Below are 72,089 nucleotides of genomic sequence, written 5' to 3'. Positions count from 1 at the left end.
AACAATAATTTTTAGGTCTCTGAAAATCAATTTTTCGAAAAGGGTAACCGGTGACCCCTAAGGTTTATTTATAAAAAAACTTGTGGGACCGCGCTGGGTTTGTTCAGAAGAAGCTTGAGAAGGCAATCTTCGCGGTCCGCACAAAACAGACCGCGGTAGCGGAGGTCCACCGCGGTCCACACTAAATGGAATGCGGTTGTGGTGGCAATCTTCAGAGAGTATCTCACTTGTCTTTCACCAGTGCAGACGGCACAAAGTGCAATGTAGCCACACTGGCAACTTCAGGGACTGTTCAATTTTTCCAAAATGTTTTGCAATGTATCAACAAAATCCCTGCAAAATCTCACAACCAATTAGCTCAAAAATTAATCCTACACTACAAAGAAAATCAAAGAAAACAAGAAGAAAAAGACATGGGTTGCCTCCCAAGAAGCGCCTGATTTAATGTTGCGGCACAACGCATGTTACCATCATATCATTTTAGATGAAGAAGTGCCACCACGTGGCTGTCATCAAATTTTCCAAGATAATGCTTGACCCGGTGCCCATTAACTCTGAAAACTTTACCATTTTTGTTCCTCAGATCAAGAGCACCAAATGGGATCACAAACACAACTTCAAATGGCCCACTCCACTTTGACTTGAGCTTACTTGAAAACAGACGTAACCGGGAATTGAACAAGAGAACCATATCTCCAACCTTGAACTCCTTATCCCGAGCATATTTGTCGTGAATGTACTTCATTTTGTCCTTATACAAGGATGAACTTGAGTAGCATGGAATCTAAACTCATCGAGCTCATTGAGTTGTTCAACACGAAGATTTGCCACAACATCCCATTCCAAATACAACTTCCTCAAAGCCCACATGTCCTTGTGCTCTAACTCAACCGGAAGATTACAAGCTTTTATAAACACCAACCGATATGGAGACATACAAATCGGAGTTTTGTAAGCCGTGCGATAAGACCATAGAGCGCCATCCAATTTTTTTGACCAATTGGTCCTATTAGCATTGATAGTTTTTGACAATATGCTCTTCATTTCTCTGTTGGAGACTTCTACTTAACCACTAGCTCGAGGATGATAGGGGGTAGAGCCTTATGATTGACACCGTACCTGGAAAGCAACGTGTCGAAAGCCTTGTTGCAAAAGTGAGACCCAAAAGTCACTAATAATCGCACAAGGAGTGCCAAACCTTGTGAAGTTGCTCCTTTTAATAAATGCCACAACACTACGGGCTTCATTATTAGGCAAAGCCACGGTTTCAACCCATTTTGAGACATAGTCAACTACCATGAGAATGTACGTATTCCCACAAGAGCTAACAAATGGACCCATGAAATCGATGCCACAAACATCAAAGATATCCACTTCTAGAATTGTATTGAGAGGCATCTCATCCCTTTTGAAATTCCACCCGCTCTTTGGAACTCATCACACCTCTTCACCACATCGCCCACATCTTTGAACACAGTAGGCCAATAGAATCCACAACTAAAAATTTTGAGGTGGTCCTCACCCCACCATGATGGCCACCATAAGGTGAAGAATGGCAAGCCTCTAATATACTCAATTGTTCTTCCTCTGGGACACATCTACGAATCACACCATCTGTGCAAATCTTGAACAAGTATGGCTCATCCCAATAGAAATCCAAACTATCCCACTTGAGCTTCTTCCTTTGGTTAGAAGAGAGCTCACAAGGGATTATTCTAGTCACAAGGTAATTGGCAACATCGGCAAACCATGGTGTATCCTTCATTGACACCGCAAGGAGTTGTTCGTCAGGAAATGAATCATTGATCTCAAGGCCATCACAAGGCCTCCCCTCCTCCTCCAAATGGGACAAGTGGTCCGCCACTTGATTCTCACTACCTTTCTAGTCAATAATTTCTAGATCAAACTCTTGAAGAAGTAACACCCATCTCATCAATCTCGCCTTGGAGTCTTTCTTGGTCATCAAATACCTAAAGACAGCATGATCGGTGTGCACTATAACTTTGGGAAAGGTAAGGTCAAAACTTTTCCATAGCAAACACAATAGCCAACAACTCTTTCTCAGTGACTGTATTGTTCCTTTGAGCCTCATTCATGGTCTTGCTTGCGTAGTACACCGGATGAAATATTTTGTTGATTCTTTCGACCAAAACAGCCCCAACTGCAACGTCACTAGCATCACACATGAGCTCGAAAGGCATGCTCCAATTTGGTACGGTAATGATGGGGGTAGAAGTCAACTTCAGCTTGAGAAGCTCTAATGCTTGCATACAACTCTCATCGAACAAGAACTTTGCATCTTTCTCTAGCAAATTGCACAAAGGGTGTACCACTTTGGAAAAATCTTTTATGAACCTCCGGTAAAAAACCGTGTGCCCAAGAAAACTCCTCACCCCTTTGACAGAAACAGGGGGAGAAAGCCTTGAAATTACCTCTATCTTGGCTTTGTCAACCTCAATTCCTCACTTCGAGATTTTGTTACCCAACACTATACCCTCTTCAACCATGAAAGCATTTTTCCCAATTGAGTACGAGGTTTGTGTCTTCACACTGGGCCAATACTCTATCCAAATTTTTCAGACACTCATCAAAAGAATCACCAACTATGCTAAAATCATCCATGAAAACCTCCAAGATATCTTCCACCATGTCGGTGAAAATAACCATCATGCAACGTTGGAAGGTTGCCGGAGCATTACACAATCCAAACGACATTCGAGAGAAGGTTGCCGGAGCATTAAAAGTTATCTTCTCTTGGTCCTCCAAGGCAATTAAAATTTGATTGTACCCCGAGTAACCATCCAAGAAGCAATACAAAGCACACACCGCCAGACGATCTAGCATTTGGTCAAGAAATGGCAATGGGAAATGATCTTTTCGGGTAACCTTGTTTAGCTTCCGGTAATCCATACATACTCTCTACTCGGTGACCGTGCGAGTAGGTATAAGTTCATTGTTTACACTGGTCATCAAAGTCATACCACCCTTCTTCGGCACACATTGCACCAAAGAAGTCCAAGAACTGTCAGAAATAGGATAAACCACACTGGCGTCTAACCACTTGATAACCTCTTTCTCTACCACTTCTTGCATCGCCTTACTTAATCTTCTTTAATGCTCCAAGGACGACTTTGCATCCTCCTCCAAGATGATTTTTGCATACAAAATGCGGGGCTTATTCCCCGAATGTCAGCTAGAGTCCATCTAATTGCCCTTTTTTGCTTTTGAAGCACCGCCAAAATGGCCTCAACCTGCATGTTAGTAAGGCAAGTAGAAATAATAACTGGTAAAGTAGAATTTGAACCCAAGAATTCATACCTGAGGTGTGGAGGAAGTGTCTTCAACTCCGACACCGGTGGCTCCTCAATTGATGGCTTTGTTGGTGGAGTTTATCGATTTTCAAGATCCAGAGATAGCTTCCGCGGCTCATAAGAATAAGAGCCCATCCCATGTAGGGCATTGACACATTCCACTCTACTAGCATCATCATTGACATCCATGTTCAAGAGCACTGCTTCAAGAGGATCTTCCACATTGATCATAGCACTGGTATCATCCACAATCACTCCTGCGACAAGGTCTACAAATGAGCAGACCTCGGTGTATTAGGCTGCTTCATAGATTTGCAAACGTGGAAAAAGACCTTTTCATCTCCCACTCGGAAAGTGAGCTCACTCGCTTCAACATCAACCAATGCTTTCCCTATTGTAAGGAAAGGTCTGCCCAAGATAATAGGAACCTCATAGTCCACCTCACAATCCAAAATCACAAAGTCGGTAGGCATTATGAATTTGTCCACCGTGACAGGCACATCATCAATAATGCCCAAAGGTCGCTTCATCAATCGATCCGCCATTTGAAGTTTCATTGAAGTTGGCCTAGGTTGCCCGATACCCAATGTTTTGAAAACCGAGTAGGTCATCAAATTGATACTAGCTCCCAAGTCACAAAGAGCTTTGGCAAAATCTGCACTTCCAATGTGCAAGGAATGGTGAAAGCACTGGGATCCTCATGCTTCAGGGCCATTGAATGCACTATAGCACTAACTTGGTGAGTCATCTTTATAGTTTCATAGTCCATAAAATGCTTCTTTGTAACCAAGTTCTTTCATGAATTTTGCATAACCCGACATTTGTTCAAGTGCCTCCACCAGAGGCACATTAATAGATAAGCTCTTCATCATGTCAATGAACTTTTTAAGCTGATTATCATTCTTCTGCTTTGCGAGCCTTTGAGGATAAGGTGGAGGTGGCCTTGGCAGAGGAGCCTTGGCTTTTGGCACAACTGTCTCGGGCATGTCAATCACGTGTTCCCTAAACGGGTTCACGACATCTTGGGTTTCTACCTCGGCCTCACCAATATCAATCCCCACATCATTGTTCACATTCTCTTCAACCACATCTTCAATAATCAAAGGTACATCATCATCCCGCAACTCAACATCTTCATCCACAACTTGCTTTTGCTTTGAGGCATTCACATCACCGCCTCTCTCACTTCTTGTTGTAACCGCCATCACATGATTGTTATTTCCACCCTTCGGGTTCACTACCATATCACTTGGTAGAGCACCCTTCAGGCGAGTATTCAATGACTGAGAGATTTTGCCTAATTGCACCTCCAAGTTTCGGATAGAGGTGTTGTGAGAAGCTAATTGTGCATCCGAATCCGCATTCCTCTTCATCATCTGCTCGAGCATCATTTCAATTCTACCCATATCATTACCATAGGAACTAGGACCATGAGAATGGAAAGGGGATGGATTTTTCGGTTGTTGGTACATTGGGGGCCTTTGAAAGCCTTGCCCCCCGTTTCCTTGGTTTCCATTTTGTTCCACCCGCCTTGATTGTTGTTGTTTCCCCAGTTGTTGTTATTTCCATTCCAATTGCCTTGATTGTTGTTCTGATTACCCCAATTGTTGTTTTAGTTGTTGTTCCAATTGCCACCACTTTGTTGTTGATTGCCCCAATTTCCTTGGGGTCGCCATTGTTGGTTAAGAGTTGCCTCTATTGCCTTTACAGTTGTTGACATATTGTATCTCTTCACTTTGGTCATAATAACCATCATTTTGACACCCATCATCTTTATCAACAAATTGCTTAGAATTTCCTTGATTTTGTTGCCTCATTTGCCTTCTCTTGTTGACAAGCATACTAACACCCTCCATGGCATTCACTTGGCGAGGATTCTGAACTTGTTGCAACTGTACCTTAGCCAATTGATTCATCGTAGTGGTAAGTTTAGCTATCGCTTTCCCGTGATTATGTAATTCCTTGTGCAAATGGATAACCGTAGGGTCACCTTGAGGCACCTTTGCTCTACTCTGCCATGCTGAAGAAGTATCTTCCATTTCATCAAGTACATCACATGCCTCCTCATAAGAAAGTTTCATAAAATTGCCCCCGACCAATTGGTAAACAATGCATTGATTTGTAGTATCTATGCCCCGGTAGAAGATTTGTTGGATCATGGCCTCGGTCATATCATTATTCGGGCACTCCTTCACCATCATTCTATACCGCTCCCAAATCTCATGCAAAGGTTCCATTGGCTCTTGCTTGAAGGCTAATATTTCATCTCGAGGTGCCGCCATATGACTAGGAGAGAATAATTTGGCAATAAACCTATCTGCCAACTCATCCCAAGTTGTGATGGAATGGTTGGGGAGTCTCTCGAGCCAATCCAATGCCTTTCCCCGAAGTGAGAACGGGAAAAGTCTCAATCTCAACGCATCCTCGGACACATTCATCTGTTTTCTCCCCCAGCATGTATCTACGAACCCTTTGAGATGTTTGTAGGCATTTTGATTTGCAGCGCCCGTGAAGTACCCACGCTGCTCAAGTAAGGTCAACATCACATTGGTTATCTGAAAGTTGCCCGCCTGGATTCGTGGTGGGACAATAGCACTTGCGTAGCCCTGGTTCGATAATACTCTGGGAGCCACTCTTGGAGGAACCAGGGGAGGGTCTGGAATATTGTCATTTGGATTAGCATTGGCATTCTGGCCTCTCCGTTGACCTTGAGGTGCAATAGGCACCTCATCTTGCTCAAGATCATCCTCATCCTCCCCGCTATCATGTTTCCAAGAGGATTATTAGTGTTGTTTAAAGCCATGTTGGTACCTGAGTAATGACACAAACAAGTAAGTAACAAAGAAGGAAAAAAGAACAATACCCAAAACTAACTAAATAGATAGCCAAAACTATTAGCTCCCCAACAATGTTGCCAAAAAGTGATCACTGCCAACTCCACACTACTAAAAGGTAGAAAGAGAGGGTCGCAATAGCTTTTACCCGATATGAGGGTCGGGATCAATTTCCACAGGGATCTAGGAATGGAGTCGAGTATCTATCTAGACTATAGTTGTGTATTTGTTCCTAATGTCACTTCCATACATTTTTGGGTTTTTGATTATAAACTACAATTATCAAACTATTAATTGAAACTAGATTATGCTACGAGATAATTGCTAAGTTGTATCTATTGGGAAGAAAGACACTAGGGTCGTGACATTACCTAGCTCATACTAGTAGGCGCCGTCACGACTCCCGATGGTGGAAATCCGGGTCGTGACAAGACCCTGCCCCTGCAAGGAAACCTCTAACCAGGAGGCCGGTTGGTGGTCCGGTGGTAGTGGTAGGGTGGAGATGGTGGTTGGTAGCATTTCTTTTGCCATTTTTGTATTTTTTTTTGTCTTGCTACTTTGGGTAACGATGGGAGTGAAGTTAAAAGATTGTCTTCCCATCATTAAGCCCTATAATGTCACATCTTGGATAATGGAAGGGTTTCTGGACATTGGGACTAGGGGTGGGGTGTTCATTAATTTGGGATGTAATAGAGGTGATAGTTATGGTCTTTTCATCTGGAAACGGGGGAGGTAGCAGATAGGGCACTTGATTGTTGTTGGTAACTATTGAGATTTCTCCATTAAAGGATGTTTCAAGAGATTTGGTTTGGAAGCGTAGGTTTGAGTGTTGGGGTGGGGAGTTGGGCCATCATTGGTGCCCTTGGTGGAGTTCCCGTTTGGGGAGAAGGAACCGGCCCCATTGGGTGTATCACCAGATGTGGTGATTGACGTATTGGGAGTTAGGCTAGAGGCCCCTTGAGAACTGGCTCATGATTGGAGCTAGTGGGGTCATCTGTTGTTGGCCCCGCTTTTTGTTTGGCACCTGTATTGGGCTGCAGTCTTGGGCCAGTGTGTTGCCCGTGTTTGGGAGTGTCTTGTGTACTAGTGGAGATTTTGTTTGGGCCAATTGGCCTCTTTTTGGTTGTTTGGTCATTGTTTATTAATTTTTTTGAATTATAACGGAGAGTTTAAGTTTGTAAGAATATACCTGAATTGGCATAGAACATATTTACCTGTATCTCTTCCGGCTGTGGAGCATGTTGTGGTTTATTCACTTTACCTTCATTTTTGTGTATTGTTTTTGCTTTTCCCTGCTTGCGTCTTCGTGGGAAGGTGACAGTTTTCCATTCACTTTCCTCTAGAATGATTGGTTTTTCTTGATGATCGTCTTGTGGTTCCTTGGTTGCATTGGGTGTGTGTGTCCTGTGGTTGCAGTTAATGGCAGTGTGCCCTATCCTACCACAAATGGTGCATAGAGTTCCCTCTCCTTCATAGATCACAGCCTGCTTATGGTCTCCTATTATTACTGATGTTTCTACTGGGGTTTCTAATGGAACTTGGATACAGATGCGTGCATATCTTCCCCTTGGGGTAGAAGATGTACATTGGTCTATCTTGAGGAGTTTGCCTAGTTTCCTCCCAACTTTTTCTAAGATATCCTTGTCGTAGAATTTTGTTGGTAGTTGAGGTAGCTAAATCCAAATGGCAGTAGAGGTGAGGGTGGCTTCTTGAGGGACAAACTTTGGTTCCCATTTTCGTATGGATAGGAAGTTTCCAAAAATGAACCAAGGTCCTAGGTGTAGAGCCTTGACCATGCTTTCCTCTAAGCTAAATTTAACTATGTAGAAGTCCTACCCTAGGTCAATCAAGATTAACTGTTTGGATGGCTTCCATAGGTCGTTTAGCTTAGATCGAAGAAGGTGGTGTGGCATCTTTCGTTTGAATATTTTGATAATCACCGAGTATCGACATGGGAGATAAAGGCGTTCTTTTTCGTCTTGTGAGAGAGGAATTGAGCCCTCAATGTGCTTTCTTTTGTCCAGTTCTAGAATTGATTGGTGGTCTATGTCATAGTAGTTGGTTTGGTTGCTCATTGGTTTGTCCAGGAGCATTTCCTTATAGGATTGATGAGGTAATTCTACCTCCATTTGGCTGTGTTTATCCGGGGGTTCCGGTGGGAATGGTGGTTTAATTGGTGGAGGATCCATGTTGTGGAGAGGAGTTTTTAGGCTAGAGTTGGTAGAGAACCTTTAATTTCTTTCAATTCCCTGAACTCCCACAAAGTTAAAAGGGTGCATTTGTAGCTATTTTTGATTTATTATGCATTGCTTAAACATTGTTAATGTTAAAGCCCAAGGAATCGAATGACCCAAAAATATAGTGGAAATGACATCAGGTAGCCACTTTTGAGTATGTATATATTCATGATTTACAATATATTTAAAGACTAACCAATTTATCCAAATGTCAGGAACGACGTCCTGAAGTATAACCTTAATGTTCGAACTTCAAGATATCGTATCCCAAAGTTCGAAAATTGTATCCAAAAATTCGAAGCTTATGTCCTAAATTTCAAATTAGCAGTTCAGAAATTCAGAATACTTAGTCCTAAAGTTTTGGCAAATTGGTTAATCTTTAAATATATTATAAATTGTAAATATATTTTAAATAGTAGGCTTAAAAGTTGCTACTGGTGCATCCCTAAAATATAGGTCAAGCCTCAATGCATGATACATATTGAGCAAGTTACACATTTGAACGGTGCTAAAAGTAATTACATTCGCTAGCTAAACGAGTAAAAGATATGTAAAGAGTGCCCCTTATATGTGTTTCCCAGGACAAGAGTCTTGTTAAGATGCAAAAAATTATTAATTATTAGGTGTTAGTGTATTAAGTCGGTTAGTTGCCAGCTGGCAGTTAGTTACACCAGCTGGAGGTTAGTTAGTGATTGTTATTTTCATGTTAGAAATCTCTTGTATATTAGTCTTTATTTACAGAATGATATTTGAGATTCTTTCCTCAATCTTTCTCTTCTTCATCTCAATGTCATTGCTACTGAGTTTCGAGGACATTCCATGGAATCTCCATTGAAGCTTGGTTCAAGCTCATTCACAGCAGAACACTCGAAATTGTTATGGTATTAGAGCCGGTGGGAATCTCTTCTCCGGTAACTGTAATTTTGTCTTTGATCGATCAATTCACTGATCCTTTTATTTTTTGTCACATGCAAACCTAAATTCGAGTCATTTTGGAATTCGTTTGAACGATTCACTATTTTTCTTCTGTTACACCCTATAATATTACGATGATGTTACGTCCTGTAATATTATATTACGATGATATTATGCCTTACAGTATCACATTACGATGATGTTACACCTTGCAGTATTACATTACAGTGATGTTATACTTTGAAATATTAAGTTACGACGATGTTGTACCCTGTAGTATTGTACGCTGAATTTGTCGTAAGGTAATTGACACCAGTCCAAGGAAAATATTATTTGGAAATTATAAGAATTATAAGTGATGAGTAAATTCGTGAAGGTGAGAGGGGAAGCAAGTGGAAGAAAATGAATTTCGTTGAAATTTGGTATTTTGGGATAAAATACGGCCCGAGATAAAATACCCGATATTTATGGACTAGTACCATATAAGGTACCACATGGCCATGATAGTGGAAATAATTCTTAATTATACGAGTAATTGGTTAATTACCGGGTAACGGGACATTACCTAATTAACTAATAAGTAGATAAAGTTTAATAAATTCCACCCCTCTAACGTGGTAGCTAGCCATGTTGAAAAGAAATGACTACGTGTCTTGTGAATTATTACACAATTTAAAGACATTAAAGTTTGGCAAAAACCCAAAAGCGTTAGCCTTCTTATTCGTGTCTTGAAGACATTAGTTTTCTTTAGATATTTCAAAAACTTTCATCAATCAGAACCTTAGGACATTTACAATTCCAAAGTACATTAGCATTTTACAATCCAAAGAACATTAGCTACTTCAAAGGTTTCAACAATTAAAACATTAGAACAGTGACGATTTGAGCTCCTACAAAGAATATTATACGGATTTTTCCCTACTCCAGGTATGTTAAGTCTTTTGCTTCTTTCTTTTGGCATGATCTATACGACATTCCCTACTCCAGGTATGTTAAGGCTATCGCTTCTTCTTTTGGCATGATCTATATGACACAAACGAAACGAGCAAATACATAAATTCCATAAATGAATATATTCATAGAAGTATTAGAGATATATATGTTCTTGAATTTCCATGTGTCATAATATTCTAACATCTATTCATGGGTGTCGCACCTCCTTTTTACCGCGCCCGCGGGGCGCGTGGGGAGTTTTCTCCAATTGAAGGACAGTCGAAACGGGATTTTTAATTATTTCAGAGTCGCCACCTGGGAATTTTAAGGCGTCCCAAGTCACCGGTTTTAATCCCTGAATCGAGGAGAATATGACTCTGTTTGTTATTCTGCGAACCAGAAATCCTGAGTAAGGAATTCTGTTAATCCGGAAGAAGGTGTTAGACATTTCCGAATTCCGTAGTTCTAGCACGGTCGCTTAACTGCTTTTATTCTTGGCTTAATTATCTTGATTTTACTAAATACGTTTTTACTGCATGATTTTATTACCGCTTGTACTTATTGTTTACAATTATATAAACGAATTACGCGTACGTATATTCGTATTATATACCTTTTATAATTACCGGGGATCGTGCCACGCGTACGTGTACACAATAAAATTTGACCATGTTATTTCCTTTATTACAAATTCATATGTGCGTGATTTAAAATAAAATTATGAATGTCATCACCCTTATATTTAGACAATGAACTGCACATCTCGAGTTATATGAAATTATTTTAACATCCTTGGAAAAATCCTTTTCTTAAATATTCGCTCGAAATTGCGCGTACGCATAATTCGAATTTGCTTTTTAAAAAAAAAATATAATCAGGGTACGCTAACGCATCCCTAATCGCGCAAAATATTTGTAATGGTATTATGGATTTTCCACAAATTGTTTATTATATTCATACATTTTTTATGTGAAAATCATGATAACTCCCATTTTAGAGGCCCTTAAATTCTTTGAAAAGAATTCACAATCTATTAAATGTTTCGAGCCGATTATATTTCTACATATGAAATATATTCTTCCGAGCCATTCAAAGAATTAGGAGTAAAATAATCAAAGTATGATTAAGAATACCATTTTTCTCGTAAATACAATCTATATGTACACCCAAAAATGTATTGCATATAAAACTAAAAATGATTTATAAAGGGAATATTTTTGAAGAATTTTCATTATTTTGATTTAATACCAATTCTATTTCTACTTACCATTGATATAAAATATTGCAGTTCGTGTTTATACATCTCATCTCATTCTCATATACTTATTTTTAATCTAATAGGCGAAATTATTTTAATTAATTTGTTTACGGTGGTAGATAAGCATCAAGTTGATAAGAAAGGGAATTAATATGCAAATTGATTCAATAATATTGCCTTACATGCAACCTAACTGTATGTTGTAAACATCGTAACAAACTATATTATATCACCTTTCGCCAATGGTTATACACACATCTATAAAAATACCATCAATACCATCTTAACCTTATCTAACAACAGAAGTTAGCAATGTAGCTTCTTGATATTTCTACATTATTCTTTACTTAGCTAACAACACTATAAAATTTAAATAATGGCCAACCTTACGCCATGTTCCCCACCTTGACAGTTCAAATATGACTAAACTAATGAGATTTCGGAATGGCTAACATTATTACAAAGCTTTATACGAATTTCAAAATAAGACAATTAACTTATAGCTATCAAATTGAATTAACATGAAACAAAAAATGAAATTTAAACTAATGAATTTGGACAAATGGAAAACAGAATTGCAATTCAAGCTTCATTGATTTGTCATGTTGAATCTCTTTCCAACATAGAATTTAAAAGATAAGTACCTGGAAATGAAGGTAGAAGAAGTAAATTTCAGCAGTTGCAGCAGTAACAAAATCAGCAGAATAGCAGTCTTTCCACAGACTTGAGCAATAATGAGACCCGAGAAACCCAGATTCACAAGAGCAAAGCTTCTTAAAGTATTTCAGATTTTAAAACCAAATAGTATCAATACACAGACCCGGACAGATTCCAAAAGAACAACAAGGCTTCGGATTTTTCTTTTCTTTTCTATTTTTCTGTTTCAGCTTCACTGTGTGTGTGTGTGCGAATACTCTCTTTTGGTTTCTTTTTTGTTTCTTCTTCCTCTTCAGATTCCAAGAGGAATCTGATTTTCTGCTTGATTTTTTTCTTTTGTCTCACTCTAGGTGTATTTTTCTTAAATTCTCTCTCAAAATCTGATCTAAAATTCTGTCTGAAAACTCATTTCTCTCTCTCAATTCCGTCTTAAAATCTGCTTTTAAAATCTGATCCTCAAATCTGATTTTTCCTCTTAAAATCAGATCTTTTCTCCTAATTTCCTTTTGATTTTTCCTTTCTTCAGTTTTAAAATCTGTCCTCCAGATCAGATTTTTTCTTTCTCTCTTTCCTTTCTTTCTGTCTAAAAGCTCTCCTTTTTTTCTTCTTTTCTTTAAATCTGATCCCTCCTCAAATTTCCATTCCCTGTACTTATACAGGTCTGGTCCTATACCCTTTTAGTGCTTCTTAGACCCCCTTCTTCTTTTAAAAATCAAAAAGTTCCATTAAAAACTGCTTTTGAATAATTTAAATGATCCTATCCTGATTTTAAGCAGCCCCATTACCCTTTGTTTCCCATTATCACTTTAAATAATTGCCAATAACTTTCCACTTTCAGCCCATTATGCTATCATATTACCCTCACTATTCTGTCCCAGAAATACCCTCAGAAATCCTATTGTGATTACTATTATTACTGCTGTCAAACTTAAACTCTAACAATACAGATTTTTAAAATCTGTTCAAACCTGATTATTAATCTGATTTAAGACAGCTACAACCAATCCTAAAGTTTTGGACTGAATCCTAACTAAGAATGTAACCTTCTAACACAATTACATCTAATCAACATTTGTAAACTTGAATTCAAAAATAACATTACAACACTATTATACTGAATTCAGCCTAATAATTCAACTGCATTTCAACATTGGACTAAAATCAAACACACACAGGAGCATTGTCAATATACTGACAATGCCCTGTTCAGAAAAAAATATATACACATCATACATTTGAATTTACTGATTTGCAAACAAACATGATTTAATTGACGAGTATTATCAGTTGACTATTTACAACATTTGTTCATAATTAGTCTAAAACAAAAAAAACAGACTGTTTCAATCAGCATTTTCAGAAACAAGATTTATAACACAACTGATCGACGAACTTAATCGAGTCGATCACACACATTGTAATTAATCACAACCAACAGAAACAATTCATTTATTTGACTAATCATACGGGCATGAGACAAAGATGACAGAATTAATCAAATAAAAACATGAAAAATTAACAGGTTATTAAACAAACAATTATTCATGTAAGAAACAAAAAGAAATAAGGAAAGTACCTCTAAATCTTTAAATTCAACCGGACTCGAACTCAACTTGGATTTGGACTTTGTTTGAAATCAAACAGACCTTAGTCGAAGTATTTTCCACTGAAAATACTTCGACTAAGGTCGATTAAACCTCAATCTTTATTTAATTTGGGCAGAATCCAAAAGTCTGGTATTTCTAGGGTTCCTGAAGGTTCGATTTGGGACTTAACCATTTCTGGTCAGATTCGAGGGGAACCAAATACGACACAAGGGTGAGGGAAGCCTAGGGGTCATTTGGTGTCAGTTTAGAACAAATCTGGGTAAGTCCTTGTTTGGTTCGAACCTTCAAAAGAAGATTCGAAGAGTTCTGAGGGGATTCGAACCAAACAAACAACAGATCCATACCTAGGGTGGTTAGGGGAAGCTATGGTGTCGATTTGGGGCTGTTAGGTTTAGATCTGAGTTTGGCATTTGAAGATTCGAGAACCTTCAGGAAGATTCGAGCCAAAAGGCTAACATATTCGGATAGAGGGTATTCAGGGGGTTCTGGGGTGTTAAGGTGGTGACCGGCGGCGTTGATGCCGCCGGGTTTCAGGCGATGGGGAATAGGGGCGGCTAGGGTTAGGGGTCTGTTTGGGAAGACGATGAACAGGAGAGGAGGGAGGGTGTTTATCTAGGGGAGCCGGGGTAAGGATTATGGGTTTATATAGGGGAATGGTGGATTGATATTGACCGTCCGATCAATCAAAATGAAAGGCCAGGATCTACTCACTTAACCAAACGACGTCGTTTGGCTTAAGTTTGGGGGGACGGGTTGAACCGGGTGTTGGATCGGGTAAGGATTGTGGGTTAGGGTGATGAGATCTCATCCGTTGGTTGGATTTGATCCAACGATCCATGATAAACTATGACCAAACACTGTCGTTTTGACTCCTTTGGACTAGACCAGACCTGGGCTCGTTTGATTTGGGTTGTGGGGGGGGGGTATCTTGATTTGGGCCTGGATTTTAATCCAGGTCCGAATTTCCTTTTACAACTTATATATATTTTCTAATTTCATTTTTAATTATAAAAATCCTAATAAAAATTATAAAACAATTTTTAACATTACACAAAATATTAATTACTTTATAACAATTATTTAACACATAGTCAAAACATTAATCACCCAGTGAAATATTAAAATTAGAATAGACACATATTTTTGTGATTTTATTTTTTGAATCAATTATTAAATGCATAATTAAATCCTATATGCATGCAACATGTATTTTATTTTATTTTTCATTTTATTATGACAACGTAAACATTTACGGATATAAGACAAATATTTAACAAACACCACACAAATTCAAAAATTGCACAGTAAAAGAAATTTATTTTAGTTTTTGATTTATTTTGGAGTAGTTTTCGTGAGGCAAAAATCACGTGCTCACAGCTGCCCCTCTTTGTGCGGAAACTCGAAGAGTTTTCGTGCAAAGATAAAGTGAGCGGATACGAGCGATTTTTGCTCGTTCAAATACTCAGTGGGAAGCATTTTTTGAAAGATTTGACCGTACCTCTGCTTCAAAGGTTTCCTACATATCCTTGGCTATAAAGGAATCAGGTCAATGTAGTTCGGAAAGTTTTGGGTAGCTGGGACTACCATGGGACTGTGATGTTACTGCTGCTTCGTGCTGTTTTTACTGCTTGCTGACCTCCTTATTACACCTTACTTCAAAGGTAATACAAAAAGCTAAACTAGACTATGGTACATGAATTATAAAATCTTATCTAGATCATGCCCTTGCGTTTCTTGTTGTCTTGATATCTTGGTGACTCTTGGGCATTTGGCTTATTCCGTATACCTTTTCATTGTGTCCCGTATTTTCTTTATCTTTTTGGGATTCTTGTTGTTTCCTGCTGGGGACTTTGTTGGATCACTCTGCTTTATTGATTCTAAGTGTGCTTCTTTCTCATATGAGCGGGCTTTTGACTTCAATACTTCAATTGTGTTCCCTTGTTCTCCAGGTGGGTGCCTGACTGCGGATTCATCCTCATTCTCCAGGTGGACGCCTGACTTCTTTAATTCTTTGTCCTCGTTCTCCAGGTGGACGCCTGACTTCTTTAATTCTCATCCTCATTCTCCAGGTGGACGCCTGATTTCTTCTTTTCTTTTCATCCTCATTCTCCAGGTGGACGCCTGATTTCCTTTTAACTTCTTCATCCTCATTCTCCAGGTGGACGCCTGACTTCTTCAATTCTTATCCTCATTCTCCAGGTAGATGCCTGACTTCTTTAATTCTCATCCTTATTCTCCAGGTGGACGCCTGATTTCTTTAATTCTCATCCTCGTTCTCCAGGTGGACGCCTGATTCCTTCTTTAATTCTTCATCCTCGTTCTCCAGGTGGACGCCTGACTTCTTCTTTTCTCATCCTCATTCTCCAGGTGGACGCCTGACTTCTTTAACTCTCATCCTCGTTCTCCAGGTGGGCGCCTGATTTCTTTAATTCTCATCCTCATTCTCCAGGTGGACGCCTGATTTTTTCTTTTCTTTTCATCCTCATTCTCCAGGTGGACGCATGACTTCTTCAATTCTTATCCTCACTCTCCATGTGGACGCCTGATTTCTTTAATTCTCATCCTCATTCTCCAGGTGGACGCCTGACTTCTTTAACTCTTATCCTCATTCTCCAGGTGGACGCCTGATTTCTTTAATTCTCATCCTCATTCTCCAGGTGGACGCCTGATTTCTTCTTTTCTTTTCATCCTCATTCTCCAGGTGGACGCCTGATTTCTTCAATTCTTATCCTCATTCTCCAGGTGGACGCCTGATTTCTTTAATTCTCATCCTCATTCTCCAGGTGGACGCCTGACTTCTTTCTTTAATTCTTCATCCTCGTTCTCCAGGTGGACGCCTGATTTCTTTAATTCTCATCCTCATTCTCCAGGTGGACGCCTGATGTCTTCTTTTCTTTTCATTCTCTTTCTCCAGGTGGACGCCTGATTTCTTCAATTCTTATTCTCATTCTCCAGGTGGACGCCTGATTTCTTTAATTCTCATCCTCATTCTCCAGGTGGACGCCTGATTTCTTCTTTTCTTTTCATCCTCATTCTCCAGGTGGACGCCTGATTTCTTCAATTCTTATCTCCTCACTCTCCAGGTGGACGCCTGATTTCTTTAATTCTCATCCTCATTCTCCAGGTGGACGCCTGACTTCTTTAACTCTTATCCTCATTCTCCAGGTGGACGCCTGATTTCTTTAATTCTCATCCTCATTCTCCAGGTGGACGCCTGATTTCTTCTTTTCTTTTCATCCTCATTCTCCAGGTGGGCGCCTGATTTCTTTAATTCTCATCCTCATTCTCCAGGTGGACGCCTGATTTCTTCTTTTCTTTTCATCCTCATTCTCCAGGTGGACGCATGACTTCTTCAATTCTTAACCTCACTCTCCAGGTGGACGCCTGATTTCTTTAATTCTCATCCTCATTCTCCAGGTGGACGCCTGACTTCTTTAACTTTTATCCTCATTCTCCAGGTGGACGCCTGATTTCTTTAATTCTCATCCTCATTCTCCAGGTGGACGCCTGATTTCTTCTTTTCTTTTCATCCTCATTCTCCAGGTGGACGCCTGATTTCTTCAATTCTTATCCTCATTCTCCAGGTGGACGCCTGATTTCTTTAATTCTCATCCACATTCTCCAGGTGGACGCCTGACTTCTTTCTTTAATTCTTCATCCTCCTTCTCCAGGTGGACGCCTGATTTCTTTAATTCTCATCCTCATTCTCCAGGTGGACGCCTGATGTCTTCTTTTCTTTTCATCCTCATTCTCCAGGTGGACGCCTGATTTCTTCAATTCTTATCCTCATTCTCCAGGTGGACGCCTGATTTCTTTAATTCTCATCCTCATTCTCCAGGTGGACGCCTGACTTCTTTCTTTAATTCTTCATCCTCGTTCTCCAGGTGGACGCCTGACTTCTTCTTTTCTCATCCTCATTCTCCAGGTGGACGCCTGACTTCTTTAATTCTCATCCTCATTCTCCAGGTGGACGCCTGACTTCCTTCTTTTCTCATCCTCATTCTCCAGGTGGACGCCTGACTTCTTTAATTCTTATCCTCATTCTCCAGGTGGACGCCTGACTTTTTTTTAACTTCTTCATCCTCGTTCTCCAGGTGGACGCCTGACTTCTTCAATTCTTTTATCCTCTACCAAGTGTTTCCTGACACAAATGTTGTTTTTGCCCCTGTTTTAAATCAAAGAAAACTTCGTTAGTTTAAAGCAGGGTGGTTAACTGGGGTATTCTTGCCGATGGTGGGGCTTTTTCTTCGTCTTGTTTTATTGTCTTGGAATGGTTGAAAAAGACTGTTTTGTCTTTGTAATTGATCCTTGACTATAGGATTCCCCTCTGTATATTTTCCTTCAAACTCTTTTAACTGTAATCATATGTCCCTCCTGACATTGCTGATCCATTTTTTATTTCACTTTTCTTCCTCCCATATCTTATTATTTTTATCTCCCGCCTTTCATGGCTGTTTTTTGCATCATGTAATCCTTGAATCTTGGTAGTATACCTTGACATTCCTTCTTATTTGTTTGGAATAAAACTTATCTCAAAGCTTTAGAAAAGTAAGATTATTAGTGATGAAACGCGCTGATTTCGACAATTATAGAATGAAAAAGAAAAATCCAAATTTGGATGATCATTGACGAAGGAATAACGGACTTATCTGATTGGAGTCACTGGCGCCAATGATCATGGTATGCAATTTGGATTAATCAACCCAGTCTTTTAATCAATCTCCTTTCAATTGTCTCATTTTTGTTTTCTCCAAAATTTTCGTAATCCAACTTCATTTTTCATTTTACAGACCTGTTGAACTTGCAATATCTCAAAGAGTTTTCACCGATAAACCTTCCTTATTTGTTTATTTCTTACTTCTTTTTCGCCTTATGGTGCCTACGAAGGTTTTTACCAATAAGACTCTCTCATTTTACTTTCTCTCAACTTCCGTCGCCTTATGCGCCCGTGTGGGTTTTCACCTATAAGACTCTCTCATTTTTACCTTCTTTTCTTGTTTGTACCAGAGTGTTATTGAACCATCTTCATTTGTTTGACTCAGCATTTTTCTAAGATTGGTCGAAAGGTCTTTTTGGTTTGTGGTGGGAAATGGAAAGGTATCAAAAACTAAACAGTTTTGGTATGTGTTTAAAATTACAACTCTTGGAATCTTTTTCTTATTTCCAATACAATTCCTGCCCCAGTTTCTTGATTGGGGGTCTCTTAATGTTTCTTGTGCACATTATGTATATTGTGCACCCTATGACCGAGCCGTGAGGCGCCTACGTATCCTTCTTTGAGGAATCGGGTCAAACGTAGTTCACTAAATAATAGTGATTTTCTTTTCTTTTTTTTTTCTTTTTTTTATTATTGTTATCGATTCCAATAGAGGGTAGGAACGAAACAAATATGGCTCAAAAGGGGAAGCAAAGGGTATAGTGTTTGGATAGCAGAATAAATTGCCTTTGTCATTCCAATCTTCGAAATAATGCTAAATACAAACATTCAAAAGTTATGCATAATATCTTTTTACCGCGTCAGAATTGATCGCCATATCTATGCATTTGCCTTCAATATCTGTTAAGCATAGTGCACCATTCGATAATACTCTGGTCACAATGAATGGTCCTTGCCAATTCGGGGCAAATTTGCCTTTTGCCTCAACCTGATGTGGAAGAATACGTTTCAGCACATGTTGGCCCACTTCGAACTTCCGTGGACGCACTTTTTCGTTATATTCTCTTGCTATTCTTCTTTGATATAATTGACCATGACATACTGCGGTCAATCGGTTTTCATCAATCAAGTTTAACTATTCTAGATGGGTTTTGACCCATTCATCATCATCAATCTTTGCTTCGGCGATGATCCGAAGGGAAGGGATCTCAACTTCTGCAGGAATTACTGCTTCAGTGCCATACACCAACAAATAAGGAGTTGCTCCTACTGAAGTGCGAACAGTAGTGCGGTATTCCAATAATGCAAATGGTAATTTTTCATGCCATTGTCTTGAACCTTCTACCATTTTCCGAAGTATCTTCTTTATGTTTTTGTTGGCTGCCTCTACTGCTCCATTCGCCTTGGGCCGATATGGGGTAGAGTTGCGATGCGTAATCTTAAACTGTTGACATACTTCCTTCATTAAGTTGCTATTAAGATTAGCACCGTTATCTGTGATGATCACCTTTGGGATTCCGAATCGACATATGATATTTGAGTGGACAAAATCGACCATAGCTTTCTTGGTCATTGATTTGAATGTCTTGGCCTCAACCCATTTGGTAAAATAATCAATGGCTACCAGAATGAACCTGTGCCCATTGGATGGTGACGGCTCATTTGGTCCAATCACATCCATGCCCCAGGCAACGAAGGGCCATGGTGCCGACATTGTGTGCAACTCGGATGGTGGAGAATTAATCAAATCTCCGTGTATCTGGCATTGATGACACTTGCGCACAAAACTGATACAATCTCGCTCCATGGTAAGCCAATAGTAACCAGCTCGGAGGATTTTCTTTGCCAACACATATCCGCTCATGTGGGGTCCGCAAACTCCCGAATGTACTTCAGACATGACAGTTGTAGCTTGTCTGGAATCTATGCATCTTAATAATCCAAGATCTGGTGTTCTTTTATACAAAACTCCTCCGCTTAAGAAGAATCCATTTGCCAATCGCCTAATGGTCCTCTTTTGATCTCCTGTGGCTTGTGCGGGATATATCCCTATCCTGATATACTCCTTGATGTCGTGGAACCATGGTTCACCATCAAATTCTTCTTCAACCATATTGCAATAAGCGTGCTGATCGTGGACTCGAATATGTAGGGGATCCACATAAGCTTTGTCTGGATGGTGCAACATTGATGCCAAAGTAGCCAATGCATCGGCAACCTCATTATGAATCCTTGGAATATGCCGGAATTCCACTGATTGAAACCGCTGACAGAGATCATGTAGACATTGTCGGTATGGTATGAGCTTTAAGTCTCGGGTTTCCCATTCTCCTTGAATTTGATGTACCAGAAGATCCGAATCTCCCATGACTAAGATTTCTTGGATACCCATGTCTGCGGCTAGCCTTAAACCCATAATACAAGCTTCATATTCAGCCATATTATTGGTGCAATAAAATCACAGTTGAGCCGTAACAGGATAGTGATGCCCTGTTTTAGAGATGATTACAGCTCCTATCCCGACTCCTTTCATGTTAGCGGCCCCATCGAAGAAAAGTTTCCAGCCAGGTTTTTCAATTTGCTCCATCTCATCGATATGCATTATTTCTTCATCGGGAAAATAGATTTTCAACGGCTCGTACTGCTCGTCGACCGGGTTTTCAGCTAAATGATCAGCCAGGGCTTGGGCTTTCATTGCAGTCCGAATTACATAGATGATGTCAAATTCTGTGAGCAATATCTGCCACTTTGCAAGTCTTCCCGTTGGCATAGGCTTTTGCAAAATATATTTCAAAGGATCCATCCGAGAAATGAGGTAAGTAGTGTAGGACGACAAATAGTGTTTTAACTTCTGAGCCACCCACGTTAGGGCGCAACATGTCTTTTCCAGATGAGTATACTTAACCTCATAAGCTGTGAACTTCTTGCTAAGATAGTAGATGGCCTGTTCTTTTCTGCCAGTGAGGTCATGTTGCCCCAATACACAACCAAATGAATTTTCCAAGACCGTCAAGTAAAGAATCAGAGGTCTTCCTGGCTCTGGCGGGACCAACATGGGTGGGTTTGACAGGTATCCTTTTATCTTGTCAAACGCCTCCTGACACTCGTCGGTCCATTCGACCGCAGCATCCTTTTTCAATAATTTGAAAATTGGCTCACAGGTTGTTGTGAGCTGAGCAATAAACCTGCTGATGTAATTTAACCTTCCCAGCAAACTCATTACTTCAGTTTTGTTCCTTGGAGGTGACAATTCTTGGATGGCTTTGATTTTTGATGGGTCTAGCTCGATGCCTCGTCGACTGACTATGAATCCCAGCAACTTTCCAGATGGAACTCCAAATGCACATTTGGCAGGGTTAAGCTTGAGGTTGTACCTGCGAAGTCTTAAGAAGAATTTCCTCAAATCCCCAACGTAGTTGCTCTGATGCTTTGATTTTATGATTACATCATCCACGTATACCTCAATCTCCTTGTGTATCATATCATGAAACACTGTGGTCATTGCTCTCATATAGGTTGCTCCGGCGTTCTTCAAACCGAATGGCATTACCCTGTAGCAATAAGTTCCCCATGGTGTGATGAATGCCGTCTTTTCTTCATCTTCTTCATCCATCAGAATTTGATGATACCCAGCATAACAATCCACGAAAGACCCTATATCGTGCTTGGCACAATTATCGATCAAAATATGGATATTGGGTAAGGGGAAATTATCCTTCGGACTGGCTTTGTTGAGATTGCGGTAGTCGACGCATACTCTAATTTTGCCGTCTTTCTTTGGCACAGGAATGATATTAGCTAACCAAACAGGATATCGAGTGACTCGAATGACCTTTGCTTCCAATTGTTTGGTGATTTATTCCTTAATTCTCACACTCATATCAGGCTTGAATTTTCTCAGCTTTTGCTTGACAGGAGGCACCGTTGGATCGGTGGGCAATTTGTGAACCACTAAATCAGTGCTCAGGCCCGGCATGTCGTCATATGACCATGCAAAAAAATCTTTGAATTCTATGAGTGCTTTAATTAACTCTTCTCGGATCTTTGGTTCGAGATGGACACTTATTTTAGTTTCCCAGATATTACTCGTGCCCCCTATATTGATGTCCTCGGTATCACTCAAGTTAGGTTTGATTTTTTCCTCAAAGTGAATTAACTCTTTACTAATCTCTTCAAAAACCTCATCTTCATCGTATTCTGATTCATAATCACAATATATTTCTTGAATTATTACTTCGGAACCAGATTGATTTTTAAGACTGGGCTGAGGATTCCTCATGCATGCCATATCACTAGAGCCAGCGTAAAAAGAACTGTATAGAAAAAAGAAGAAAAAGAAAAGAAAACTATCAGGAATGATAATAAAAAGGAAACTACTTTTTATTGGATGATGAAAGATAACAAGGTTTGCACACTTCAAACAAACTGTAAGATAAGCTTTGGGATTACAACCCTGAAGTAACCCAAACAAACTTGAAAGAAAATCTAAATAAACTACCAAGACTCCTTTCGAATTGGGAGAGGAGTGGCTTTCCAGTTATTAAGCTTTGTTTCTGGCCCAACGAATTGAACTTCCGCGTTGCTACACCCTTCTCCGCTTTCCAACATATTCACATCATTAAACAATTTCTCGAATCTTTCAATTAATTCCTCCTCAGGATTGACCCGGGATTTAGGAATTGTTGTTATCGGGCGATTTTTAGCACCGGTCTTGACAAAAGACTTTGACAGATGTGGGACCGGTTTTGGAAGAACCCATGCCTTGTGTTTCAACTTTCTGGCCTTTATCACGTCATTGACAGTGGGTATGAACCCCAAACCGAATGTTCCCCAGTTCTCGGGGAGAGATACTGGTTGTATAATTCCTTGCAAAGATGACCCCAGACCTTTGCCGGGTATAAAACCATTTTTTAACATTTCATAAGCTACCATGAGAGGATATCTTTGGATTCGGAAGGTACTTCCCCTCCGGAATTTTCTCTACCGACACTGTGTCGGATACTTGGTATACCCATGGTCCCTGGTCATTTTCTGTTCCCTTGACCGGTATAATGGCCCTGCTGTGAGCATTTAGACTTTCTTCTCCATGCACAACTATTTCTTGATGATCTCATTCGAACTTGACCGCCTGGTGTAGTGTTGACGGGACTGCTTTAGCAGCATGGATCCATGGTCTACCCAGCAGCAAATTATAAGAAACAGTTATGTCTAGTACTTGAAATTCCATTGTGAATTCAACTGGCCCTATTGTTAGTTCCAACACTATGTCTCCACATGAATCTCTGCTTCCACCGTCAAACCCCCGTACGCAAACACTATTTTTCTGGATCCTCTCTTCTTTGATTTTCAATTTGCTTAATGTGGAGAGAGGGCAGATGTTTGCACTTGACCCGTTATCAACCAATACCCGGGTTACTACGGAGTTTTCACATTTCACGGTGAGGTAAAGAGCTTTGTTGTGCTCAGTACCTTCCATAGGTAATTCATCATCAGAAAATGTAATTCTGTTTGCCTCAAAGATTCTGTTGGCTATTCTTCCCAAATGATTTACAGAGATTTTTTCAGGAACATGAGCTTCATTCAGGATTTTCATCAAAGCCAGACGGTGCTCCTCTGAATGGATCAGTAATGATAACAATGAAATTTGAGCGGGCGTCTTCTTCAATTGATCCACAACAGAATAGTCATGGAGTTTCATTTTTCTTAAAAACTCTTCCGCCTCTTCTTCCGTCACAGCTCTCTTTATTGGTGTTGGATTATTTTTAGTTTTTCTTAACTCTTCGGGTGTAAAACATCTTCCCGAACGAGTCAAGCCTTGCACCTCACACACTTCTTCCTTGACTTCTTTTACCTTGTACATTACAGTCACCCGTTCATAGTTCCATGGGATGGCTTTGTTGTTGATGACTGGTAGCTGGGTTATAGGTGTGATAATAACCCGATATGTACGGGCTCCTTCCACGAATACAATGGGTTTGTTAGCAACCCCTGGTACTATCACTTTCGGCCTTTCTTGATTTGTGGCAACTTTGCTCGATGATCCCTCCTCGACTATCATAGATGGTTTATCACCATTTCTGTTCTGCTTAGGTACCGGCTTCTCCTCTGTTAACTGTTTATCTAGCTTGGCTTCATGAGACTTGATCATCATGACAGTTTGTGACGGCTTTTTTGTCTCCCCATCAGCTTGTATGATTTCTATCATATTGGCCTCTTGATGGGCTGGCATTGGATTTCTATTGATATTGGGAGCTTCGGGGGTTTGAACCTCGATTTTATTAGTATCAATCAGCTCTTGTATTGCATTTTTCAAATGCCAGCATTTCTCCGTATCATGGCCTGGTGCACCAGAGTAATATTCACAGCTAATGGTGTAATCCAGATTCTTTGGCGGAGGATTGGGTAGCTTGGATTGTATTGGTCTTAGCATGTCTAGCTGTCTCAGCCTGTGGAACAGACTAGTGTAAGACTCTCCCAATGGAGTGTAAGTTTTCTTTTTCTGTTCCCTTTCTCCCCTGAATGCTGGCCTAGGCCTGAAACCTGGTCCGGGATAGGCTCGTGGGTAAGTACTTGGTATGGCAGGAGCACGCCAATTGGCGTGAACAGGTGGCTGATTGTATGCTTGAGCATGGTTAATGGAAAAATGAGGCTCCGAAGGGTGATAGTAGTGTTGGGATGAATCGTGGTGGTAAGTTGATTGGCGAGGTCGTTGTTGATTATAGTAAGGCGGTAAACCTCTTGGCCCTGACCAAATTCCTGAATCAACTACCGCTGCTTCCTCCCTCTTCTTTCTTCCGATTCCTCCTACCCCGCCTTGAATGGCTTGAGTAGTCGCCTTAATCGCTGAATAGCTCATGATTTTATTTGTCTTGAGGCCTTCTTCCACCATACCTCCCATCTTTACTACTTCGTTGAATGATTTCCCAACCGCTGAAACCAAGTGGGTATAGTAAGTTGGTACCAAGGCTTGGAGGAAGTAGTCTACCATTTCACTCTCCTTCATAGGAGGATCCACTCTTGCTGCCTGTTCTCTCCACCGGAAGCCATACTCTCTGAAACTTTCGTTGTGTTTCTTCTCAAATTTTGTCAAAGATAGTCGATCTGGGATGATTTCCAGATTGTATTGGAAATGGTATGCGAATGCCTGTGCCAGGTCATCCCAGGTGTACCATCTCCCATGGTCCTGGCGTGTATACCACTCTAAAGCTGATCCGCTTAAACTTTGAATGAAGTAAGCCATCAATAATTCATCCTTTCCCCCAGCTCCTCGCATCTTGCTACAGAAACCCCTTAAGTGGGCTACTGGGTCGCCGTGCCCGTTGTATAGGTCAAATTTGGGCATCTTGAAGCCAACTGGTAATTGTACATTGGGGAATAAGCTCAAATCTTTGTATGCTACACTGACTTGCCCACCTAATCATCGCATGTCTCTGAACGATTGTTCTAGACTCTTGACCTTCCTGAACATCTCTTCTTGTTCAGTTTTTCTTGGCTGGCTTGTCAATTTCGGTTGGGAGATCAAAACGAGGAGCAGTTGAATGGATTTCGGAGGCTTTGAGGGTAGGCTCCGGGGGGTAATATTGGTTGTCCTGAGCCTGGAATGTAGGCTCACTAGTAGATTTGTGGAATGTGGCAGGGGGAGGTGCTACGAAAACAGGAGTCATAGGTGGAGGAAAATATGGAACTGGTTTTGGAGGTGGAGACTGCGGTGTCTGAGAGGTGGTGCCTCGGTAGTGCTGGTAAATGGGGAAATTTGGGGATAATTCAGTGGTAATATTATCCTGAGTTTGGGTCATTGATGGAGCAGGGTTAGTTGGGTAAGACGGGGGTAACTGTCCTGTAGACCAGGCTTGGTACATATCAGCCATTTGCTGCTTGAGTTTAAACATCTCTTCTTTCATTTTCCCGACATCCATCTCCTCTAGCTCCATACCTGTGTCAGCATCTGGGATAGACATACTTTCGGGTATTGGTCCTTTTGATCTTGTGTGATAATGATAATATGCCAGTATACTCTTTAGAGAAACTAACTGCTTGAATTCTGAAATGGAAATGAACAAACTTGTTAGTTTTGAGAGTTTAACACATATATAATCACACGTTGAGATGCAATGATCCTAGACAAATAATCCCTTTCTATTATGCATTTGCTCGGCTGCTTGTGTCATCCCAGCTTTCTTTAAATTTTTATTGTTATTCACTTTTATTTATTATATATATCTTTTATCGTGGTGGTCGAATCTTACAGAGATTGCCTACGTATCATGCCCCCGCATGAACCAGACCTTGCGTAGTTCGGACATGAGACAAACACTTTTATTCATTATACAAAGATGAACAGACATTACATTTGAAAACTTTGTAAGAAAATGGCTTGAAACACACACACTTAAATCAAAATAAAAGATACAATTCTTAACATCTCACAACGTGCCCCACTTTCCACTTGTGTTGTAAATTATTAGATTATTTGCTCAATGTGGGGCTTGACCTGGATGATCTCCCAGCGTACGATACATCCTTTCCAACTCTATTGCTAGATGACGGGCAAAAGTGGGTGCATGCTCTGTAAACCTTTCATAATCCATTCCTTGGCAGTTTACGTAACTTTGAGAAGTGTAGACTGCCAGGTCGTGGATTTGTGCCCTGAAATCTTGGAGACGTTGGTCTTGGTTCTGCAATTGCTGCTGACGAGTGGTGGCTATATCTCTGACACGGTTTTCCCGATCTAGAGCTGATTCTAATAGACCTCGGAGTCTGGCCTGCTCTAATCTTGCATGCGCTCTTTCCCTTTCGATGTCTGCTTGTTGATGTTCTCTGTTGCATCTTCTTGCTTCTTCTAGTTGTGCACGAAGCTGGTCTTCTGATCGTATCCAATGGTCTTTTTCCTTCTTGAATTGTGCCCTGTCTTTTTCGGATTGCCTATCTTGGCATTCCTTATTAGATCTGGCTTCTTCGTTTAGTTGTTGGATCCTTTCTTTTGCTTTGTTCAACGCCCTTTCGTTTTCCGCAAGAATGGAATCATAATCTTGCATTCTTTCAAAAAGATTGGCGATGGTTTTTTGATCCTTCCAGCTCCTCTTTGGTGTTTCAAAAACTCTTTTCATTTTTTGGAATCGAGCATGAAGATTTTCATTCTCACAAGCTAGACTCTTCTTCTCGCCTTCGGCTTCCTGTGCTTGCAAATCTTTCTCCAGACTGAGGCTTCTCAGATTTTCTTTTAGGGCATGGATAGTTTCTTTGTACCCTTTTTCCTTCTCTCCCCAGATCAACCGCTCTTGGATTTTATCATTAAAGTTTTGAACATGGGGTCTTTTTGTTGGCCTTCTTAGCTTAGGCTCTGGTACATCATCCACGCGAGACCGTTTTTCAAACCACCTTGCATATCCAGGATTTATCTCACCCTTTGTAGTGTCTGGGACTTGAGTATCACTTTTCAAGTATCGACATCCATTCCACATCTGCTGAAGTAGAGCCTCGGGGATAGTGGCTTCTGGGTGTAATTCGATTACTTGCATACTCAAATCTTCATCATCAGGAACTACTTGATATCTCCCTAGTTGTCTTAGGACTCTTAGTGGCGCATACGGCTGAATGCTTCTCAATCCCAATAGTAGTAGATAACTATTTGAGGTTGACATGTGTATTACTTCCCTCATCGGGAGCCATCCCAAAGTCCATTCAATTTGATTTGCCGTTAAAGCCCTTAGATGAGATACCCATGCTTCTATTCCTTCTGGAGCCTGATAATTTTTTATTCTTTCCTCATAACTCTCAATGCGATTATCATTGTTTGGCCCATACTGTATGATCTTGGGCTGTTGTTGGAGATGTTCAATCACCCACATTTGCAACAAAATTTTGCATCCTTCGAAGACTTTTGCTCCTGATTTACATAAAGTCAAAGCCCGATAAATGTCTGATAGAATGATGGGGACAAGGGTGTGATTTTCTTTGGTGGTGAGGATTTGCACAACTTTCGCAGTGCGAATATCAATTGTTCGCTCTTTGTTTGGGAAGACCATGATTCCTAGAAAAGCCACCATGAAGGCAAAGCGACGGTGAACCTGCCAAGTGTCTTCGTTTTGCTTGTTAGTAAGGCCTTTCTCATGAATTTTGAACCCATCTGACTTTTCGAACCTTGAATACAAAAAGTTGAAGGAACAACATCCATTGATGGCATTGCTTTTCCTGATTTGACTGCTGATGTTCAGAAGACCGAAGAATCGATGTACCGAAGGAGCCTTTTTGAATATCAAGCTTTGATTTCTTAGACTTCCGTCAAAACCAGCATATCCAGCTATCTCCTCTAATGTAGGACTAAGCTCGAAGTCAGAGAAACGAAAGACATTGTGAACAGGGTCCCAAAAAGTTACTAATGCCGCAATCAGATCATCACGGGGTTTAACTTTCATAATATCCGTGAGATTTCCCAAATGCTTGACGACCCATTTTTGACCATCTTCGCCTAAATCATACCACCACATTTGAAGCTGAAATAGAAACTCTTCTGTATTCGTGGATGGGGGGTTTTGCGTGGTGCTCATTTTGTATCTGAAATTTAATTTTAATCAAGTCAAAACTCATTTTCAAAATTTTTTATTTATTAAAACCTTTATTTCAATATTTAAAACTATTTTTTGGAAATTTTAAAACAACCCATTTTATTCCTTGGTTCTCGCCATGATTTCATTTAAGCTGGTCAACAAGCATATTTGAGGCAAATGAATGCACAGGTAGCAAGTAGGATGCATCAGGATGGTCTTTTTGTTTCGGGTTCACCTGTCCTAGACAGACCCAACCCCTGTGTTGAGTCTCCAAGGCCAAATGTACATGATGCAAATAGACGTTCCTACTAGGGATCCGGTTCATGGCTGAGTTATTCTAGGTAAAAACCTGAGGTTGATTGTTCTAAACCTGGCTTACCCAAACGGACAATTTGAGCCGAAGCGGGGGCAACGTACCGGGAGCACGAAAGTCTACCCGGCCTAGTTACTTGTCCCAACTTCGTCTTATTTGGTATGACTTTAACAGAAAGGTGGGCCACGCTCACGTGTGCACCATAAATTTAGAAGACTCAGAAAGAAGGGGGTTTCGTAGCAGTTGTATATATTCACAATTCAAATAATATTAAAGCGATAAAAAAAAAACATTTAGCATGTTAAGCATATAAACAGTTGATAATCATATAGTAAATAAAGCCAATTATCGCCGTTATTTTAAGCTCGAATTCTTTAAACCCTGAACCAGTGGTTCTGGGTTACAGTACCACTATTTATTGTTCCCCAGCAGAGTCGCCAGAGCTGTCGCACCTCCTCTTTATCGCGCCCGCGGGGTGCGTGAGGAGTTTTCTCCAATTGAAGGACAGTCGAAACGGGATTTTTAATTATTTCAGAGTCGCCACCTGGGAATTTTAAGGCGTCCCAAGTCACCGGTTTTAATCCCTGAATCGAGGAGAATATGACTCTGTTTGTTATTCTGCGAACCAGAAATCCTGAGTAAGGAATTCTGTTAATCCGGAAGAAGGTGTTAGGCATTTCCGAATTCTGTGGTTCTAGCACGGTCGCTTAACTGCTTTTATTCTTGGCTTAATTATCTTGATTTTACTAAATACGTTTTTACTGCATGATTTTATTACCGCTTTTACTTATTGTTTACAATTATATAAACGAATTACGCGTACGTATATTCGTATTATATACCTTTTATAATTACCGGGGATCGTGTCACTCGTACGTGTACACAATAAAATTTGACCATATTATTTCCTTTATTACAAATTCATATGTGCGTGATTTAAAATAAAATTATGAACGTCATCACCCTTATATTTAGACAATGAACTGCACATCTCGGGTTATATGAAATTATTTTAACATCCTTGGAAAAATCCTTTTCTTAAATATTCGCTCGAAATTGCGCGTACGCATAATCCGAATTTGCTTTTAAAAAAAATATAATCAGGGTACGCTAACGCATACCTAATCGCGCAAAATATTAATAATGGTATTATGGATTTTCCACAAATTGTTTATTATATTCATAGATTTTTTATGTGAAAATCATGAGAACTCCCATTTTAGAGGCCCTTAAATTCTTTGAAAAGAATTCACAATCTATTAAATGTTTCCAGCCGATTATATTTCTACATATGAATTATATTCTTCCGAGCCATTCAAAGAATTAGGAGTAAAATAATCAAAGTATGATTAAGAATACCATTTTTTCTCGTAAATACAATCTATATATACACCCAAAAATGTATTGCATATAAAACTAAAAATTATTTATAAAGGGAATATTTTTGAAGAATTTTCATTATTTTGATTTAATACAAATTCTATTTCTACTTACCATTGATATAAAATATTGCAGTTCGTGTTTATACATCTCATCTCATTCTCATATACTTATTTTTAATCTAATAGGCGAAATTATTTTAATTAATTTGTTTACGGTGGTAGATAAGCATCAAGTTGATAAGAAAGAGAATTAATATGCAAATTGATTCAATAATATTGCCTTACATGCAACCTAACTGTATGTTGTAAACATCGTAACAAACTATATTATATCACCTTTCACCAATGGTTATACACACATCTATAAAAATACCATCAATACCATCTTAACCTTATCTAACAACAGAAGTTAGCAATGTAGCTTCTTGATATTTCTACATTATTTTTTACTTAGCTAACAACACTATAAAATTTAAATAATGGCCAACCTTACGCCATGTTCCCCACCTTGACAGTTCAAATATGACTAAACTAATGAGATTTCGGAATGGCTAACATTATTACAAAGCTTTATACGAAACAAAGATAAGTCATGAAATTTAAACTAATGAATTTGGACAAATGGAAAACCGAATTGCAATTCAAGCTTCATTGATTTGTCATGCTGAATCTCTTTCCAACATAGAATTAACATGAAACATCAAATTAACTCATATCTCTTTCCAATGGATGTCAAAATAAGACAATTAACTCATAGCTATCAAATTGAATTAACATGAAACAAAAAATGAAATTTAAACTAATGAATTTGGACAAATGGAAAACAGAATTGCAATTCAAGCTTCATTGATTTGTCATGTTGAATCTCTTTCCAACATAGAATTTAAAAGATAAGTACCTGGAAATGAAGGTAGAAGAAGTAAATTTCAGCAGTTGCAGCAGTAACAAAATCAGCAGAATAACAGTCTTTCCACAGACTTGAGCAATAATGAGACCCGAGAAACCCAGATTCACAAGAGCAAAGCTTCTTAAAGAATTTCAGATTTTAAAACCAAATAGTATCAATACACAGACCCGGACAGATTCCAAAAGAACAACAAGGCTTCGGATTTTTCTTTTCTTTTCTATTTTTTTGTTTCAGCTTCACTGTGTGTGTGTGTGTGCGAATACTCTCTTTTGGTTTCTTTTCTGTTTCTTCTTCCTCTTCAGATTCCAAGAGGAATCTGATTTTCTGCTTGATTTTTTTCTTTTGTCTCACTCTAGATGTATTTTTCTTAAATTCTCTCTCAAAATCTGATCTAAAATTCTGTCTGAAAACTCATTTCTCTGTCTCAATTCCCTCTTAAAATCTGCTTTTAAAATCTGATCCTCAAATCTGATTTTTCCTCTTAAAATCAGATCTTTTCTCCTAATTTCCTTTTGATTTTTCCTTTCTTCAGTTTTAAAATCTGTCCTCCAGATCAGATTTTTTTCTTTCTCTCTCTCCTTTCTTTCTGTCTGAAAGTTCTCCTTTTTTTTCTTCTTTTCTTTAAATCTGATCCCTCCTCAAATTTCCAGTCCCTGTACTTATACAGGTCTGGTCCTATACCCTTTTAGTGCTTCTTAGACCCCCTTCTTCTTTTAAAAATCAAAAAGTTCCATTAAAAACTGCTTTTGAATAATTTAAATGATCCTATCCTGATTTTAAGCAGCCCCATTACCCTTTGTTTCCCATTATCACTTTAAATAATTGCCAATAACTTTCCACTTTCAGCCCATTATGCTATCATATTACCCTCACTATTCTGTCCCAGAAATACCCTCAGAAATCCTATTGTGATTACTATTATTACTGCTGTCAAACTTAAACTCTAACAATACAGATTTTTAAAATCTGTTCAAACCTGATTATTAATCTGATTTAAGACAGCTACAACCAATCCTAAAGTTTTGGACTGAATCCTAACTAAGAATGTAACCTTCTAACACAATTACATCTAATCAACATTTGTAAACTTGAATTCAAAAATAACATTACAACACTATTATACTGAATTCAGCCTAATAATTCAACTGCATTTCAACATTGGACTAAAATCAAACACACACAGGAGCATTGTCAATATACTGACAATGCCCTGTTCAGAAAACAATATATACACATCATACATTTGAATTTACTGATTTGCAAACAAACATGATTTAATTGACGAGTATTAATCAGTTGACTATTTACAACATTTGTCCATAATTAGTCTAAAACAAAAGAAACAGACTGTTTCAATCAGCATTTTCAGAAAAAAGATTTATAACACAACTGATCGACGAACTTAATCGAGTCGATCACACACATTGTAATTAATCACAACCAACAGAAACAATTCATTTATTTGACTAATCATACGGGCATGAGACAAAGATGACATAATTAATCAAATAAAAAACATGAAAAATTAACAGGTTATTAAACAAACAATTATTCATGTAAGAAACAAAAAAGAAATAAGGAAAGTACCTCTAAATCTTTAAATTCAACCGGACTCGAACTCAACTTGGATTTGGACTTTGTTTGAAATCAAACAGACCTTAGTCGAAGTATTTTCCACTGAAAATACTTCGACTAAGGTCGATTAAACCTCAATCTTTATTTAATTTGGGCAGAATCCAAAAGTCTGGTATTTCTAGGGTTCCTGAAGGTTCGATTTGGGACTTAACCATTTCTGGTCAGATTCAAGGGGAACCAAATACGACACAAGGGTGAGGGAAGCCTAGGGGTCATTTGGTGTCAGTTTAGAACAAATCTGGGTAAGTCCTTGTTTGGTTCGAACCTTCAAAAGAAGACTCGAAGAGTTCTGAGGGGATTCGAACCAAACAAACAATAGATCCATACCAAGGGTGGTTAGGGGAAGCTATGGTGTCGATTTGGGGCTGTTAGGTTTAGATCTGAGTTTGGCTCGAATCTTCAAATGAAGATTCGAGAACCTTTAGGAAGATTCGAGCCAAGAGGCTAACATATTCGGATAGAGGGTGTTCAGGGGATTCTGGGGTGTTAAGGTGGTGACCGGCGGCGTTGATGCCGCCGGGTTTCAGACGATGGGGAATAGGGGCGGCTAGGGTTAGGGGTCTGTTTGGGAAGACGATGAACAGGAGAGGAGGGGGGGTGTTTATCTAGGGGAGCCGGGGTAAGGATTATGGGTTTATATAGGGGAATGGTGGATTGATATTGACCGTCCGATCAATCAAAATGAAAGGCCAGGATCTACTCACTTAACCAAACGACGTCGTTTGGCTTAAGTTTGGGGGGACGGGTTGAACCGGGTATTGGATCGGGTAAGGATTATGGGTTAGGGTGATGAGATCTCATCCGTTGGTTGGATTTGATCCAACGGTCCATGATAAACTATGACCAAACGCTGTCGTTTTGACTCCTTTGGACTGGACCGGACCTGGGCTCTTTGGATTGGGCTGTGGGGGGGGTGGGGGTATCTTGATTTGGGCCTGGATTTTAATCCAGGTCCGAATTTCCTTTTACAACTTATATATATTTTCTAATTTCATTTTTAATTATAAAAATCCTAATAAAAATTATAAAACAATTTTTAACCTTACACAAAATATTAATTACTTTATAACAATTATTTAACACATAGTCAAAACATTAATCACCTAGTGAAATATTAAAATTAGAATAGACACATATTTTTGTGATTTTATTTTTTGAATCAATTATTAAATGCATAATTAAATCCTATATGCATGCAACATGTATTTTATTTTATTTTTTATTTTATTATGACAACGTAAACATTTACGGATAATAGACAAATATTTAACAAACACCATGCAAATTCAAAAATTCCACAGTAAAAGAAATTTATTTTATTTTTTGATTTATTTTGGAGTAGTTTTCGTGAGGCAAAAATCACGTGCTCACAATGGGTCTTAGAAAAATACGAAAGTTGAAAAGATTTTCATGCATTGCATTCATGTACATTGGCCCATGACCAGATGACATTATATACGCATATATATATATATATATACTTATTCTATGTTGGGTCATTTACTCTATGTTTGGGTCATTTATGTTATGTACTTATTTATGTGCCTTACATACTCGGTACATTATTCGTACTGACGTCCCTTTTTGCCCGGGGACTCTGAGTTTCATGCCCGTAGGCACGGATAGATAGGTCGAGAGCCCTCCATGTAAGCTATCAGCTCAGCGGAAGATGTTGGTGTGCTCCATTTACTTCAAAGTTGCTTGATTGGTTAGTATGATTTAGACATGTATTGTTTGGTATGGCGGGACTCTGTTCTGACCTTTATGAAAATTATGTATTCTTAGAGGCTTGTAGACAAATGTCATGTACGTAAAAGATTGTATGGCCTTATCGGCCCATGTTCAGTGCACGAGTGGCTATTTTGGTCTTATAGGTCGTACTTCATATGTATAAGTTTGTATTCCTTCATGATTTACTCCGGTTCATTTACCTATGATATAATAATACGAAATATATGTTACATTAGTACTCGATTGAGTAAGGTATCGGGTGCCCGTCGCGGCCCATTGGTTCTGGTCGTAACAAAAGCGGTATCAGAGCAGTTTTGTCCTAGAAAGTCTACAAACCGTGTCTAGTAGAGTCTTGTTTATGGGTGTGTCATGCACTACAGTTATAAGCAGGAGGTTACAGGGTATTTAGGACTGTCACTCTTTCTTCTTACTCTAGATCGTCTGGTAGAGCTCACTTATAACAATTCAAATTCTGAAATTCTATTTTATGCATAATAAGATGATACCTACATCCGGAAAGAAGGTTGAGAAGAGAGATTGCTGTGAAAGAGCTGAGTTAGAGGAATTCTATTTTTGTATGATACCTATGATAAGTAAATGTGAGGTCTTTAGCAGATCATGTGTATATTGAAACGTGTAAGCTTCCTGATAAGACTCCTTAAGGCAAGAATGCCTATCCACCTTTATGGTGAAAGACAATGGGAGATTAAAAAGATAAATACAAGTTTCAACAAGAAAAAGAAGCAAGATGAAGAAGGGTACGATACGCCCAGTTAATGAAGGTTAACACTGTTTATAATTCGGGCAGAGGAACATAAGCCTTTTGAGTTATATTCAACAGTAACAAGAGATATGTACAATTGGTTACACCCATTTCAGTTATGTTCTGTGGGGGCTAACAAGTATAGTTAAGATAAGGACATGATATGAAGATCCGGCTGGGGTTAGGGTAACCCAAATTGGTGAATGGATTGCTTGTATCAGTTGACATTGCCGAAGGATATTGCAAATATGCTAATAGATCTTCTTGTGAGATGCCCAGATGGTGCACTCTAGAATATTACAATTAGATGTGAATACTAGCATGATAAAAAAAATCAGATAATAGGCACTGAAAGCCTGGAAGGGATAAATATTACCTTAGGGTGACTCTCGTCCCTAGTAGAGCGAACACATTGAGCAACCCGAAGAACCGATAAATGAAGCAAGGAAAGCTACAAGCGAAAGAATGTCGTGTTAAAGTTTTCACAAGAAAAGGGATATGCGGAAATATTAGCATAGTAATGAGAAGAGAGACAAGGAAGCATTATGAATAAGGTGTGATGCATGAATAACGACGGTAGGAAAAAAAATAAGAAATGTTAGTATCACAGAGTCTAGTCAAGTGAATGAAGAGACGAGAGGTGACTGGCCTTAGGAAAACAAAAGAGTATATGCCATAAAGTGATATCCTCATCTCAAAGAATAAGTTCATTACTCTAATGTGATTACTAGAAGGGAGAATTAAACCCTAGAATAACAAAAATCAGTATGGGCTGGTGAACAAGATAAACTAAATATGAATTAGGGACTGAGTGATTTGATACCGGTCGGCATCATGAGAATATCTGATTGTTTTCCGGTGATAATAGAATGGACAACAGAAGAAGATTCATGAGAAATTCAAAGAATGGTCATTCAGGAAGACGCTTACCTAAGGCAAGCAATGTGAGCAAAGTTAAGCTTAAATGACTGTATGTGCTAGTTACACTAAATGTCACCATCGCGAGTAAGGAATTTTGTTATCCTTGGTACAAAAGAATTACCGTAAGTGAGTAAGGGTCATCGATGATGTGAAAGGACACCAAAGATGAAGAGGAAAAACATCTATAGGTAGGTTATCATAGCTCCAAGTCTTAGTACTCCCCTAAAGGGAGAATATGGTATGATAAAGGAAGAATGCGATAAAAATGAGAAAGGGATGATATTGCACTTATACAAATGTTACAGATACGCTATAATTCCAGGACGTTATGTAAGCACGAAGTTAAAAAAAGGAAGTAAGGGTTCCTGCACAGGATATTATTGATAGATAAGGAGCCAACACGTGAGGTAAGATAAGACAAGGAAATAACCCAAGAAAGATTACGTAGAATATGGATATGAGAATGGACCGACGAGTAATTAGTAGTTGATTCAGAAAGAGCCTAGTCATGACTAGACAAGAAGTTACTGAAAAATCAGCAAATCATGCAAGATAAATGTAGCAAACCTCAACATGGAGAATTCAACCTCGTAGTAATGTCATTATAATACTTGAGATATATTCAAATAGGAGTCAGGGTAGTTAAAGGTATCATCTATGTGTTACGGGGATAAAAGAAAGTGCCACTGGGAAGGCAGTTAAAATGTCAGTTCAGAAGCAACCCTACAAGCACAAGGGCACGGAGGTAAGCAACTACGGATAATTATAGGCAAGGAAGGACATCAAAAGGTTCGTAAGAAGCTCACAGCTTTACAAGGGTCAAGGGTTCTCCCTAAGTACTACAACGAAAGACTAGCTGAGGAAATAAGGAAGAAGGCTTCAACTTAAGTACAATGACCTAAAGAGGAAATGGTCATGTAACAATAGTCTGACAATAACATTGTACGCACTTCAAAGGAAAGTGGCACCTACCGTGGTTAATGAACGAGAAGTAATTAAAAGTAATATTCCAGATCATAGGAGTTGCATGAAAACTCTGGCATGTATGAGCACGAAAGAAATTATTCGATCAACGATCCAGAGTTGGTTACATTATGAACGCACTTAAGGGTTCAGAGTTTTATACATGCAGCATATACAGCCGTAGAAGATTCTGGTATACGTTAAAAGAAAGAATTCAGCCCAGGTTATAAACAAAAGATTAAATTATTAAAGGATTGTATCATGCATATTTCTCAATGCCCATGAAAGGCTAAATAGAATAAATAATACCAGGAACCACAGATCGGAAGATAGCTTAAGGCTATGTAAAGGCCAATCAGAAGAAGGAGGAAACTAAAGAGTTACACCACCCAAGTAAATCAGGAGTTTGATTATTGGACCTAGAAAAATAGAAACATGGTGATCGAGAACATTGCAGGATCTCCCTTAAAATCAGAGGTGCGAGAGAGAAAGAACAACAACCATAGTCTATAACGACTCTATGATAAAGCTAGTTAAAAAAAGTAACAACCTCATATGAAGTCAGTGTGACGCTCCCATCAGATTGTAGTATTATAATAGAGCTCCAAGTTGTGGTATGAATCATACCTATGTGGAAGGGAGGTTATGAAAGAGATAGAAGATATGATACGAGATTTTAAGTAAGTAAGTAAAGGTGAACAACGTACGAGATACTCAAATGCAGAAAATTGTGAATAGTCCATACTTCGGATAGAAGGCTAGAAGCGCGTGGATCCAATAATCGGAAATGATAGCGGCACCGTCAGCGGCATGTCTTCTAGCCTATGGTTTCTAAGTACTGAGAAATCTAGTTAAGAGAGTAGAGAAGGGTTAGAGACGATGTGATGTCTCACTTGACATTCCAGAATAACATAAGGAAATCTATGGTACAAGCAAGTTGAAGGAAAGTCGCGAGTAGTATAAATGGATATGTATAGGCCGCAAGCTAAAGTATAGTAGAGCGACAATGTTTTAACAAAAGATGAGTAAGGACAAGTAAAGTCAAGTGAAAAGGTGACGAGAATGGATAAGTCCTTGGGATTAAGTCCATAAAAACAAGAGAGATAATAGTTTCTCTAAGTTATTAAAAGTTCAGTATAGCCTGAATAAACTCAAAGGAGTCTAAGATTAATAGAATTTAGAAAGAATGAAATGTTGACCTGGTAATAAAATGAGGGCGTAATTGTGACAGATAAAGGATGACGTTTGGGCCTTCGTTTGAATAATGATTTTAAAAAAAGGAAGAAAAAGAAGAACAAGAGAAGGCGAAAAAATTTCACTGACGGCACGAGATTAGGATACCCCCCATAAGGTGAATCACATTGAGACACTGTGAAATACGATTATGGAAATCACTTCAAATATTCCTCAATGCAACGTAAGCCCTAGCAGCAATGTATAACGTACGAAGTTTCAAGTCTTCAAGTGGAGGATTGTAGATCAACATTGAGGTGAATCAACAATGGACAGATGGAAGTTATAAAGTATGAAATGAGATTACGCCATACTTCTTAAGATGAACGGTAATGAAAGAGCATTAAAGGACTGAGATTTATGCCTAAAGGATAGGCAACAAAAATACCTGGGAGTTTGGTAAGCATACCTCAGTAACGTTAAATTAAAGTAAATATTATGGTATGGTATGACCCATGCAGATGCAGTAAAGCCATACGAATGAATAAGCAGATCTATGAAATAAGATATGTCTATATTCGCAAGTTCTACAAAGTATCGAGCGAAGAACTTCAGTACACCTATAGGTGCCCAGAGAGGCATCCTATTAAGCCTTGTATATGTTTACAAAGTAAGGCCTAGAGATTAACTAAAAGCTAAAAGGAAAAAGGAAAGATGAATCGCATAAGCACATTTACAAAGCCAGGGTCATACAGGCTGCATGACATAAGGTACCAGCAGTTGCGAGATTAGAAAGATTTCAACCGCAAGTTATGATATGAGCAAGAAGATTAAAGAGGGGAATCCCCTAGACTTTGGATTTATTCACAGAGAAACTGCTTAAAAGACAAGGAGAGTATTAAGGTATTCACAAGAGCTATAAGTTATAAAATTGATAAGAGCATCAGTCAATATTCGAGGATGAAGGTTCCAAAGGAGGGAATGATGTTACACCCAACAATATTATGATGATGTTATGTACTGCAGTATTATATTACGATGATATTATGCCTTGCAATATTACATTACGATGATGTAACGCTTTGCAATATTACATTACGGTGATGTTACGCTTCACAGTATTAAGTTACGATGATGTTTTACCCTGTAGTATTGTACGTTGAATTTGTCGTAAGGTAATTGACATCATTCCAAGAAAAAGATTATTTAAAAATTATAAGGATTATAAGTGATGAGTAAATTCATGAAGGTGAGAGGGGAAGCAAGTCGAAGAAAATGAATTTCGTTGAAATTTGATATTTTGGGATAAAATACAGATCGAGCTAAAATACTCGGTATATATGGACTAGTACCATACAAGGTACCACATGGACATGATAGTAAGGCATGTGAAAAGTGAGTAATATTTTAAGTAAGTGAAAATAATTCTTAATTATATGGGTAATTGGTTAATTACCGAGTAATGGGATATTACCTAATTAATTAATAAGTGGATAAAGTTTAATAAATTTCACCTCCTCTAACGTGGCAGTTAACCACATTGTAAAGAAATGACTAAGTCATTTCTTTGATAGGTGGCAATTAAATAACAAAGAAAAGGACACTACATGTCTTGTGAATTATTACACAATTAAAAGACATTAAAGTTTGGCAAAAAACCCAAAAACGTTAGCCTTCTTGTTCATGTCTTGAAGACATTAGTTTTCTTTAGCTATTTCAAAAACTTTCATCAATCAAAACCTTAGGACTTCTACAATTTCAAAGGGCATTAGCATTTTACAATCCAAAGAACATTAGCTACTTCAAAGCATTCAACAATTAAAACGTTAGAACAGTGATGATTCGAGCTTCTCATCCAAGCAGCCCTTCCTTTGCTCCATTTGTACCATGGCGAGACAAGAAAGACTTCCCTTTCCTCAAAAGAACAGTATCACCACCAAAGTGTTTGAATTGTTCCATATTGACTTGTGAGGACCTTACCATGTTACCACACATGACAACTATAGCTACTTCATTACCATAGTAGATGACTACAGTAGATCAACCTGGACTCAACTTCTATCATGCAAGAGTAATGCCCTTCGAACTATTAAGGCTTTTGTAACCTTAATAGAAAACCAATTCAACATTAGAATCAAAACCATTAGATCAAACAATGGGCTAGAGTTCACCAATACAGAGTTCACCAATACAGAAGCCAATCTTTTTTTCCAATCCAAGGGCATAGTACACCAAAGGACTTGTCCCTACACACTGCAGCAAAAATGGTATAGTATAAAGAAAGCACAAATACCTACTAGAAACTACTATAGCTCTTTTTCCAGTCAAAATTACCAACCAAATACTGGGGTGAGTGTATTCTTTGTGCAACTTACATTATAAATAGACTTCCTTCTAGCAGCTTAAACAACAAATGCCTTTATGAACTTCTATACAAAAGGAAGCCTAAGTACTTACAGATGAGTTGTGCTATCCTACAACTCCTAAACCTCACAGAGATAAGTTTGAGCCAAGAACTACCCCTCATGTCTTTGTTGGTTACCCCTTTAATACAAAAGGATACAAGGTCTTGAATTTAGCCATAAAAAAGATACATATCTCCAGAGATGTCACCTTCAATGAATATATTTTCCCTTTTGCTATGCATAATAGGACCACTTCCTTCCCATCAATCCTCAATTCCATTCCCTTTATTGATCATTTGGAAGTTGAGCCAAAACAACATATTAGTCAGCATTGGTCAAGTGTCACACAGCCTACAGGACCCTTAGAATCTTCTTCTACCACTACTTTACATGACCAGATTCCTAGATACAGTAGCTCCCCACCAGTGGACTCCTATTTACACACACAAAACAATTTTACTCCTAGTAGTCCTACACCACCTACACTACCAATGGACCTGTATTTTCACATGCAGTATGATTCTGTTCCTAACAGTCCTGTACCACTTACATCACATGTCGGCCCTAGAAAATCACTTAGAGAGCCTAAGACACCAGTATTGAAGGACTACATTTATTCTATCCCTAATCTCAAACCAATAGATACTATACCCACATGTCATGCTAACTCTTTCTCACTCAATGCATTATTCTCTAATCATCTTATATTTGTTGAGACTTTAACCCATGACAGCCAAGCTCTTGTGAGAAATATTTGTCATGATAGGGAACCAATCTCATATGAGGAAGTTGTCATCAATCCTGCTTGGCAGGAAGCAATGACTCAAGAATTTGATGTTTTGCACAACAATCACACATGGGATATAGTAACTTTGCCTTCTGGCAGATGGAAGTGTTAAAAGGTTCAAAGCACGTAGTTGTGAAGGGATATACATAAGAAGCTGGAATTGATTACATAGAGACATTCTCCCCTGTGGTAAAGATGACCATAGTAAGAGCCTTGATTGCAACTGCAGTAAAGAAAGAATGGTTCTTGTCCCAGCTTGATGTCAACAATGCATTCCTCCATGGTGATCTTCACGAGGAAGTGTATATGGAGGTCCCAAGGATTAGAGGTCACTAAGGAAGGACTGGCTTGCAAGTTAAACAAGTCCTTATATGGCCTCAAACAGGCAAGCAGGCAGTGGTATGCCAAGCTGAGTGAGACATTGTGCTCCAGAGATTATATACGTTCTATGCTTGACAATTCATTATTCCATAAGAAAAAAGGCACTAATGCAGTTTATGTGGCAGTTTATGTAGATGATATAGTTGTGGCAGGGACTATATATTGTCGGTTAGTTGTCAGCTGGAGGTTAGTTAGTGGTTGTTATTTTCTTGTTAGAAATCTCTTGTATATTAGTCTTCATTTACAGAATGAAATTTGAGATTCTTTCCTCGATCTTTCTCTTCTTCCTCTCAATGTCATTGCTACTGAGTTTCGAGAACATTCCATGGAATCTCCATTGAAGCTTGGTTCAAGCTCATTCACAGCAGAACACTCGAAATTGTTAAGTCTAATGATTTAGAGGCCACAATAGATCTACAATGTCATTTATGCTAAACCGTCTAAACTTCCTCATTGAGTAAGTGAAAAGACCTTTATACGTCGATAACGAAATAGCATGCAGATTGAACTTTACTACTTCAAGTACTAATATAACTAGAGCGATCAAACTTTCAACCATTAAGGGTTTTAAGTTAATGATATTGTCACGTTTGATATTATAAATTCATAATTAATATTTTTTGAATTTTTAGTGATTTACTCACACACACAACAATAACAACAATAACAACAACAACAACATCCCTAGTATATTCCTAACAGGTGAAGTCTGGGGAGGGTAGTTTGTACGAAGACTTTACCCCTACCTAATGAAGATAGAGAGGTGATGATAGGCTATAATTGTGTATTTTAGTCGCTTATTACACTATAATTTACTGCACTTTAATTGAGTTTGAGCTTTAATCGCTAGTATTTTACACTAAATATGTATTTTATGGCTTGTAAGAGTGATTCCGTTCTATGTAGGTGTTATGGAATGAATTCAAGTGATTTGGAGCTTTGAAGTTTGAGTAAAATCCCAAGGAATTAAGTCGGGATCGTGTTCGGGGATCAGAAGAATCGAGCGGCATACGTCGCATTGTCTAGTAAAATGCATATAACCTTTTGCTCAGAACTCCGTTTGGGCTCCACAATATATCGTTGGAAAGCTATTTGAAAGTTCTACAACTTTCATGTTTTGCATTTTCGTAATTACTCACTACCGTGCCTCATGAGACGCCGCTGGGTGCGGCGTAGCAGTGTAAAAACTAGCGTGACAAGAAAAATGCAAGGCTGCTTATAATCTCCATTAGCGCGCCGCACCCTGTACAAATTTTACAGAGTGATTGTCCTATTTCACGCGGGAGAAGGTGTTTTCATCTGGTCCCGACCCTACTTGGTATAAATACATATAAAAATGCTATTTTGAGGACTTTTAACACATCTTAGACCTAGGGAGACTATTTTGGAGAGGAGACGTGCGGAAACACACACCACGCTTGGAGGAGGCTTCTAAATAGTTTTTCTTCTTCTCTTCTCTTCCTTTAATTTTATAGTTTATTAGTTCTAGAGTTTTTGGGTACTACATGAGCGTTGTAGTTTGAAGCTTAGATTGTTTTTACTATTTTATCATATTGGTTTATTTATTTAATATTGCGCTTAATTATTTGATTGCCTGATCACCAATTGAATACTATCTACGAATCTAGGATGGAACTCGGGAGAGAGAATTCTAGATTGCATATAAGATTGAGTAGAGCAAGATCTTAACTATGAGGGGGGCGGATTTGCGGTTAGGATAGGAATATACCTATTCGCCTTGCTTGGTTATTATACAGAAATTCTTAATGTGTTCTTGTTAATTCTAATTTCATAGGAATATAGGTGTTAGATTAGCTTGAATAGGCTAGTTGTACTTTGGGAGAAGGCTACGAGCAATATTAACCCTGTCAATCAATAAACCAGATAAATTAATTAGACGATTTAAGTGGAAAACTCAACGGGATTGTTAGCTAACCCATAGCTCTAGAATATTCACTCACATTGAATTCGTCTCTATAATTCGCCAATTTATTTTCTTTAATCTCTTTGTTTGCTACTCTAGATTAATTTTAGTTAAATATTCATGTGTTAGGATTCGCTTGAATAGACTAATTGTTTGGTTTAATATAGTTGATAGTTAATCACAAGTCCCAGTGGGTATGATATCTAGACTTACAATCCTATATTACTTGTCGACCACGTATGTGTTTGGGAGCAACAAGAGGTTATTTTCAATATACCCTCGGCTCGGAAAGAAGAACAACAACAAACAACATATATATATATAGTAACTAATGAGAAATATAAAACTAATTAGTTAAGAATCCAGGAAGAAGGGCTGCAACCTGCCGGCTTAGCTGTAGCCTGTGTGATCAATCGATGGATTACTTAGTTTAAACCGTCGACCGAATATGATAATCCATACACGTGAAACACAAAAAAGAAAACAACATTAATACTAACCGGGGAAAACAACAAATGGTTAATTGTTTTATCCTTCAATTCGGTCATCTTTTAAATATTTTCAACTTTCTAGAAATCAACTACCATATTTTAATTTTGATTTGGTTGAATATCATTTGTCAAGTAATCGTGCGTTAAGAATTGGCTATAGATGGAACATATGAAAATGACAGCAGAAAAATTTCTCGTCTTTAATTTATTTCCGATTTTTTTTTTCGATTTCTTTGAAACATTCGATCTCACGTAAAAAACTTATAATTCTACGTACATTTGTAATAGGCTGTATAGCCGATCTCTCAATTCTAGAACCATCTTCATGTTGTGTGCAACTGCAAAGTTAAATGATATCGACTTTATAAATAAAAATTATTGAAATAATCCAACTTGTTTATACTTTTTCTTGTTTCCATGGTTCATACAAAGTTAGTTTGTCATACATATATACAGAGTCATGGCTGCCATAGTATAAATGAAGGGAAGGAATCGAAGGGATTTCCACAATAATTAATGGAGAGAGAGCAGAAAATTCCAACTGTCTTACTCTTTCCATGGTTAGCACAAGGCCATGTTACACCTTATTTGGTGTTAGCCAAGAAATTAGCACAAAGAAACTTTCACATATATTTTCTTTCTACCCCCATAATTCTTGAATCCATTGAAAAAATCCTAGCCAAACAACCCTCAAATAATTTATGTATACAATTAGTGGAATTTCATTTACCATCTTCACTTGACCTTCCTCCTCACTATCACACAACCAATGGCCTACCTCCTCATCTTAACTTCACACTTATCCGAACTTTTCAAATGGCTTCCTCAAAATTTTCCACCAACCATTGTTGACACTCTAAACCCTAATTTTATCATATATGATAGCTTTCAACCATGGGTTGCAACCATAGCTTCTTCACGTAATATTCTGCTATTCACTTATACACTTCGGGTATAGCTACTTTTTCAAAATTCTATCATATTCTCCAAGAAAATATTAGGGCAATTAATTGTGATATTAATGAAATTGCAGCCCAGGATTTAGGTGAAATAGATAGGCCGAAAGCTTTAGGAGGGATAGCCCTAAAAGCCTTTGAACAATCTAATGACATTGTTTTGGTCAATAGTTGTAAGGAGATTGAAGGCAATTTCATTGATCATCTTTCTCAATTGTCCAAAAAGGAGATAATACCAATCGGTCCACTTATTCGCGACGCCATTGATGAAGAGGAAGGCTTAGAGATCATACAATGGTTAGATAAGAAAGATGAATCTTCATGTGCTTTTGTTTCTTTTGGAAGTGAATATTTTTTGTCAAGGAAAGATATTGAAGAGATAGCTAAAGGGCTTGAGTTAACCCTAGTAAACTTCATTTGGACGATAAAATTTCCAGTAGGTGTGACTACCACAATTGAAGAAGTTTTGCCACAAGGTTTTCTTGAAAAATCAGAGAAAGGGATGGTTGTAAAAGGATGGGTACCACAAGCTAGAATTTTAGGACATTTTAGTATTGACGGGTTCGTGACTCATTGTGGGTGGAATTCTTTATTAGAAAGCATATGTTTTGGTGTTCCTATAATAACAATGCCCAAACATCTTGATCAACCTACAAATGCAAGATTAATGGAGGAACTTGACCTTGGTTTGGAGATTTTGAAAGATGAAAATGGAGAGATTAAAAGAGAGGAGGTAGCTAGAGGAATAAGGAAGGTGATGGAAAATATTGGAGAAGTCAAGAATAATGTAAGAGAAATGAAGGGGAAGATTAGAATGAAAGGTGAGAAAGAGATAGATGATTTGCCTAAAAATATTAAAGCCATCTTGAAGTAGTGATTGGCCATTCATGGCTTAGACTTTGCTACAAGCTTATTGCAAATGCATAAAGAAATATTTTTATGATTGTATCGTTTCAGAATGTAATTTCCACGTCAGCAAGTTGAGCTTCAAAGGATTCCATATTTAGGGAAAGTCAGTCGTGTATTTAGGAATTCAAACTAAGTTATCTATAATATTCATAAGAGAGCTTCACTTTCCTAATATTAGTTGGCAGGGGCGGACCTAAGGTTTTTGAAGGTTGGGGCAAGGGGTGTTCGTTGGTCAGTACGGTATGGCTTTTAGAATTTCGGTCGGTATTTTCGGTATTCAGTTTTTTAAAATGTTATACCAATACCATACGTGATTAAATTCAGTATGATTCAATTTTTCTCCTTTCGATATCGATTTATTCGGTTCAGTAACTTCGGTTTGAGTACTAACTAATGCATAGAGCCATAGAGTATAATATTCTCAATTAAAGTACTTAAAGGTACAAATATGAAAATGTTTGTCAATAAAAGTTTTGTCCAAAACCAACAAGTATCAACCCATAGAGAGAAAACTGCATATAAAAGAATAAATTTGATAATTAAAAATGTCTTGTTACTCGTTTAGAGTTAATTGATGAATTTAAATAATAAAGGAAAGTAAAATTTTAGAATTCCAGCTTTTGGCCCTAATATGCCAAAAAACAACGAACAGCCATGGTGAAGCAATGACTATAATTCCTTATGTCATTTTTATGGGCTGGCAAAATTATAGGCGATTTGGGCCTGATCACCCAAATGCATGCAGATGCCATGGACTGTAGCACACAAAAATATGAGAATCGAGCGTAATTCTAATTTTTTGGCCCTAAAACGCCAAAAAATGAGGAACGGCCATAGTGAAGCGATGATTATTGTTCCTTAGGTCTTTTTTGATGGGCCAAAATGTTTTTAAGTGATTCGGGTCTGGGCTCCTAGACGCATGCAGATGGGGTGGGCTGTAACACACAAAAATCTGGGAATCGAGCAAAATTCTAATTTTTTGACTTAGAACGCCAAGAAAAGAGGAACAGTCATGGCGAAGCGATGACTATTGTTCCTTTGGTCATTTTTATGTGTCAGAAAAATTTTAAGCGACTCGGATCCGGTCTCTTGGATGCATGCAGATGGCATCGGTTATAGCACACGAAATTTTGAGAACCGAGTGGAATTTCAGAACGGTCTTGGAGAAGCTACGCCAATTTTTCCTTAGGTCATTTTATATGGCCTGCAAAATTTTAGGCGAATCGAGTCCAATCGATCGGATGCATGCAGATGGCGTAGGCTATAGCACACGAAAATCTGGGAATCATGCGGAATACCAGTTTTTTTGCCATATGTAACAACCCGGCCAGTCGTTTGATAGTATTAGCCTCGATCTCCTATTTACTGCTTCCCCCGTATCATTTTATTCTTATGTGGATTGACGGGAGGTTTTGTTTTCGTTTCAGAGTGAATTGGGATACTTAGTCCCTAAAACGGAAGCTTAAGTTTTAGGATTTTGACCATAGTTGGAATTGTATGAAGACGACTCCGGAATAGAGTTTCGTCAGTTCTATTAGCTCCCTTGGGTGATTTTGGAATTAGGAGCATGCCCGGATTGTGAATTGGAGGTCTGTAACTGAATTAGGCTCGAAATGGCAAAAGTTTTATTTTTGAAAAGTTTGACTGGGAGTGGACTTTTAAATATCAGGTTCTTTCGATTTCGGAAGTTGGAGTAGGTCTGTAATATTGAATATGACTTATGTGAAAAATTTGAGGTTAATCAGACGTGATTTGATAGGTTTCAGCATCAGTTGTAGAAGTTTGAAGTTTCAAAATTATGTTTGAATTGGAGTGTGATTCTTGTTTTTATTGTTGTTTGATGTGTTTGAGGGCTCGACTAAGTCCATATGGTGTTTTAGGACTTGTTCGTATATTTGGTTGAGGTCCCGGGAGCCTCGGGTGTATTTCGAATTCATTTTGGACTTGTGAGAATTGTTGAAGCATTATAGCTTCTAGTGTCATCGCACCTGCGGTGGGATTGACCGCATGTGCGGACTCGCACGTGCGAGTGGAGGATCGCAAGTTCAATTAGGAGAATCCTGGCTTGTGGTTGTAGATGTAATGTGAAGACCGCAGAAGCGGAGTCACTTCTGCGGAAGATGGGACGCAGAAGCAGACGACCTGGGAAGCTCGAGGATCGCAGGAGCGGGCGCGCAGGTGCAGCCCCTTGCTCACATAAGTAGAATTATGGACTGTGAATTCTGCACCTGTTATGGTTTTTCCACAGGTGCAGAACCGCATATACGGGCACCCCTCGCAGAAGCGAGATCACTGGGCAGAAAAGGGGAAATTTCGAGAGTTTGATCTCATTTCACTTTGGGACTTTGCGAGCTCGGATTGAGGCAATAATTTAAGGAATTTTTGGAGAAAGCTATTGGGGAATGATTCTTAACTTGTTTTTGGTTATATCCTACTAATATATCGTTAATTTCATCTCTTAATTATGGTTTTGGGTTGAGAAATTTGGGGTAAAAGTGGGAAAGTTCTTCAACCGAATTTTTGGTTTTGATTGAGATTTTGGTATCAGATTTGAGTAATTTTAGTACGAGTGAATTCCTGGTTGAATGGGTATTCGTATTTTATAACTTTTAGCTGATTCTGAGACGTGGGCCCGGGTCGACATTTTGGAGGGATTTTCCAAATTCTCGTTAAAGTCTTGATTTTATTAATTATATTAGTTTATCATAGTTGTATTTATAGTATGTAATTGTTTTTGGCTAGATTTGGGACATTAGGAGTCACAAAGTCGAGGAAAAGGCATTCTTGTTGGTTGATTGAGCTTGGCTCAAGGTAAGTGTCTTACCTAACCTTGTGTGGGGGAAATCCCCTTAGGACTTGATATTGTTGTAACACCTATATGATATGTGAGCGCCGTGTACACGAGGTGACGAGTGCGCACACGGGCCAATTGTTATAAAATTCGATTTTACATTGAGCAGTAACATGTTAATGAGTTATCCCAGCATGTGTAGTTATCTTGTTTAGATTAACATCGCATGTCTACATGTCTTAAATGCCTATTTGCAATCTGTGCAGCATGCTTAGTTGATTTTCCTTTTTTTTCCTTGACTCGTATCTAGTTTTAAACTATAGTATTTCTTGCTGTTAATTGTTGTTGCTATTGATTTCGAGCTGTGTGTTTAGTTTTGGGACTACGAGGCGGTACCTCGAGAGATCCCCATGCATATTTACTTTTGGGACTATGAGGCGGTACCTCGAAAGATCCCCCATGCACATTTACTTTTAGGGACTACAAGGCAGTACCTCAGGAGTGTATATTTACTTTTGGGACTTCGAGACAGTATCTCGGGAGTGCCGCTGTTGTTCACCTCTATGTACTATGTTGTTATTTCTCTGTGAATTCTCTTTGTTAAATTCTTAGTCTTTTATCATGTTGTTATATCTTCTATCTTATTATTATATCCCAGTAGGGCCCGGAGCAGACCTCGTCACTACTCTACTGAGGCTGGCTTGGAACTTACTGCGTGTTGGTGAGTTGGGACCAGTTCACACGGCTCTTCTTGGACAGATATATTCCACCCTCTCAGAGGGAAGAGTTGCGGTTTCAGTTCGAGCAACTCCAGCGGGGCCAGATGTCGGTGACTGACTATGGGGCGAGATTCTCTGAGTTATCTCGCCGTGTACTTATGATACTTCCTACCGATGCAGAGAGAGTGCGGAGGTTTGTTGCAGGTTTGCGCTCTGGTATCCAGGCCACTATGGCTTGTGAGGTTGAGATGGGGACTACATGTGAGCTAATTGTAAAAATATCTCAGAGGATAGAGGGTGTTTGTCAGCGGAGCCGAGAGCAAGTGATGAGGGATAAGTGGTTTTGATACTTTAGAGGGTTCGGTGGTTCCCCGGCTGGGGGCAGAGTTTAGTTTGTGTGGGGTCGGTCTAGCAGGCCCACATATCTAGCGCCGCTACCTCCTTGGGGTGCTCTAGTGTGGCCTTATTTCAGTGCCATGCCAGAGAGTTCCTACCGCGCACCAGCTATTCATGGTTCCTCCAATGGGTATTCAGACCATCAGGGTCAGAATTCAGGTCAGCAGTCCACCATACCGAGAGGTTGTTTCGAGTGCGGGGATCTTAGTCATGTGAGGAGGTTCTGCCCCAATCTTCAAGGCAAGGCAGTGCAGCATGGTCAACAGCCTATGATTACAGCACCAATTGTCACACCAATCGTTCGGCCGCCCAGAGGCATGGGTAGGTGGGTAGGGGTCATCCTAGAGGTGGAGGCTAGTCAGGTGGCGCTCCTGTTAGGTTCTATGTTTTTCCAGCCACACCAGATGTAGTGGCCTCAGATGTCGTGATCAAAGGTATTATTTTTGTCTACGATAGGGATGCTTCAGTACTATTTGATATATTTCAAATTCATATATTTCAGTACTGCATATTCATATATTTCATCTCTGTTTGCTCATTTCCTAGGTGTTCCTCTTGAGTTCATGGGTACTCTTATTTATGTATCCACTCATGTGGGCGATTCTCTTGTTGTGGATCGGATATACCGGACCTGCATTGTTACTTTCTGTGGTTATGAGACTAGAGCGGATGTTTTGTTTCTCAATATGACTGACTTTGAGATCATCCTAGGCATGGACTGCTTATCTACTTATCATGCCATCCTTAATTTCCATGCCAAGACTATTACATTGGCAATGCCAGAGTTGACTAGATTAGAGTGGAAGGGTTTGTCTGCCAGTGCATCTAGCAGGGTTATCTCTTTTCTGAAAGCTCGACACATGATCGAGAAGGGTTGTTTGTCTTATATAGCTTATGTTCGAGATACTGATAACTACGAATTCTAGCCTATCTTATGCTCTCTTTTGCTTAGGTTTTGGATAAAAAATGTGTAAAAGTATTCCCGAAAACTAACTTATTGTGCTTGTTTGCAAGGTTTGGCTAAATGAGGCAAGAAAGTCATAACTAGCACAGAAAGGAGTTAAGTCTGCACAAATTCAAAGCTGAGATTAAAGCGCTGACCGCGAAGGACCACGGAAGGTCCACAGCTGGGGCGGCCACAATTATGTTCTCCACAGAATTGAGATTCTGATAAGGTATTTTTGGGTACAATAGATACCGCTGACCGCGATGAAATAGCATGGCAGCAAAATACCTAATGCAGTCGCGGTGTAAATTCCGCTGAGAGGGAGATAAAGAATCAGAGACCTTGCAATATGAACTCAAATGAAGAGCACGGTCCGCAAACATTTCACGCGACCGCGGTTGAAGACAACGCTGAAGTGGTTTCTTTTACACTCCTAGTGAAATCAAGTCCAGACCAAGCACAAAAGAGAAGAAACGCGGTCCGCGTCTTCTTTTGCACGGCCGCAAAAGTCCAAGCGCTGAGGTGGCCAGAATTGCGCTGATAGCGGAACCTCCGTAGGGGTATTTTGTCCAGTAATTTCAGTTGTGTAGATTTAGATTTTTTCCACATTTTTAGGTCATCTTTTGTATCAGGGAGCTCGTGAACAGCCACATTTTACCACTTTGAGTAATTTTAGAGTAGTTTTAGCTTATATTCTTAGAATTTACTCTTATAATCAACTTTTATGGCTTATATTTCATCTCCATCTTTGATTTCTACCTTTATTATGGGTATCTAAACACATTAGCTAAGGTTGTAACCCGACCCTAGTGTGGATGTTTAATAGGTCTTCTATTTTAGGGCTTAATTGTTTATGTATTAGTGATATTTAGCTTGATTTATGCTTTAATTGTAAAATTGGTGATTGCAAACACTAATTCGTGCCTTTATGACTTAGACTCTTCTTGAGAAAGAGGGACTAAGTCTAGGAAAATCAGGCTAACAAAGAATTGGGGTGCATTCAAGAAATTGGTAGCCCCAATTAAAGTGTTAAACCTAGATATAACAATACCCGACTTGAGTCAATTTTACTTGCATTGTTTGAACACCCAATTGGGCTTGAGAAAGCCAATTAGGGCAAAGTCACTCAAACTACCAAGAGGTATAGAGTGAGTAATTTTGTGTAAAGGTTATATCACAACCTCAAATATAACAAGCTTGTCCTAAATTTTAGATCCCATTAGATACTCGCCTAGGTGTAAGTCACTTTCCTAGTACTTTTTATCAATTGAGAAAAGTATTACAAAAATATTGTACTTAGTTTATTTTCAGCAATCAACAGCATTAAAAGTGGAATAGTAACAAATCCAAAGCATGGTTAGAAGTGCAATTAAAAGCAACACGCATAGCAAGATTAGATAGAAACCCCACTCCCAACCAATATTAACTCCTTATGGAAATCGATCCCAACCTTTCGGGTAAAAGCTGCCTCGACCACTTCTTGCCATTATATAGTGGTGTAGGGTTGGAGCCGATCACTTTTTGGCGTTGTTACCGAGGAGTTAAATGGTTTTGGCTATCTATATGACTAGTTGTGTGTATTGTTTTTATTTCATTCTATTTTACTAACTTGTGTGAGTTAATCGATTCAGGTACAAAATGGCAAATAATGATCCTATCGGAAATGTTCTCTCGGGGGAAGAAGTAGATGATAATGCTGAAGATGAGGTACCTCTAGTACCTTAAGCTCAAACAAGAGGCCACCAGGCTAATGAAAATATTCCAGACCCTCCCCCATCTCCTCCGTGAGTGGCTCCTCGGGTGCTTCCAAATGAAGGTTACGTAAGTGCAATTGTCCCACCTCAGATTAGGGCAGGCAATTTCCGGATTACAAATGTCATGTTGAACTTATTGGAGCAAAGAGGGTACTTCACTAGTAATCCCCATCAAAATGCACATAAACATCCAAAGGGCTTTGTGGATACCTACTGGGGAACCAAACAAACAAATGTGTCGGAGGATGCATTGAGACTGAGATTGTTCCCTTTTTCACTTAGAGGGAAAGCTTTGGAATGGCTTCCCAACCATTCCATCACTACGTGGGATGAGTTGGATGACAAGTTTATACCCAAGTTTTTCTCACCAGGACATATGGCTACATTAAGGGATGATATCTTAGCGTTTAAACAGGAACCAAATGAGCCCTTTCATGAAATCTGGGATAGATATAGAACTATAGTCAAGGAATGCCCCAACAATGATATGACTGAAGCAATGATCCAGTAGACATTTTATCGGGGTATAAACACAACCAATCAATGAGTGGTAAACCGGCTAGCAGGGGTAATTTTATGAAGTTGCCTTATGCTAAGGCCTGTGAGATTCTTGATGAGATGGCTGACACTTCCTCAGCCTGGCAGAGTCAGGCAAATGTTCCTCAGAGGGACCCTCATGTCATAAACCTTCACAAGGAACTTCAAGACCAAGGACAAGCCATAGCTGAGTTGACAACAACCATGAACTAATTAGCCAAAGCACATTTTCAGCAGATTCAGGGACCAAAGCAAGTAAACGCAATGGAATGGGTTAATCTATTGGTAAACAATAGGAGATAGCATGGGAAACAAATGCAAAGCAATCAAGATCAATATAAGCAAGGTAGTAGTGGTTACAACCAGGATGATGGGTATTGTGAGCAAAGTGAAGAGGTTTTGTATGCCAACAACTATCAAGAACAATGAGGTAATGCTCCAAATCAACAATGGAAATCGCAAGGGAATAATCAGAATTGGGGCAACCAAGGCCAAGGAAATTGGAACAATAACAACAACAACTCCAACAATTGGAAGAACAACAACCAGAATTGGGGTAACAATAGCAATTGGGGTGACAACAACAACCAAGGGGGTTGGAATAATGGTAATCAAGGTAATCGAGGGCCGGGTTTTCAAAGGCCTCCAATGTTTCAACAACCAAACAATCTACCTCCATTTCCACCCCAAGGTCCTAGCTCATCCAATAATAAGATGGGGCACATTGAGTCAATGTTTGAGCAAATGATGAAGAAGAACACAGACTCTGATGCCCAATTGGCTTCCCATAATACTTCTATCCGCAATCTTAAGGTCCAACTTGGCCAGATTTAATAATCCTTGAAAACTCGCCCTAAAGAGGCACTACCTAGTGACACGGTAGTAAACCTGAAGGGTGGGAACAATACCAGCCATGCAATGGCAGTGACCACACGGAGTGGTAGAGCTGGTGAAGCAAGTACCTCTAAGCAAAAGGAAGTTGTGAGTGATGATGTTGAAGTGCAAAATGATGATGATCCAATAGTTGATGAGCAAGCAAGAGAAAAGAAGTTGGATGGTGAGGTGAGAATTGATATTCATGATAATGAGGAGACTCAAAATGACGTGAACCCGTCTAGGGAACACATTATAGACATACCGAAAACGGTAATGCCTAAATACAGGGCCCCCTTGCCCAGGCCTCCTCCATCTTACCCTCAAAAACTTGTAAAGTAGAAGAATGAAAATCAATTCAAAAAGTTTATTGAGATGATGAAAAGTTTGTTGATCAATGTGCCCTTGGTGGAAGCTCTTGAACAAATGTCGGGATATGCCAAGTTTATGAAAGACTTAGTAACTAAAAAGAGATCTATGAATTGTGACACCATCAAAATGACTCTTCAAGTGATTGCCATTGTGCACTCAATGGCTCTAAAGCTTGAAGATCCCGGTGCATTTACCATTCCATGTACCATTGGGAGTGTAGATTTTGCAAAGCCCTTATGTGATTTGGGAGCAAGTATAAATTTGATGTCTTACTCCGTATTCAAAACATTGGCTATTGGTCAACCGAGAGCTACTTCAATGAGATTGCAAATGGCTGATAGAACAATGAAGAGGTCGCTTGGTATTATTAATGATGTTCTTGTCCGAGTTGACAAGTTAATTTTGCCTACGGATTTTATGATTCTTGACTGCGAAGTTGACTATGAGGTATTGATAATATTGGGAAGGCCCTTCCTAGAAACATGGAAGACATTGGTTGATATGGAAGCAGGAGAGCTTAGCTTCCGGGTGGGTGACGAAAAGGTTGTCTTCCACGTGTGCAAATCAATGAAGTAGCCAAATAGTACTGAGGTTTGTTCTTTTGTGGATCTAGTGACGGAGGTGATAGTTGATAAAAATAGTGCCATGATCAATGTGGAGGATCCTTTGGAAGTTGTATTGCTGAACCATGATGTGACCGAGGATGAAGGCTTGGTAGAGTATGTCAATGCCTTGCAAGGAATATGGTGTTACTCCTATGAGCCCCGTAAACTTTTCTTGGATCTTGAGAATAGAAAGACACCACCAACAAAGCCCTTAATCAAGGAACCTCTATATTGGAGTTGAAGCCTTTACTCCATACCTCAGGTATGAATTCTTAGGCCCTTGTTCAATTTTACCTGTTATTCTTTCTTCGTGCCTTACTAACGTGCAGGTAGATGCCACCCTTGAGGTGTTTCAAAGAAGGAAGAGGGCAATTGAATGGACTCTAGCTGATATTCGGGGGATAAGCCCTACCTTTTGCATGCACAAGATTATACTTGAGGATGATGCCAAACCCTCAGTGGAACATCAAAGGAGGTTGAACGAGGTTATGCAAGAGGTTGTCAATAAGGAAGTTATCAAGTGGCTAGATGCAGGGGTTGTGTACCCCATCTCGGATAGCTCATGGACTTCACGGGTACATTGTGTGCCGAAAAAGGGGGGTATGACTGTGGTCACAAATGAGCAAAATGAGTTGATCCCCACTAGGACTGTCACTAGATGGAGGGTATGCATGAACTACCAGAAGCTGAACAAAGTGACCCGCAAAGATCACTTTCCATTGCCCTTTCTTGACCAAATGCTAGATAGACTTGCTGGGCGTTCCTACTATTACTTTTTGGATGGGTACTCAGGCTACAACCAGATTATGATTGCACCAGAGGACCAGGAGAAAACCACCTTCACTTGTCCGTATGGCACCATTGCATTTTCACGAACGCCATTTGGTTTGTGTAATGCATCGGCTACATTTCGATAGTACATGATGGCTATATTTACTGACATTGTGGAGGACTTCTTGGAAGTATTCATGGATTATTTCAATGTCGTGGGTGACTCTTTTGAAGAATGTTTTGGCAATCTTGACAAAGTGTTGGCCCAATGTGAAGAGACAAATCTAGTGCTTAATTGGGAAAAGTGTCATTTTATGGTCGAGGAAGGCATTGTCCTCGGCCATAAGATCTCGAAGAATGGTATTGAAGTGGACAAAGAGAATATTGAAGTGATTTCAAAACTCCCTCCTCCTACTTCCATCAAAGGAGTGAGAAGCTTTCTTGGGTATGCGGGGTTATACCGAAGGTTCATCAAGGACTTCTCCAAAGTGGTGAATCCCTTGTGCAAATTGTTGGAAAATGATGCAAAGTTTATGTTTAATGATGGGTGCACGAAAGTTTTTGAGCTTCTCAAGTATAGATTGACTACCACTCCCATCATCACCGCACCCAATTGCAGCTTGCTTTTTGGCTCATATGTGATGCTAGTGATGTTGCGGTAGAAGCGCTCTTAGGGCAAATGGTGAACAAGATGTTTCATCCGGTGTACTATGCAAGCAAAACTATGAATGATGCCCAGGTTAATTATATAGTGACGCAGAAAGAGTTGCTAGCAATTATGTTTGCAATGGAATAGTTTAGGCCTTATCTCATGGGTTCTAAGGTGATTGTTCATACTGATCACGCGGCACTCTGTTACTTGATGACCAGAAAGGACTCTAAAGCTAGATTGATGAGATGGGTTTTGTTGCTTCAAGAATTTGACCTAGAGATTGTTGATCAGAAATGAAGTGAAAATCAAGTGGCGGACCACTTGTCCCGCTTGGAAGAGGAGGGGAGACCCAAAAATGGTCTCAAAATTAATGATGCATTCCCGGATGAACAACTCCTCTCAATTTCTTTGAATAGTATGCCTTGGTTCACCGATGTGTCCAATTTTCTTGTGACCAGCATCATTCTGAGTGAGCTCTCTTCTAACCAAAGGAAGAAGCTTAAATGGGATAGCTTGGATTATTACTGGGACGAGCCTTATCTTTTCAAGATTTGTAATGATGGAGTGATATGGAGATGTGTTCTGGAAGAAGAGAAAATGAGTATTCTTGATGCTTGCCATTCCTCGCCCTACTGTGGTCATCATGGTGGGGTGAGAACTACTTCAAAGGTTCTTAGCTATGGATTTTATTGGCCTACTCTATATAAAGATGCTGGTGAGCTTGTCAAGAGATGTGATGAGTGTCAGAGAGCTGGTGGAATTTCCAAGAAGGATGAAATGCCTCTCACCACTATTCTTGAGGTTGACATTTTTTCCATGTGGGGCATAGACTTTATGGGGCCTTTTGTGAGTTTATGTGGCAACACTTATATTTTGGTGGCCGTTGATTATGTTTCCAAGTGGGTTGAGTCTGTGGCTTAGCCCAACAATGAATCCTGGAGTATGGTGGTGTTTCTCAAGAAAAATATCTTCACATGGTTTGGTACTCCTCAAGCAATCATCAGTGATGGGGGTTCTCATTTCTGCAATATGGCATTTGACACTTTGCTTGCAAAGTATGGTTTCAGTCACAAGGTATCAACCCCTTATCATCCTCAGGCTAGTGGACAAGTTGAGGTCTCCAATAGGGAGATAAAGAGCATATTGTCAAAAACTGTCAATGCAAATAGGACTGACTGGTCAAGGAAACTGGATAATGTTTTGTGGGCTTACAGGACTGCTTATAAGACTCTAATTGGTATGTCTCCGTATCGGTTGGTATTTGGGAAAGCGTGTCATCTTCCAGTTGAATTAGATCATAAGGACATGTGGGCGCTGAAGAGGTTAAATCTTGAGTGGGATGTTGCAGTAAATCTCCGGGTAGAGCAACTCAATGAACTTGGTGAGTTTAGGTTTCATGCCTATTCCAGCTCAACTTTGTATAAGTACAAGATGAAGTACTTACATGACAAATATGCCCGGAGCAAGGAATTCAAGGAGGGTGACTTGGTTCTCTTATTCAACTCTCGGTTATGACTGTTTACGGGAAAGCTCAAGTCGAAATGGACTGGCTCTTTTGAAGTGGTATATGTAACTCCATTTGGTGCTTTTGATTTGAAGAATAAAAATAGTGAAGTTTTCAGAGTTCATGGGCACCGAGTCAAACACTACCTGGGAAAATTTAATGACAGCCATGTAGTGGCCTTGATCAATTTCAAATAATGATAGTAACATACATCATGCCGCGGCGTTAAATCAAGCGTTTTTGGGATGCAACCCATGTGTTTTTCATTTTCTTCTTTTTCATTTTCTTCTTAGTGTAGGATGTGTTTTTGACTAACTGGTTGTGAGATTTGTGTAGGAATATTTGATGCAGTGCAGGACTAACAGTGGAAAATTTGGCTAAGTATGCATTTGGACCGCTGACCGCGCTCAAAATTCTGCGGTCAGCGGAAGCTTTTTTGCTGGGGCATGATTTGGTAGTGGAAGCGGACTTGAAAAGTCCAAAATGTGACCTCTCTAAAGTTTCAACCGCGTCCGCGGAAGTTTTTTCACGACCAGCGGACCTTGTTCCGCGCCCACTTTTCCGCTCTCAGCGGTAGCGCTGAACTTTCAACTCTTCAGAACAGCCAAAGCACGGACCTTAGACTAACTAGTTATGAGATTTGTGTAGGAATTTTTGATGTACTGCAAGACTTATACTAGAAAATTTGGCAAAGTATGCATTTGGACCACTGACTACGCTCAAAATTCCACGGTCAGCGGAATTTTTTTGCGGGGGCATGATTTGGTAGCGGAAGTGGACTTGAAAAGTCCAAAATGTGACCTCTCTAAAGTTTGAACTGCATCTCGTTGGTTTTTCGCGATCAGCGGACCTTGTTCCGCGGTCCGCCCACTTTTTCGCTCTTAGTAGTAGTGTTGAACTTTCAACTCTTCAGAATAGTCAAAGTGCGGACCGCGGTGGAATTCCGCCGTCGCGCCAGGTAGGTCGGTATAGGCCTTAGTGTTGTAATATAAATAGGTACACCCTCCTCCTTTTACCCTTTTCGCACTTTGTACTCTCAAAAGAAAGTTTTTACTATTCATCTCATCTAAGTTAATCCCAACTTCATAGCTCTAGACATCAATTAGTTTCCAACACAAAATCAAACAACTAGTATGTTCATATCATAGCATTGCTTCTATATTTTTGTTTTTCTTTTCTCTTAGTTTTTGCTTCTTTTTAATTAGGGTTTGATTAATCCCCATAAACTAGGCATTGATGTTAAAAATTCATGTGGGTACTTGTTATGTATGCCTAATAGCGGGTAGAGTTGTTCATTTTAGCACTTAAATTGCCTAAGTTGTGTTCTAGTAAAAACCCTAGGTTACCCGTTTCTTTTTTGAATTTCGCGGTCGTAATTCCGCGGTCAACATTTATCTAAAGTGTGGACTTAAAATTTGTTTGAATTCTGAGGTCAGTGGTGGAAACTCTGTTGTCAGCGGCCGCGCTTTAATTTTCACGGACCGCGGATGTTTAGTTCAGAGAATTGGCAAGTTGGGTCTGTGGTCGTGTTTGTTTTTCCGTGGACAGTGTTGCCATTTTCGGGGCTGCACCCAAAATTCCGCTCTCAGTGGTACCTCAGATTCATAGAGTGGGTAGTCTTATTCCCAACATTTTGGAGACGTGGTTCTTTTTCTGCAGTTTGTGGTTGCCTTTACGCAGTCGTGCCTCTTTTTCCGCGGTCAGCGGATCCTGATTCTGAGAGGTAGTATATGCATGTCCTCTGCTATGCTTTATTTCCATGTGCACTGTTTTAGCTTCAACTGCAATGCTTAACCATATGATTGATACATTGTTCTAACATTGTTTCATTTCTTATTCTCTGCAGACAATGGTCCGATCTAAAGGTGCCGGTAATTCACAAAAAGGGAGGCTGAATCCTCCCGAGGCAGGGGAAAAGGAGGAGAATAAATGACCAAATTACCACTAGCAGTCCAGAAATCTATAGGAAAGCAGCGGAAAACCATCAAAATTGCGGACAAAGCCGAATCCCATTCTGAGAGTAGTGAATATGTCCCTTCCCGGGAAGTTTCGGAAGGAAAATCTATGCCAACATATATTCCTGCAGATTTCCAAGAGAGATTCCAATTGAGAGACGAACCTATACCCCCTGCTTCTCCTATTTCTTCTGAGTCGTCTGATGGCTCAGAGGAAAGTAGTGAGTCTTCGACATCAGCCTTTCCTCCAACTACACCTTTGGCCTCACCAGCAAACCCTATTAATGTAGATGCTGAGATCCTAGACAATGGGAGGGGTGGTTACACCCAGATAGGAGGGTTGGAGAGTATAAGGAACCCGGTAGTATGGTAAGAAAGATTTATGAGTGAAAAAGCCTACCACAAGTTTCGGGAGTGGTGGCCTTAGAGGTCACTTACACATGAGAGGGTCTTCATTGAGCGGGATCTGCTACCTCACAACCCAAAATTCAAGAGGCAATTCAAGAGAGAGTGGGGTGGCAGTTCTTCACCAGCAACTTACCAGATGCCAATGAACACTTGGTCAAAGAGTTTTACGCCAATGTCGTCCACATCAAAAAGGGCACATTTTTTACTAAAGTCCAGAACAAGAAGATTAAGCTTGATGGTAATACTTTGAATGATTATGCTGGGTTCAATGATGATGATGGGTCCTTATATCTAGAGAAGGTGTCTATGGATGAGTTAGCCTGCCCGTGGATGGCATCAGTGATTGCTCTCCCGGGGACTACTCCTGCTTGCCTGACACCTAGGGTCCCGATCTACAGGAATGCCTTGAACTTCGAGGCGAAGGGTTGGGAAATATTTGTGTGCAGCCAGTTCGACCCCACTACACATGACAATGATATGCTGGTCTCCCAGGATATTATTGTGGGGGCCATCATGGTGGGGTACCCGATCAACGTCGGGAATATTATGTCCAGGGTGATCACCAGAGTGGTTAACAAGAATAAGAGCTCATACCTTTTTGCGAACTTCCTCATCATGTACCTAAAGGATCAGGAAGACGAAGGAAGGGACTTTGACACTAAGGGGAAACCAAAGAGGCCATTCTCCTGATACAGCCTTCAGGGTTCAGACAACCCCAAGTCCAAGGGCAAAGACACCACTTCCACTGGCAAGTTTGAAGAGCCAGGGGTGGTGGCCAATGGTTTTGAGCCTTCCACTGCCCTGCCACATCCTCCCTCCGGACCATCTACTTTTATGCCTTCTTCAGTGCTTTCTTTATCAACATACCCTCTAACTGCACTGAGGTTAACCAGACTCTTTCTAGCATCAACAACTGGATGCAGGCAGCTACATCAAAGTTGTTTGTCCTATACAGCACAGTGGTAGCTCAGTCAGCTCCGGCACAGCCTTAGGTGCCTGCTTCAATGGAGGAATCACTAAAGGAGCTTCTAGACAACCAGAAGAATCTCGTGGACAACCAGAATCTGATCATGGCCACTTTGGAAGCACAAGGAAAAGTAATCACGAACCTAAGCAAACAAACAAAGAAAATGAAGAAGACTCAGACTTCAAAGGAGTCAGTAAGGCTGTTGAGGAAGGAGGTGGAAAAGATTAGATCAACTGGAGACATTCCATTAGACCTACTATTGGATGAGCCAGCTCCAGTAGCTCAAGCAGCACAGGCACCAGAACAGGAGGCCGATAGAGAGCCCTTGGGAGAGGGGTGATTCCCCAGACTGAGGACTTAGAGATTGAACTGGAGGACCTTGAGGGAGGTGACTCAAGCCAGCCATAGGACCCAACCAGTGACCCCATGCAGACAGAGGAAACATAGGGAGTTTGCTTTACTCTCTAACCCCTCTTTGATCTTATTTTTGCTTTTAGCATTGAGGACAATGCTAGTTTTTATTTGGGGGGTGGTCCTATTTTGATTTGATGACTGGAATGTAATTATGATACTTATTTTTTCGTTATCGTTATTTTTCACTTTTGGTATGTATATAACTTTACCATTTATTTTTCACTTTTTGTTATTTTTTTAATTTCGGTATGTATATAAAGTAACCTTTCCATGTATATATTAATTTTCCCTTTTATGTATATTCGTATCAATCCCCTATTGTATATATTTAGTTTACCTTCTGTATTTTACTTTATAACTTCTTTTGAAATTTTCCTTAATAACATAGCTTCTTATTTCATTCAGTAGTTTCTTTTTCAATTTGTAGCTTCTTACTTTTACAAGTTTTCGTGATTAATAAGCCTTTGGTTTTCTTAATGCCACGGTTCTTTCCAAATGTTGAATTTATGTGAACCGGGTGGTTTTTTACCATGATGGATGGCATGACAACCTTCTTAAGGGTTTGAATCCATTTTCTTTATGTTTTTGTGTAAATAGCTCAGGCAAAGCTTCACTTGGGTCTAGCATATTTTACCTTTGACCTTATGGTTAGAAAAAAATTGATTTGCAAAGAATGGTGCTAGTTGTGACCTTTAGACTCTTGTGTTGACGAAACAATCATCAAGTGGTTTTTAGGAGCCATTTGTGTTGCTCAATCTTAGCTAAGGTTGTTGTGGGCCCTCGACTCTGTTCTCTTTAGCAATCCAATAGCTTGTGAGTTGAGGTATTGATTTGCAATTCCATGTCCCGTGCCAATAAGTCTAGAACTTGCCCTAAATATTTGTCTAGGCGAAATTCTAAGTGAAGCTCAACTTGAGAAATGATTATAGGCTCTTCTTTGATCCAAATTGGAACTTGAAAGCATCCATAGCCCACCAAATATGATATCCCCAGTCAGCCCCGTTGAGCCAAAACCCTTGTTCTTTCAATAACCATGATACAAGCCTTTATCTATTCTAAAATGACCCTCTCTTGGCACCCGATATTTCCTTAACACAAGTGGAAAAAGCATAAGTTTGGGGGGAGAGAAGAGGATTGCAAAAGGGATAAAAGGTACAAATTGAAGAAAAGGGAGGGCAAAAGAAAAAGAAAGAAAAGCCAAAAAGTCAAAAAAAGGTGAACAATATAGTAAAATGAAGGGATTCAATAAAAGCAATGATGAAAGGCTTGGAATGTAGAAAGGAAAAAAATGATTGTCATGAAGAAGAAAGAGTGACAGTCTGTCTTTCTAGTCCCCTAAGGAAGAAGAAAATGACCTAAAGAATCAAGAAAGTGTGAGCCGAAATGAGAAAATGAAGTGCTTAATGAAAGATGAAATCTTCATAGACCGATATATCCTACCTTGAACCAAAAGCCTTCATTATATTTCTGCAAAAGCCCTATATGATTTCAAGTTGAGTGAGCTTACATTAGATTATTCGCATGAGGGGTAAGCTTATGGTACTTATAGCCGGAATTGTGACCTTCCTTTGAGAGAGATGAGTGTATTTTCCATAATCCTTGTTCTAATTGTTGTAATATAAAGTGAGATTTGGTTATAGAGAGTAGAGGAAAAAGAGTTTGGGTTCCACAGCGACCTATGTAGTAAAGCGAGCTTTCTTGATGAGTCAAGTTAACTCTTGATGCTCTTGTGTCGCACTAGAGCCATGGTGCTAAAAAGGTTATGTGTTGTTGATAATACATTTGTGTTGAGGGTAATTGTTAGTCCCAATTGATGCTTGTTGAAGTCACCTTAGAACAGCTGAAATTCTTCTTTCTTTTACCTTGTGGAGGTGGAAATTACTTTGTTTGCTTGAGGACAAGCAAAAGCTTAAGTTTGGGAAAGTTGATAACTACGGATTCTAGCCTATCTTATGCTCTCTTTTTCTTAGGTTTTGGATCAAAAATATGTAAAAGTATTCCCAAAAACTATCTTCTTGTACTTGTTTGCAGGGTTTGGTCAAAAAGAGGCAAGAAAGTCATAACCAGCTCATAAAGGAGTTAAATCTGCACAAGTTCAAAGCTGGGATAAAAGCACTGACCGCAAAGGAAAAGAGCAACCGTGGAAGGTCCATCGCTAGGCAGCCACAATTACGCTATTCATGGAATTGAGATTCAGAGAAGGTATATTTAGGTACAACAGATTACGCTGACCGTGATGAAATAGCGCGGCAGCGAAATACCTGACGCGGCTGCGGTCCAAATTCCGTTGAGAGAGAGATAAAGAATTAGAAAACTTACAATATGATCTCAAATAAAGAGAGCAGTCTGCAAACATTTTATGCGGCTGCGGTTGAAGACAACGCTGAGGTAGTCTCTTTTACGCTCCCAACAAAATCAAGTCCAGACCAAGGACAAAAGAGAAGAAACGCGGTTCGCGCCTTCATTTGCGCAGCCGCGAAACTCCAAGCACTGAGTCACTCAGTATTGCGCTGACAACAGAACCTCCGTAGGGGTATATTTTTCTAGTAATTTCAGCTGTGTATAAATAGATCTTTTTCACATTTTTAGGTCATCTTTTGTATCACAGAGCTCGTGAATAGCCGTATTTTACCACTTTGAGTAATTTTAGAGTAGTTTTAGCTTATATTCTTAGATTTTATTCTTGTAATCAACTTTTATGGCTTATATTTCATCTCCATCTTTGATTTCTACCTTTATTATGAGTAGCTAAACCCAATAGTTAGGATTGTGACCAAACCCTAGTGTGGGTGTTTAACGGATCTTCTATTTTAGGGCTTAATTGTTTATAGGTTAGTGATATTTAGCTTGATTCATGTTTTAATTGTAGAATTGGTGGTTGAGGACATTGATTCGTGCCTTTATGACTTAGACTCTTCTTGAGAAAGAGAGACTAAGTCGAGGAAAATCAGGCTAACAAAAAATTCGGGTGCATTCAAGAGATTGATAGCCCCAATTAAAGGGTTAAACCTAGAGATAGCAATACCCGACTTGAGCCAATTTTACTTGCATTGTTTGAACAACCAATTAGGCTTGAGAAAGACAATTAGGGCAAAGTCACTCAAACTATCGAGAGGTATAGAGTGAGTAATTTTGTGTAAAGGTTATATCACGTCCCCAAATATAACAAGCATGTCCTAAATTTTAGATCCCATTAGATACTCGCCTAGGTGTAAGTCACTTCCCTAGTACTTTTTATCAATTGAGAAAAATATAACAAAAATATTGTACTTAGTTTATTTTCAACAATCAATAGCATTAAAAGTAGAATAGTAACAAATCCAAAGCATGGTTAGAAGTGCAATTAAAAGCAACACGCATAGCTAGATTAGATAGAAATCCAAATCACAACCAATATTAACTCCCTGTGAAAATCGATCTCGACCTTTCGGGTAAAGGTTGTATCGACCACTCCTTGCCATATTTATAATGGTGTAGGGTTGGAGCCGATTAGATACTACTACAAAGACTCCGGCAATTGATTCAGTGCCCGTGGTCTAAGAGTTCTCTGATGTGTTTCCTTCTGATCTTCCAGGCATGCCATTAGATCACGATATTGATTTCTGTATTGATTTGGCTCCAGGTACCCATCCTATCTCTATTCCACAGTACCGCATGACTCTGAAAGAGTTGAAAGAACAACTTGAGGAGTTACTAGCAAAGGGGTTCATCAGACTGAGTGTGTCGCCTTAATGTGCATCAGTGTTATTCGTAAATTAGAAAGATGGGACCATGCGGATGTGCATTGATTACTGCCGATTGAACAAAGTTACCATTAAGAACAAGTACCCATTGATGTGTAGTGATGATTTGTTTGACCAGTTACAGGGTTCTAGGGTGTTCTCTAAGATCGACTGGAGACCGGGGTACCATCAGTTGAAGATTCGAGATTTGGATTTTTCAAAGACGGCTTTCCAGACTAGATATGGCCATTATGAGTTTCTAGTGATGTCTATCGATTTGACTAATGCCTCAACAGCATTTATGGATTTGATGAACCGGGTATTCAGGCCATATATTGACTCGTTTGTCATTGTTTACATTGATGACATTTTGATCTACTCGTCTAGCTTTGAGGAGCACGAGCAACATTTGAGAGTGGTGCTTAAGACCTTGCAGGAACAGAAGCTACATGCTAAGTTCTCCAATTGCGAGTTCTGGTTAGATTCTGTGACATTCTTGGGGCATGTTGTATCAGGCGAGGGTATTAATGTAGATCCTAAGAAGATCGAGGCAGTTCAGAGCTGGCCTAGTCCTACAACAACAACTGAGATCAGGAGCTTCTTGGGGTTAGCAGTTATTATTGTCGGTTTGTGAAGGGCTTCTTATCTATTGCAGCACCTTTGACTAGATTTACACAAAAGGATGCTCCATTTTGATGGTTCAATGATTGTGAGTTGATCTTTCAGAAGCTCAAGACCACAATGACTTTAGCACCGGTGTTAGTGTTGCCTTCCTATTTCGAGATGTATACTGTGTATAGTGACACTTCACGCATTGGTTTGGGTTGTGTATTAATACAGGAGGGGTGAGTTATTGCATATGCTTCACGTTAACTGAAGCCCCACGAGAAGAATTACCATGTACATGATCTTTACTTGACCACGATTGTTAATACTCTTAAGATCTGGAGCCATTGTCTTCATGGGGTGTCATGTGAGGTTTACATCGATCATCGCAGCTTGTAGTATTTGTTCAAGTGGAGGGATCTCAATTTAAGGCAGTGCAGGTGGCTTGAGTTACTAAAGTATTATGATATTACCATCCTTTATAATCCAGGCAAGGCGAATATAGTTGTGGATGCCTCGAGCAGAAAGGTTGAGCGTATGTATAGTTTGGCATTCATTTCAGTAGAGGAGAGGCCACTAGCTTTGGACATTCAGTCATTGGCTAACAAACTTGTGAGGTTGGATATTTTAGAGCCCAGACAAGTTTTTGCATGCGTCGTTGCCCCGTCTTTACTGTTCGAGCAGATCAAGGCTCGTTAGTTTGATATTCCGAACTTCTTGGTTCTTAAATAGATGGTACTACATGGAGGTGCCAAGGAGGTTACTATCAGTGAGGATGTTGTTCTGCGACTCCAAGGTCTTCTATGTGCTCCAAATGTTGACGGATTGAGGGAAAATATTTAAGAGGAGGCACACAGTTCTCGGTATTCTATTCATCCAGGTGCTATGAAGATGTATCGGGACTTGAGGCAGCATTATTGGTGGCGATGGATGAAGAAGGACATAGTTGAATATGTAGCAATGTGCCTAAATTGCTAGAAGGTTAAGTATTAGCATCAGATCAGAGGCCAGGTGGCCTACTTCAGCAGATGACTATACCTGAGTGGAAATGGGAGCGCATTACTATGGACTTCGTAGTTGGGTTACCGCGGACCTTGCGGAAGTTTGATGCAGTTTGGGCCATTGTCGACAGGTTGACCAAGTCGGCACACTTCATTCCAGTTGCAACTACTTATACTTCAAAGAGGTTGGCCCAGAATTTACATTCAGGATATTGTTCGGTTGCATGGTGTGCCTGTTTCCATCATATCAAATAAAGGCCCTCAGTTTACTTTGCATTTCTAGAGGGCAATACAGAGTAATTTTGGGACAAGGGTAGACCACAACACAGCCTTATATCTACAGACTAATGGACAGTCGTATTGGACAGTATAGATCCTCGAGGATATGCTTAGCATGTATGGTTGACTTCGGAGGGTGATGGGATCGATTCTTGCCTTTGGCTGAGTTTGCTTACATATAGTTGTCAGTCCAGCATCGAGATGGCTCCATTTGAGGCTTCATATGGTTAGTGATGTCGTTCGTCCATCGTATTGTGTTAGAAACTTAGCGTACACCAGATTGTATAGAGAACCAGGTTCTCTATGTGTTTCCTCTGAAAATATTAATGAACCAAACTGTATAGCGATCTTGTCCTATATCAGTTTGGTACAGTGCTAGCTATTGAACTAGTATGTAAATGATACACAGGATAAGTTCACACTATATAGAGAATCAGGTTCTCTATAAGTTTCCACTATAAGCAACAGGCTGTAAAACCAGCCAGTATAGGGAATCAGGTTCTCTAATTGTTCCCACAGTAGCTCGGCAGAAAGTAAAGAACACAGAGGATTTTTACGTGGAAAAATCCCAACTCAAGGGGACAAAAACCATGAACTACACTTGTAGGCTTTCAACTTCACTAACTTATAAACCCCTATTACAAGACAATTTGTAATGACTCTATTACAAAGAATTCAACTAACTTGTGGTACTCTTACCACAAGCCACTTTGTGACTCCCTAGTTATAAAGACTTTAAATAACTTGTGATGCTCTCACCACAAGCCACTTTGTCACTCTCTAGTTACAAAGACTTTACAACTCGACTAACTCTAGCCAAGACACAAACTTAGAGCGTTTGTGATTTTGGGTTTCCTAAAAACAACTTCTAAGAAAGCAAGATAGGAGTTACAATGAAAAACAAATACCAAAGACTCAATACCTAAGGACTTAAGATATCTTTGATCTTGGATCAGGTCCTTGAGGTTGCAACAACTTTATTCTTGAGAGAGGTTGTTCTTGCACTTGAGAGAGGATTTTCGTTTCTGATTTTGCAAGTCTTGGAGGAGAATACCTTGTGTCTTGCACCAGGTTTATATTAGAAAATGCATCACCTTAGTGATGTCAATTCACAATGGTGATGTCCAATCTTGGTTAGTATATGCCCCTTCTCAATGGGAAGTGACTGTTGCATTGTCTGCTATATTGTCTGTTGCACTGTTGTAGGCAGTCACTTTCTATAGTTGCTTTCCAGCTGTACAGTTGACCTGTACTTTTGTCTGGGGAACACCAAGGGATCAGGTCCCTAATTTGGTTCCTGTGAATCTAAAGCACACTGCCTAGATTATCTTGAGTTAATTAACTTGAATGATTGTACCAGTTGTGCTTCAGGTCCTTTATCTGGTTCTTTGATTAAGTAAGTTGTTTTACCTTCCTTGATGGTATTTATACATGTGTGACATCACTTACAATGATGTAAGCAAGGTAGGTAATAAGCCTTCCATAGAAAGTTGATTGTTGCACTGTTCCTGTGCAGGCAACAACTTTCCTGTTGGAGAGTTGACTTCATATAGTCTCCTCGGGAACTGGTAGGAACCTGTTTCCAGAGTTGTTCCTTCCACTCTGAAGAGTTGAGTTATATCCCATGCTGGATCCTAACTTGGAACTTTGTGATCTTGAGGTCTTGCAAAATGTGTAACATGTTCCTTATCTGGTTCTAGATGGTAAGTTTGTTAGATCATCTAACCATAAAGTAAAGTACCTATGCCCAAGGTACTTGTAACCTATCAATTTCCCCCTTTTTGATGACGACAAACTTTGAATTGATATTCCCCCTACAAATCAGATCTCCACATTGCTCCCCCTACGAATCAGCCATATTCCCTATGAGAACCGAACATAAGGAACTGATCACAACTGGTTCCTCAAGACTATTTGACAAATCATCAAAAATCAAAGTACCATAGCTTATCAATTCCCTTTTTTTGATGAATTACAAACCCAGAATTATTCCCCCTGAGAATCAGGTTCGTTATCTGCACTGAACATATCTGGTTCGTACCCAGTACGCTGAGAATGTTTGTCATTATCAAAACATGACATACTGTAACTTAGAGCAATTTCCCCCTTTTTGATGATGACAAACCCTCTCTTAATATTCGCACTGAGAACCAGATTCCTCATATGTTTCCCTGCGGATCAGACCTATAATCAACATATTATCAGTATGTTCCCCCTGCAAAGCAAATCCATCTTTCATGCATAACACAATATATCATTTGATTCTGTTCCTCCACCATGTTGACACCTATATAACTTCCCTTTTTCGGCATCATCAAAAAGAATAACAGAAGAAGTACCACCAAAAAGAAGTTCAGCAACATTAACTTAGGTCACTCGGGCAACACAACATAAACAATATCAAGAACAACAAGTGAATGTCAGTGCACAAAATAGAGTAATTGCCCATAGTGGAGCAATTATAATAAAAGCATAGTAGCTTCAACAATACAAAATATGACAATTTAAATCACTGAAATACCAATATCATCAAATATAGGGATTAAAAGAGGATAAGAATTCAAGGGAATTTGGAAGGAGTGAAAGACATGGATCATTGTGCAGAAGAAAAAGTAAGGGGCTAAGGCCTTGATGAGTTTGTCCATTCGTTCGTTTATTCTCCTTTGATCAGTGATCATCTACTCTCTAGGTTCCTCCACCCGTTTCCTCAATCTTTCATTCATTCTCACCCTTCAACTTAGCATTCTATTCTGCCAACGGTCTTCAAGGACCTGGTGCTCAACCTGTCTGAGTAGGTTGAACCATCAATCAGATCACCAAGAAGCTCCCCAATCTTCTTCTCATCAAGAAAAAACTCAATCCTATGCACATATAGTATCAGATTGTCACATAAATCATAGAACTTTTTACTTCTTCTTCATAAACATTGGGTCTTGGAGGAACAAAGAGGTGATTCTATTTTTTGGAACTCAACAATGTCAAGAAGTTCCCCTATTTGTTTTCCAGCAATAGCAGAGTCAACACTCTGCCTTACAACACTTTTTGAGACTTTAATGTCTTCTCCCTCCAAACTTAATGGCTCAACCTTTTGCTTTTGTATGGAACCATGTTCTTCACTTACTCTACCCTTTGTATCCCTGAGCTTCCATGTCTACCTCTTTCTCTTCTCAATCTGTTCACCCTTATCATCTGTTGCATCTTTCTCAACCAACTTTCTTTTCTCCATTTTTTTATTATTTATTTATATTATTTTTTTCACAAATGGAGATTCTACCACTTCATCCTCTCTTCCACAATCAGCACATCAGCAGGGTACACCACTTCATTATCAATCAACCTACTTTTCTCAATCCATTTTACTGGATCAGAGGTTCGTTTATACACAAAACTCAAAGAGAAAAAGATCATCATTAAAATTGACTTCATGAGAAGGACTTGAGGGATCAGGTTCCTCATTCAGTCCTCATATTTACCAATTTATCCATCCTTCAAGACTTTCACATATCCAACCACAACTTTAGCCTCACGTTCGAGAATATTAGATCTACCTTGTTCCCTTTCAGTTAAACTTACATCAAAATCTACCAAAGACTTATTGGGGTTTTGATTCTGATGGAGTTAGGTTTTTGGAAAGTGAGAGAGTTGGGTTCACTTCTAGCATATTTAAAAGAAGTATTACTTCGAGACAAGGTTGATTTTGGTTTTGAAGAAAAGAATCAGTTTTATTTGGGTGTAAGATAAAGAAGTTCCTTTTTGGGGCAATGGGTTGGTTAAGAAAAATGGTTTAACATTTTGGACTTAAACATTTAGTAGGAGAGGCAGGAGAAAGGCAGAAATAAATTAATGACATGACACTTCAGCAACTTAAAAAGGCATATAAGTATTGAATAGACTACTAAATGAGTCATAGGAAACCAGGTTCCTTGACGGTTTTTGAATATTTTGAGCAAAAACTCCTAGAAGTGCAATGTCACTCTTACTTGTTTTTGTCCTGAAACTATCATATGTATATACCTGTAATAGTATAGATTTGAGGTAGATGCCGCTGAAAAATACTTTTTAGCATTGTACCTTTCCTTCTTAACATAGCCAATCATCGAGGGAACAGGTTCCTCTGTGCCATTTTGGAGATTCTACTGCATCTCCTTCATCCTTCTGCTTGAGTTGACTCATCAAGTCAGTTTTTCCATTTGCAATATCTATAGCTTTACCAGAACATT

The 72,089-nt window shown here is 39.3% G+C and overlaps 1 pseudogene; it reads left to right on the top strand.

The window, feature by feature from the left end:
• The first annotated feature begins 45,157 nt into the window (after positions 1-45,157).
• LOC107811642 (mogroside IIIx synthase-like) lies at positions 45,158-46,881 on the top strand (annotated as a pseudogene).
• Positions 46,882-72,089: the final 25,208 nt, after the last annotated feature.

Source organism: Nicotiana tabacum, chromosome 7 (assembly GCF_000715075.1).
Source record: "Nicotiana tabacum cultivar K326 chromosome 7, ASM71507v2, whole genome shotgun sequence".
Classification (NCBI taxonomy): domain Eukaryota; kingdom Viridiplantae; phylum Streptophyta; class Magnoliopsida; order Solanales; family Solanaceae; genus Nicotiana; species Nicotiana tabacum.
This window is presented reverse-complemented; position numbering and strand designations above follow the sequence as displayed.